The sequence below is a fragment of the Antechinus flavipes genome, chromosome 1 (genome assembly GCF_016432865.1).
Source record: "Antechinus flavipes isolate AdamAnt ecotype Samford, QLD, Australia chromosome 1, AdamAnt_v2, whole genome shotgun sequence".
NCBI classification, from domain to species: Eukaryota; Metazoa; Chordata; class Mammalia; order Dasyuromorphia; family Dasyuridae; genus Antechinus; species Antechinus flavipes.
Window position 1 is genome coordinate 271,698,878 of NC_067398.1, and position 72,089 is coordinate 271,770,966.

At 35.7% G+C, this 72,089-nt stretch overlaps 2 protein-coding genes across 2 annotated transcripts in view; one reads left to right on the forward strand and one right to left on the reverse strand.

Moving 5' to 3' along the window:
• Window positions 1-3,481: 3,481 nt before the first annotated feature.
• LOC127545282 (zinc finger protein ZFP2-like) lies at window positions 3,482-28,229 on the forward strand. Its single transcript, XM_051972461.1, has 7 exons — window positions 3,482-3,656; window positions 4,739-5,223; window positions 6,424-6,503; window positions 15,024-15,150; window positions 15,780-15,875; window positions 17,353-17,479; window positions 17,716-28,229. Exons 2-7 carry the CDS (start codon window positions 4,839-4,841, stop codon window positions 18,998-19,000), a joined length of 2,100 nt encoding a protein of 699 aa, XP_051828421.1. The 5' UTR covers window positions 3,482-3,656; window positions 4,739-4,838; the 3' UTR covers window positions 19,001-28,229.
• A 32,710-nt stretch (window positions 28,230-60,939) lies between these two features.
• LOC127545983 (zinc finger protein ZFP2-like) overlaps window positions 60,940-72,089 on the reverse strand; it is a 22,118-nt gene continuing 10,968 nt past the window's right edge. Inside the window, exons 4-6 of the mRNA XM_051973458.1 lie at window positions 66,215-66,341; window positions 65,553-65,648; window positions 60,940-64,126 (exon numbers count right to left, since the gene is read on the reverse strand). Of these exons, the coding sequence (XP_051829418.1) occupies window positions 62,514-64,126; window positions 65,553-65,648; window positions 66,215-66,341 (1,836 nt within the window). The 3' untranslated portion in view covers window positions 60,940-62,513. The remainder of the gene's footprint in view (window positions 64,127-65,552; window positions 65,649-66,214; window positions 66,342-72,089) is intronic.

Here is a 72,089-nt window from a genome sequence, read left to right on the forward strand (position 1 = left end):
GAGCTCTTAGAGGAGATGGGGAGCTGAACTAGATATTGTCAGCAGATTCCCTCTAAGCTGAAGGATCTTATACCTCACCAAGACATCCCCTTCTGTCTGTGGCTCACTACATAATGCCATTACAAAATGAGCTGAATTTCTAAAAAAAAGAAATTAGCAAGGAAACAGAATCAAGGAAACACATTTATCCAGCTTTCAATCATTGATATGCTAATTCTATGGCTCATAAATTCTTTGGAATTTGGTTCTTGCTGACAAGATTACCAGTCAGCAATGAATTGAGGAGTGGTCTCTGAAATTAAGCAGACTGTCGAAACAATAGCATTCCTAGAAAAAATGTGTGTGTGTGTCAAAGTCAGAAGACTTTGGAATCAGATAGATTGCCAGAACAGAAGCCCAAGGTCAGGTGACCCCAAATCCACCACTATATTTCCCTAGAAGCTTCATCATTATTCTTTTTAATGAAATTATTTGTTTCTATGATTGATTCCTTAATTCACTCTTTCTTTATGATTAAATTATTTAGTCTCTAATTAATTTTTAATCTGTTTCCATGATCCCTTTAAAATATAATTTTATTGCATTATGATCTGAATAGGATGCATTTAATATTTCTGCTTTTGTGCATTTATCTATAAAGTTTTTATATCTTAATGTATATCAATTTTTGTAAAGTTAGCTACTATGTACTGCTAAGAGAAAAAAAAGTGTGCTCCTTTCTATTTCAATTTAGTGATCTCCGGTGTCTATCATATATCTAAGTTTATCTAAGAGTCTATTCATCTCCTTGACTTATTTTTTTTATCTAGTTCTGAGAGGGGAAGGTTGAAGCCACTCACTATTAAAGTTTTTCTGTTTCCACTTGTAATTAATTTAGCTTTTCTTTTTTTTTATTAAGGTTTTTTATTTTCAAAACATATGCATGGACAATTTTTCAACATTAATCCTTGCAAAACCTTGTGTTCCAATTTTCCCTCCCTTCCCCTATGCCCTCCCCAAATGGCAAGTAGTCCAATATATGTTAAACATGGTAGAAATATATGTTAAATCTAATGTATGCAGACATATTTATACAATTATTTTATTGCACAAGAAAAATCAAATCAAAAAGGAAAAATATGAGAAAGAAAATAAAATGCAAACAACAAAAAGATTGAAAATGCTATGTTGTGATCCACCCTCAGTTCCCACAGTCTTCTCTCTAACTGTAGATGGCTCTCTTCATCACAAGATCATTGGAACTGGTCTGAATCATCTCATTGTTGAAAAGAGCCATGTCCATCAGAACTGATTATTGTATAATCAGTGTAGTGATCTACTGATTCTGCTTATTTCACTTAGCATCAGCTCATGTAAGTCTCTCCAGTGTTCTTTGAAATCATTCTGCTAATGACTTCAGATTATAAAATTGTTAAGTTTTATAAGAAACTATAACATTCCATAGCATTCACATATCATAACTTATTCAGTCATTCTCCAACTGATGAGCATCCATTCAGTTTTCAGTTTCTTGCTACTACAAAAAGGGTTGCCACAAACATGTTTGAGGTGTGGCTCCCTTTCCCTCCTTTAAGATCTCTTTGGAATATAAGCCCAGTGGAAACACTGGGTATGCACATTTTGATAGCCCTTTGGGCATAGTTCCAAATTGCTCTCCAGAATGGTTGCATCCATTCACAACACCATCAACAATGTATTAGTGTCCAGTTTTCCCCTCCAATATTTGTCATTCTCTTTTCCTGTCATCTTAGCCAATCTGAGAGGTATGTAGTGTTATCTCAGAGTTGCCTTAATTTGCATTTTTCTAATCAATAGTGGTTTAGAGCATCTTTTCATATGACTAGAAATGGTTTTAATTTTTTCATCTTAAAATTGTTCATATCCTTTGACCACTTGTCAATTAGAGAATGGCTTGAATTCTTATAAATTTGAGTCAATTCTCCATATATTTTAGAAATGAGGCCTTTATCAGAACCTTTGAATGTAAAAATATTTCCCCAGTTTATTGCTTTCCATCTAATCTTGTCTGCATTAGTTTTGTTTGTACAAAAACTTTTTAACTTAATATAATCAAAATTATCTATTTCGTATTTAGCAATGAACTCCAGTTCTTCTTTGGCCACAAATTCCTTCCTTCTCCACAGATCTGAGGTTAATTATCCTTTATTCTTCTAATTTGCTTATAATATCACTCTTTATGTTTAAATCATGAACCCATTTTGACCTTCTCTTGGTATAGTATGGTAGGTGTGGATCAGTGCTTAGTTTCTGCCATACTAGTTTCTAATTCTCCCATTAGTTTTTGTCAAATAGTGAGTTTTCATCCCAAAAGCTGGGGTCTTTGGGTTTGTCAAACACTAGATTACTATAGTCATTGACTATTTTGTTCTGTGAACCTAACCTATTCCATCAATCAATTATTCTATTTCTTTGCCAGTAGCAAATGGTTTTGATTACTGCTGCTTTATAATATAGTTTTAGGTCTGGCACAGCTAGGCCTCCTTCATTTGCATTTTTTTCATTAATTCCCTTGAAATTTTTGACCTTTTGTTCTTCCAGATGAACTTTGTCTTTTTTTTTTTTCTAAATCTATAAAATAATTTCTTGGGAGTATGATTGGTATGACATTGAATACACCTTTTCCTTTTAAAATATGGATGTGATAGCATTTGGAGTATATAAATTTAGTATTAATATTACTTCATTATCTATGGTATCTATTAACATAATATAGTTTCCCTGTTTATCTTTTTAAATTAAATTCATTTTAGCTTTAATTTTGAGATCATGATTGCTACCTCTGCTTTTTTTTGTTTCAGTTGAAGCATAATAAATTCTGCTTTGTGTTTTATACAGTTCTACTCTTTGTACCGTTCATTTTAAAATGTATTTCTTTTAAAAAACATATAGTCAGATTTGAGTTTTTAATCCATTCTAATCTATTTCCGTTTTATGGGTGAATTCATCACATTCAAAGTTATAATTATAATTATTAGCTTCATATTTCTCTCCATTCTATTTTTCTTCACTGTATATCCTCCCTCTTAATTCCCTCCCCCTCTAACCATTGGCTCCCTAATATGTACCGCTTCTAAGAATCTCTTCCTTTTCCTTTCCACTTTTCCTTTCATCGTTTCCTACCCAAAGAACTTCTGAAAAGCACTACCCAGACATAAATTTCCGGCTGAAAATCAGATTTTCTGAATCCCAACTCCATCCAGAACTCTTTCCATTCATCCCAAGCTTTAGAATCAATGCCCGGAGGATTCTGGGAATCGTAGTTCAAACAGGCTGAGTTCAGGCAATCGTCAATCCATGTCTTGACAATACGCATCTGATGATGAGGTCGGCCTTACAGTCATGTTAAACGGATCAAATCCACAGATATTGGTGACACAAGCGTCTGTCTCTGCCCTTGGACTCGTGCAAATTGTGTGTATATGTGTGTAGGGGGTGTTTGTTTGTTCTGGGTGCTGGAAGAGCGATGGGAAGTTCGTTTACAGCTCTGCAAGCCTCAGCTGTTCACAGTCGAGGCATCTTCTGCTTTGGGCAGTTTTGTCCTCACCTGCTCTCCGTATGTTAATCGTCCCCGTCTCCACTAATTTAGCGCAGCGCACATAGGAACCGAGACTGCCCAAAGAAGGAGACCCTCCCGGGTGAGCTAGAGGAGGGCGAGAGATCTGGGAGTGGTGGGAAAGATGAGAGAGAGGCGCCGAGGAGCTTGTGCTCCGCCGGGATGAGGGAACGGCCTTTCTTGAGGTATTGGAAGGAAGCAGGTTTCCTGGCAGAAGCTGGTTTGACAATGGGCCTTTCCTCTCTACTCTTGGAAATACGAGGCCCAAAATGTATTGTGAAATGATATCATTTTGCGGGGACGCAGAGTAAGCGTCTTGATGGTGCTGTGCTCGGACCCAGGTTTGTTGGTAGGAAGACCTGAGTTCAGATCTGATGCCAGATACTTATTACCTGTGTTATTTAACTTCTATTTCAGTTTGCTCATTTGTGAAACGGGGGTCGGGGGAGAAGAAATGGGGTGTTTTCCAGCTTTAAATCTATAAGCATTTGGGTTAGGGACTGGGCCTGTGATCCCATCAATACAGGATCCTACATTGACACCAATATAAGATCACATGCCCTGTGATTCTATCATTAAGTGCCCTCAACCAATTCAAGTTGGCAGTTTCTCTGCAAAAACTTAAGGCCCTAGAGCACTGAGATGTCAAGTTTACTTCTTGACTTCAGAAGGCCAGTTTGGGAATGGATAGAGAGGTGCTATTCTATTGGACCTCTTCTTACTAAGGAATTTTGTACTTTACACCATTCTTAAGTAACTTACATCGTTCTATTGTGCAAACTATGATATAGCTTGCCTTTTTTTTAATGACATACATTTTTTGGTAAGTTATTATAACACATGCATAAATAAGATTGGCTCCTCTCATGTAAAATTCATCAACCATGCAAAATGTATATTTTTAAGCTCTGAGCAGCACGGTGGGAAGTTGATTTAAGTCAGCCTTACTGAATCTGTTTCTTCATCTGTACAATGCAGATAAATGAGACTTATTCCATAGTTGACAAGATATTTGTAAAGAGATTATTCTGTAAATAAAATACTAAATATCTATGATCTTTTGTGTGAACTTGATTTAGCAACATGCTTAACTTAGTATTTCATTATTGTCTACCACCAGGGCTCCTTCCTCCCTCCAGCTAATTATTATATATTTATTCTCAGCTTTACCCAGAAATGTATGAAGACATTCAGCCTGAGTCTGAGGAAAACTGATTGCTAAGAGTGCTGATTTGAAGTCCATCGTGGTAGTTCAAGTAGAAAGATGCTGGCTCTGAGTAAGATGACCGTTCCCTTGAATCCCCCAAACTTGGATGTTCAAGAACAAAACAGAGCCCTGAAAGTACATACCACCATAGGAAGAGAGAAAAAATTTAATTCAGAGGCTTCTCGCCAGAACTTCAGATGTTTTCCATACCCGGAGAAGGCTGGACCCCGTGAAGCTGTGAACCAGCTCTGGGAACTCTGCCTTCAGTGGCTGAGGCCAGAGCTTCATTCCAAGGAACAGATCCTGGAGCTGCTGGTGCTAGAGCAATTCCTGACCATCTTGCCTAGTGAGATCCGGATTTGGGTAAAGTCACAATGTCCAGAGAATATTGAGGAAGTGGTCTGCTTGGTGGAAGATTTGACCCAAACCCTTGAGGAGGAAGGTGAGAGCTACAGAAAAATAGAGGGAAAGAGCAAAGTGTTTTTGGAGTGTTAATAGGGAGAAATAGACAATACAGGGTTTCAGAGGGGTTCTTGGAGAAACAGTAGTAAAGAGATAAAATAGAAGGAGAGAAAGAAGTTTTCCATTTCATGGAGGAGGAAGCAGGCACTATTTAGCTTTTTGAGAAGAATAAGGAAGATCCTTTTTAATTCCAGTATTGGTCCTCTTTTCTTGTGACATCCAGTCAGCTCTATCTTACAGGTTCACTAAATGACCACAAAATAGAAAACATTTTTACAATGCTATTCTTGTAAGTGTATAGATATCAAGCACAATCCAACTGTATACTTTTACAGGGTGTTCTCTAAAACAGTGATGTCAAACTGAAATAGAAATGAGGCCTAGATATACATAAGAATTCTGAAGGTCACATATTGATATAGAAAATCATATTAACATTATCTGTGTTCTATTGTATTTTCATTTATTTTGTTAAACATTTCCCAATTACATTTTACTCTGGTTTTGGCAGTATTGCAGGCAGTATTAGCCTGAAGACCACATATTTGACATCAACATCCAGGAATATAATGACTTGAGTCTTAGGTTCATCCTATTATTTTGCATTAATAATTCTTTTTATCTTCTAAGGGCCCTTTGAGCTCAGTCATTCAATAAGAATTTACTAGAGCTTACTATGTGCCAGGTGCTATGCTAATTCTAAGGAAGACAAAGCAGTAAAGCATATACAAGTATCCCAGTTGTACAAGATGGAAAAAATTTAAGTTCAGTAAGATCCTCTGTCTTGCTCAAGGTCTCATAGCAAGTTTATATAGGTTAAATTTATTCTCTGTTCCACATTACTACTATAAGTAAACTATTTTTTAATAGATAAAAAAATTCAATTTCCTATAAAGCCATTTTCTGCAAGGATGTCAGCCATTTGATTCATTCTATATTCTATCATTTTGGCACAATAATAATTCCTCATTAAATGGGCATATAACTATGGAAAGATCCAGAATTACACACTCCAGATGGCATTGGAGACTGAATAGTTAAATCTTAACATTTTTCATGAAGCAGAATTCCATCCTTGGAAACTTGCTTTGACCACAGAAATAATATTAGATTTTTATATTGTGCGTGCCATTCTTTTTAAAAATGTCAGAGCCTTAGGGTTCCCATCCTTTCTCCACAGTTTCATGTTCCTCTGATTCTTCTCTTCTTCAAGAAGAAAGCACAGAAAAGGAAGAAATGTTCCCAGTAACCAAATTTCTGGTGAGATGCATTGCCCTTTCTCTCTCTCACTATGGTCATCAGTATAGACACCTTTCTTTTCTTTTTTTTTTGTTTACAGTTATTTAAAAAATATTTTTATAGCTTTTTATTTTCCAAATACATGCAAAGATAGTTTTCAACACTCACCTTAGCAAAAAACTTATGTTCCAAATTTTTCCCCTTCCTTATTACCCTCTCCCCTAAACAGCAAGTAATTTAATATAGGTTAAACATGTACAATTTTTCTTTCTTTCTTTTTTTTTTTAAATAACTTTTTATTGACAGAACCCATGCCAGGGTAATCTTTTACAACATTATTCCTTGCACTCACTTCTGTTCCTCCCCCAGATAGCAAGCACTCCTATACATATTAAATAGGTTACAGTATATCCTAGATACAATATATGTGTGCAGAACTGAACAGTTCTCTTGTTGCACAGGGAGAATTGGATTCAGAAGATATAAATAACCCGGGAAGAAAAACAAAAATGCAAGCAGTTTATATTCATTTCCCAATGTTCTTTCTTTGGGTGTAGCTGCTTCTGTCCATCCTTGATCAATTGAAACTGAATTGGATCTCTTTATCGAAGAGATCGACTTCCATCAGAATACATCCTCATATAGTTTTGTTGTTGAGGTATATAATGATCTTCTGGTTCTGCTCATTTCAATTAGCATCAGTTCATGTAAGTCTCACCAGTCCTCTCTGTATTCATCCTGCTGGTCATTTCTTACAGAATAATAATATTCCATAATGTTCATATACCACAATTTATTCAACTATTCTCCAATTGATGGGTATCCATTCATTTTCCAGTTTCTAGTCACTACAAACAGGGCTGCCACAAACATTTTGGCACATACAGGTCCCTTTCCCTTCTTTGTTATCTCTTTGGAGTATAAGACCAGTAGAAACACTGCTAGATCAAAGGGTATGCACAGTTTGATAACTTTTTGAGCATAATTCCAAATTCATTTTTCTAAACATATCTCCACATTGGTCATGCTTTGCAAGAAAAGTTAGATCAAAAGAGGAAAAAAACCACGAGAAAGAAAACAAACAAATGACAATAGCAACAAAAGGTGAAAATACTATGCTTTGATCCACATTTAGTCTCCCATAGTTTCTCTGGATGCGGATGGCTCTTTCCATCACAAGTCTGTTGAAATTGCTTTGAATCATTTAGTATCATCAATTCATGTAAATCTTTTCAAGGTTTTCTGAAATCAGCCTGCTCATCATTTCTTACAGAGCAATAATATTTCATTATATTTACACACTGTAACTTATTCAGCTATTCCCCAACTGATGAACATCCACTCAGTTTCCAGTTCCTTGTCGCTACAAAAAGGGCACATATGGGTCCTTTTCCCTTTTGTTTCCCTTTTTTTTTTTTTATTGAGGCAATTGAAGTTAAATGACTTGCCCAAGGGTCACACAGCTAGGAACTGTTAAATGTCTGAGACCAGATTTGAACTCAGGTCCTCCTGATTTCAGGGCTGGTACTCTATCCACTACAACACTTAACTGCCCCCCTTTTCCCTTTTTTGTGATCTCTTTGAGATACAGACTTGTGATGACCGTGTATTTAAAATCAGCCAAAGTCAGGAATTCAGGTTAAGGGAAAAATCTTCACTCTTTATTCTCAGTAGAGGTGGAGAAGGATTGCGATAGCAAAAAACAGGAAGCCAGCCAGCAGAGATGAAGGGGGATTGCAGATGAAAAGGGGATCAGAGGTGAAAAGGGGATCAGAGGTGAAGGGCTGTCACGATAGCAATGTGAGCAGCTGTGTCAAGATGCCAGCCAGCAGTCTCTCTTTCTGCTTCCTTTTCCGCCCTCTTGCCTCCATCCACCAAAATCGTCATTTCCTATACAACACATCAAGACTTGCACAAAGAGTGGGCAGGGGCCATTCTTTCTCCAAGCATATATATTAATAGAGTATGGTTCAATTACTATTTAACCTCACGTGCTTGGGACCTCAGTGCATCAACTCAAGCCTCAGCCTATTACATCTACCGCTTTCTTTTGTTTTAGAACACAGGTGGTCATGCCATCCCTGACTCCTCAGGGAGGTCAGAGCCCCCAAGGGGAGGTGATCACATCCTCCCTGACTTCTCAGGAAAGGACGAAAAAGCACCGAAAAGGAGGTGATCACGACCTCCCTGACATCTCAGGAAGGGAGATGAAAAGCACCAAAGGGAAGTGGGGATTGCTAGTGGATCTCTGGGCTGAAGGGTCTTATTAGAAACAGGTATGCACAAACCTATCAGCATGGGAGGTATTACACAAGCACATAACAATAACATAGAGGCTATTAGTGATGACTCTCCCCATAGTCAGTGCAGGCTTGATGTGGTGTAACAAACATGAATTGTACAGCAACATGGTGTTGTAAAAGATTGCCAGAAGTCCTAGAAGGAGAGTATGTAAAAGCAGTCACACTACGCCTTCTTCAGCAGCCAAGAGATAGTCCAAAACCAATCTATTGTCCATTTCTTCACATGTCAGGGAATCCAATGATCCCCCCAAGCTTTTGAAGTCCTGCAAAAGTCTTTTTATGTGTTAGGGAATCCAATGATTCCAGCAGATTTTGAAGTCTTGTAAGAGTCTTATCATTTCTCAGAAAATCCAATGATTCCTGAGGGCTTTCAAGTCTTATGTCTCAAAGAATCCAATGATTCTTGAGGGTTTTCAAGTCCTACAACAATCTTATGTCTCAGAGAATCCAATGATTCCTGAGGGTTTTTAAGTCCTACAACAATCTTAACATGTCTCAGAGAATCCAATGATTCCTGAGGGTTTTGAAGTCCAACAATTTTCTATGTCCATGAGTCAAACGCCATAACTGCCACACTCTCTTAATGGTGAGCACAATCAGCAACAGAACCACCTAATATTTCTTGGGTCTTCTCCTTTGTTTCAAGGGTCTGCTCCGTCTCTCTGCAATGGACAAGGCGAATACAGCTGATTCCTTCTCCACCTTCCCCCAAGCAGTTAACCTAATTCCCTTCTATTTACCACTTTCTGGATTTCTCCATATCACCTGGCAATTATCTAAAGATAGTGGAGCTGTCTGCACTGGACACTGCCCTGTTGTGTGAAAAAGGCCTGTAACCTCCCCAACTGTAATCCTGATTGCTTTTCTGTTGGTTGATGACATCAGAATCCTGAATTTCTAAAGACTCTCTGGGTGTAACCTCAGTTGCTATCATATCCTACCTATCTTTTGATTGATATTTTGGAGCTGGGCCCTGCCTCTCATTTCTCTGGGTCAATCTACATTCAGAGGCCCAGTGAAAGCCTTGGTTACATTTTGGACATGGGGTTTTGGGTTTTATTCTCTCACCCTGTCTTCTCATTCTATCTCCATATCTACAAATGTCCAACTTTTCCACACTGAAAGCATCTACGAGTTTCTCTAGAATTCCTTTGCCAAGAAGGACCCTGTCTTTCCATATTCAACATAGTTTGGATATAATAAGCATTTGTGCCCACTGTGGCACAGCGTCTTATGATCTCTAAAAGAGCATCCTTGTGCAGTCCTAGTATAATTCTTCTGCAAGTCTCATTAGCATTTTCCTTAGCAAGTTGCCTTATCAAAATGTCTGTTATTGCATTTTCCCCGTTTGTTCTTGTGACAGCTGTCTGCAGACGTCCCACAATTCAGCAAAGGGTTTATTTGGCCCTTGTGTTATTTTTGTGAAGGCCTCATCCTTGTCGTCTTAATTGTAGAGAGAAGCCCACGCTTTGATAGCATTAGCAGCAAGTTGCTCATATGCTGTTATGGAATAATTAATCTGTACTGTGACGTCTGCATAGGAATCTATACTTATTATAGATATATAATCTGTTATATTGTTATATATAACAACTGTTAGTTGGTCATAGGTGATTGCAGCATGAACTCCACTTTGACTATTTTGTTGGGCTTGTATCCTACAGAGCTCACCATATTCAGAAAGCCACAAGTAGTTTTGTCCAGGTTCTAGGCATATCCTTGCTATAGATTTCTAGTCATGAGGGGTTAAGATTTCAAAAGCCAAATTCTGTAATAACATCTTAATAAGCTTAATAACATGTAATAAGCTGATGTAGCCCTATAAAGAGTGCAAGTCTTTTTCAGATCTTTGAGGATTTCTATATCAAAAGGAGCGTATTTTCTACTTTCTTGACCTGAAGAATTAGACTGTTGAATTACAGGAAAAATGTGGTGTTAGAATTCCAATACATCTCTCCCTTATGCCTTGGCCTTAATTAGTCCTTTTGCAATCTAGTCATAGGAGCGGCTGGATGCTGTGCAGGAGGTGCTGGTTCTGTCACTGCCCCCACTACCCCTCCTCCCTCCATCACGGAGGGTGGAGTTGACAGAGGAGAGTCAATTACCTGCTCCTTAGGTGGGGTTGAAGCTGCCTCAGATTCACCCCACCCTTGAGCCTCACTTAAGTCTCCATGCCCTGTGGGGATATGGTCATTAATCTGTTCATTGTCTTCCTCTTTATCTCAGGCTTCCCCATTTGGCTATTCCTAGAGTTTTTTCCTTTTCTTCTAGAACTTATATGGTTTCTTAAGGCCAACTGTATTATATTGTATAAATAGAATGCCTTGATGGAAATTGAATGAGGACCATTTTCATTGTAAAATTCAGAGAGCTGTTGACCAATCAATGACCAATTATCTGGAGATATTTGCTCTTCCTCTAAGAACCAAGAGGAGGTGCGTTTTAATGTACCAAGAAGTCTAGTTGTCTGTTCCCAAGTTATAAATAGCCCTTGATCGTCTATCAGCTTAAGCAGGCTTTCTATAGTGCTACTCCTGGATGGGGCTGGGCGTGGGGGAATTGGGGTGGGGGATGGAGAATCTTTAGCTAGCATCTATCCCATTTCAGCCAAAAAAGGTTACTAGTTTAGTCTTTAAGAAAATAAGTTCCCTGTTTGTCTATAATACTCACCTAAGTTCCTGGTCACTGGAGACTTCTTCAGTGAAAGTAGGGTCCTTGGTTCCCATGTTTGGGTGTCAAATGTGATGATTGTGTATTTAAAATCAGCTGGAGTCAGGAATTCAGGTTAAGGGAAAAATCTTCAATCTTTATTCTCAGTAGAGGTGAAGAAGGATTGCAATAGCAATATGGGCAGCTGCGACAGGAAGTCAGCTAGCAGAGGTGGATTGGAGGTGAAGAGTGGTTGCGATAGCAATGTGAGCAGCTGTGTCAAGATGCCAACCAGCAGTCTCTCTTTCCTCTTCCTTTTCCACCCCCTTGCCTCTACCCACCAAAATCATCATTTCCTATACAACACATCAAGACTTGCACAATGAGAGGGCAGGGGCCATTCTTTCTCCAAGCATATATATTAATAGAGTATGGTCCAATGACTATTTAGCCTCACATGCTTGGGACTTCAGTGCGTCAACTCAAGCCTCAGCCCATTACACAAATCCAGTAGATACATTGCTGGATCAACAAACAAAGAAACTGTAGATTAAAGCATAATATTTTATGGTTTAATATTTTATTGTTGTTTGCTTTTTTCCTCTCATGTTTTTTCCCCTTTTGATCTAATTTTGCACATGTATAGACACATTTTTTTCCCCTTTTCTTGGGACTTTTGTCTCAATCAAAGGCCTCATTCTAGAGATTGGAAACTCTATTTTCTCTTGAGATATGTGGCACATCCTGATAGCTAAATATCCCACAGAGAAAATTCTGTTTTTTACTACATTTCCTGTTTGAATCAGCCTTCAATAATTCTTTTTTAAAAAAATTTTAAATTAAAAACAAACCAATCAAGATTAGAAAGGAAGCAGAAAATTTGGGAAAAAATTTTATGTTCAATGAGTCTGATAAAAACCTCATTTCTAAAATATATATAGAATTGACAAAAATTTTTAAGAATACAAGCCATTCTTCAGTTGATAAGTGGTCACAAGATATGAACAGACAGTTTTCAAATGATGAAATTAAAACCATATATAGTCATAAGAAATAATGCTCTAAATCACTGTTGATTAGAGATGTACAAATTAAGACAACTCTGATGTACCATCTCATACCTCTCAGATTGGCTAAGATGATAGGAAGAGCTAATTATAAATGTAGGAGGGGATGTGGGAAAATTGGGACACTAATACATTGTTGGAGTTATAAAATGATTCAACCATTCTGGAGAGCAATTTGGAACTGTAGCCAAAGGACTATCAAACTGTGCATACTCTTTGATCTATCAGTGTTTTTACTGGGTCTGTAATCCTAAAGAAATCATAAAAAAGGGAAAAACACATTGCAAAAGTGTTTGTAGCAATCTTTTTTTGTAGCGGCAAGGAACTGGAAACTGGGTGGATGCTCATCAGTTGGGGAATGGCTTCATAAATTATGGTATATGAAAGTAATGGAATATTATTGTTCTTTAAGAAATAATGAGCAGGCTGATTTCAAAAAACCTTGGAAAGACTTATATGAACTTATGCTGAATGAAGTGAGCAGAACTATGAGAACATTGTGCACAGCAACAACAAGATTTTGTGATGATCAACTCTGATGGACTAGGCTTTTTTCAACAAAGTCTATTGGACTTGTGATAGAGAGAACCATCCACATACAGAGAGAGGACTATAGAGACTGGATGTGGATAATAATGTGGAATGTGGAGCATAATATTTTCCCCTTTTGTTGTTGTTGTTTGTTTGTTTACTTATTTTTGCTTTTTTTTCTCTGCATGATAAATGTGGAAATATGTTTAGAAGAATTGCACATATTTAACCTTTATCAGATTATTGCTGTATAGGGAAAGGGGGAAGTGGGGAAGAAGGGAGAAAAATTAGGAATACAAGGTTTTGCAAGGGTAGATGTTTAAGACTATCTTTGTAAAAGCTATTTAAAAAAATTAAAAACATTAATTTGAATCTTTACATATAAAATAATAGAAAAACTATTTTATATAACACTAAATCTTTTATGTTTAATTATTTTTAAATATAGAATTTAACATTATTGTATCTATATTATACTGCTTGCTTATATCCCCTTCTGAACTTCTTTTGCTCTTTTCTTTGCAAGTTTAAATGTTTCATTGATGCTCTTTTCCTTCTTTTTTTTTTTTTTTCCATCTCTTCACAATATAGTAGCTTTTCAACTTTATATAAACAGAATTGTCTGTTTTGTGTTTTGTGATCATGCCTTCACTTGTTGGGTCTCTATTCATATTTTCAAAAGTTCCAGGGGGTGTGGGGACAGCTAGGTGGGGCAGTGGATAGAGCACCAGCCCTGAAGTCAGGAGGACCTGAGTTCAAATGTGACCTCAGATACTTAACCTTCCTAGCTGTGTCACCCTGGGCAAGTCACTAACTCCAGTTGCGTCAGCAAAAAAAAACAATAACAACAACAACAACAAAATATATATCTTTCTTTTTTCTAAGTTTTTTAAAAGATTAAATTAGCCACTTGAAATTTTTTGTGTTAGATGGTATAAGACATTGGTCTAAACTTAAGTGGTGCCATACTGCTCTCTAGTTTTCCTAGAAAATTTTTTTCAAATAAGGAGTCCTTACCCCAATAGTTAGCATTCTTGGGTTTATCAAACACTTTGTGACTACAGTATATTAAGTTGCACTTAATTTGTATCATATTATTTACTCTTTAAGTAGTACTAAAGAATTTTGAAGATTAATGCTTTCTAATATATTTTGAATTATGGTACTGGTAGATTCCCTTCCCACTTTTTTTCATTCTTTTCCTTAAGTTTTTTGACTTTTTGCTCATCCAGATGAATTAAATTTTTATTTTGCATGGTTGTACAAAATAATTTTCATGTTTTTATTGGAATGGTACTAGATATATAAATTAATTTAGTAGCACTGTCATTTTTATGATTCAGTCATAAATAAATATGTTTTCAATTATTTAAATCTTTCTTATTTCTGAAAAGAAGTTTGGGGTTTGTTGGTTTGTTTTTTGTTTTTTTGTAGTGGTAGTCATAAATTTCTGGTATGTTTTTGGGTAATTATCTTTAATTCATGCTGAAGTCATTTCTGTGTTAGTATTCAATTGGAAATTAATATTGGAAGTGTGTTTGATCAACAAAATACAATTTTGTTAGTTCTCTAGGTTTCAGTGATTTAAGAAGAAAGTATATACTCATTTAAAGTGTGTAGCTATCCCTTAGAAGACTAGGAAACAACTTACTAACACTCATATGTGTCATATATCCCAGGGTATCACTGAATAATATGAAGTTTTAGAAGCACATTATGAGAGGCAATTTCTTCCTGGCTAATGGACTTTAATGACTCTCAAAATATTTAAGTTCTTAAAAAGCAGGGGTCCATATTGTTCTTTTGTTCCCCACTAAGTCTGACATAAAATGGCACACACAGGAGATATGCAGTAAACAAATGATTTGTAATCACTTTGCAATTTAACAATATCAGAATTGTCTTCCAGACACCCTGTTCATCTCTCCACCTTCTCCTGCAAAGATAAAGAGGAAATTTACCGTAGAAAAACATCAATTTATTTATTTTAGGAATCAGTGACTTTCAAGGATGTGGCTCCTGACTTCACTTGGGAAGAGTGGAAGCAACTGGAACCTGTTCAGCAGGACCTCTGCAGAGATGTGTTGTTGGAGAACTATAGGAACTTAGTTTTTCTTGGTAAATCTTCTCCCGTGTGACTACACATTAATGATTTTTGATTTTTTTTTTGAAAACATCAATCTTTTAAAAGACTTTTGATGTCAAAGTTAGTTTTGTCTTAAAAAAAAAGTTTTAAAAAAGTTTTGCCTTAAAAACTAGTTTTGTAGAAAACTAGAGATCCTTAATTTTTTTTTTAATCAAACCATGGGATTTTTTTGCTCTGTGTACTCAATTGAGAAATCTTTGCCCTGTAGAACTAAAATTTGGACAACAAAATTGTTTACTCAATGTATGATTCTAATCTTTTCTCATCCTGTGCTCACCTTTGTCCTACTTTTCTGTCAAGAATCTAGTTCATAAACTTCCAGGTATTTGATATTAGTACATTCTTATTAAAAAGAACAAATAGGGGCAGCTAGGTGGCACAGTGGATGGAGCACCAGTCCTGAAGTCAGGAAGACCAGAGTTCAAATCTGGCCTCAGACACTTAACACGTCCTAGCTGTGTGACCCTGGGCAAGTCACTTACTATCAAAGAAATTTTTCACTCACTATCAAAGAAATTTGAACTGTATTCTAGAATAATTTTTTTCCCTTTCAGGATGAATGTCCATTTGCCTTTTTTTTTTTTTTTTTTTCCTGCGTCAGGGCTTTCAACTTCCAAATCAAAAGTGACCTCCCAGATAGAACATATGGAAGTGCCATGGATGCTGGAGAGTGAGGCTCCAAGAGACATCAGTCTATGTGAGTGAATGAAAAGATAACAGCTTGGAATTTACTACAAGCAGTATATCAGCTGGTCAGTCAGGGAGAAAACATCTTTGAAATGTTGATCCAGGAATCACTCCCCTAAACTTTCCAGGTATTTGGAAAAGGGCAGAGTCTAATTAGCTCTGCTTCTTACATAGGTTTTCAATTTTTAAGAAATAGTATTTGCCTACAGCCTTCCATTCTCTCTCTTTCTCTTTTTTTTTTTTTCTGAGGCAATTGGGGTTAAGTTACTTGCCCAGGGTCACACAGCTAGAAAGTGTTAAGTGTCTGAGGCCAGATTTGAACTCAGATCCTCCTGATTTCAGGGCTGGGGCTCTATCCACTGCACCAACTAGCTGCCCCTCCATTCTCTTAACCAAATTTTAGTATTCATTAATTTATGGAAACTGCTCTTAAAGGCATCACTGATTTCTTATATTTAAATCCTGAAATCTTTTCATTCATAGTAAACCTTTCTACCTCATGAGATGATCAGAATATTTATTAAGTACTATATACTATATAGTAAGCACTATTTGGTGCCGGGCACTTGGAAAACAAATACAGTGACTGAAACAATCTCATTAACAGGAGTTGCCTTCTAATAGAGGATACAGTAAGGGGATGGATATGTGGATATGTATGTATGTGTATAAATCTACAAATAAGCACATAAATTTAAGGTTGTTTGAGAGGAACAACCCTGGCAGTTGAGGGAATTAGAAAAAATGTCTTATAGAAGTTGGCGCTTGAGCTGAGTATTGAAAGATTTCTGTGAGGCAGAGATGAGGAGAAAATTCATTCCTAGTTCAGAGGGACAGCTTCTGGAGACAGGAGATGAAACATCATGTATGAGGAAACAGAGATAAATCAAATTTGTTTGTGTATAGTGAGACTAGAAAAACAGATTAGGTAGTATGATCAGAATCTCAGGTACCAGAATTGAATGAGACCTCAACTTCAACCTGAACAAATTCCTTTCTGTTAACATAGTCATTATAACCTGCCTCTATTTGAAGTTTTTTTTTTAAATCAGTCAACCAATAAGTATTATTAAGATGTATGAAGTATTGAGAATAGAAATACAGAGAATGAAAAATTCTTTACTCTCAGGGAACTTATATTCTGATAGAAACGTGTCACCTCCCTATGCAGTCCATTTCCTTCTTTGGCTCAGAAGTTTTGATTTACTTTACTAGTTGAGTGAAAGGGTTAATCATGATATGATTTATAATGTTATCATAGAAATTTAATTTGATGCTTTTATTCATGATATGTTAGAAAAGTACAGGTATACATGGAGGTCTTGAAATCTGATCTTATCTTATTTTTACTTGTTCATAATACTTCATCAATTTCCCCTTTGTCTACTCTATACTTTGTTTATTTTTCCCCCTTTTGAGCAACTTTACCATAGCAATTCTTTATTGACAGATGTCAATAATAATAATAATTTATATCATCTTTTTAGGTTTCCAAAACTCTGTGGAACAAGTAGTAAAAAAACTTACATTCTTTATTGTATTGGGAATGTACCATGAAACTGATTTTTTTACAAGACTTGTATTCAAATCCCAACTCCATTCCTTAAAAGCTGTGTGAGTGGCAAATGAATAAACCGCTTTGATTCAAAATTTTCTCATCAACAACAACAAAAAAATGATAATACTTTTACCACTACCCTCATAGGATTATTGTTAGGAAATTACTTTTTCTACTAATGGTATCCATAGAAAGATCAGGTATTTCTCATAAGCATGTTCTTCCATTTTATTACGTTCCTAAGATAATAAATTTCTTTATCCTTGCAAGATTTATATTTATATTAAAAAAAAAAAAAACAACTTTTCCCCCCCCGTCCAGATTGGGACCCTAGACCTTCTGAAGCTAAGGAGTTATTTCCAAAGTGGAAAACTTCTGTAGAAGATTCCTCTCAGGAGACCACAATAAAAGGGCATAATTCCTGGAGCTTTGAACTAGTAGAAGCCTTTAAATGTTGTGACATGTTGTTGTGGCAGCAAGGCCAACAGGGAAATCATTTGAAGCTAGGAACAGTCACTCATGAGGAAAATCCACATAAGGTTAGAGGTTTCAAAAACAGTGAATTTGGAAGAAGCTTTAATCTGAGCTCAATGCTAATTACACAACAGAAAATTCCTTTAGTAAATAATTTCTCTAAATATGATATACATGATAAGAGATTCAAAGATAATTCAGAGCTATCTGAATGCCCAAAAATTTATGCGGAAGAGGAATCTTCAAAGTATAAAGGATTTGGGAGAGTTTTCGGTCAGGATTTACAACTTAATCTCCATCGTATCCATCATTCTGGAGAAAAATCCTATAAATGTAATGAATGTGGGAAAGCCTTCACCAAATGGGCAAACCTTACTAGACATCAAAGAATTCATTCTGGAGAAAAACCCTTTAAGTGCAATGAATGTGGAAAAGCCTTTACTCAGAGGGCACAACTTACTCAACATCAACTTACTCATAGTGGAGAGAAACCATTTAAGTGTTATGAATGTGGAAAAGCCTTTACCCAGAGGGCCCATGTAACTCAACATCAGCTTACCCATAGTGGAGAAAGACCTTATAAATGTAATGAATGTGGAAAAGCCTTCACCAATCGAGGAATACTTACTGATCATCAAAGAATTCATTCTGGAGAGAAACCCTATAAATGCAGTGAATGTGGGAAGGCTTTTACCAAGAGGGGAATACTTACTCAACATCAGAGGATTCATTCTGGAGAAAAACCCTATAAATGTAAAGAATGTGGGAAAGGCTTCAACCGGAGTACACACCTTAGTCTACATCAACACACTCATAATCAAGAGAAACCATTTAAGTGTAATGAATGTGGGAAAGCTTACAGCCAGATTTCGCAGCTAAATACTCATCAAAAAGTTCATTCTGCAGAGAAACCTTATAAATGTAATGAATGTGGGAAAGCCTACTGTCAGATATCACAGTTTAAAATTCATCAAAGAATTCATTCTGGAGAAAAACCCTATAAATGTAATGAATGTGGAAAAGGTTTTAGCCGGAAGACACACCTTACACGACATCAGAGGATTCATACTGGACAGAAAAACCTGACTATAGTAGGGACTTAATGAATGTTTGTTGAATTGAATTGAAGTGTTTGGTTGAATTTTAAATAGGCTATGTCTAATAATATTGCAATAATTTAAAAGACTAGCTACCCTTTAGAGAAGAATATATTAGTCTTGCATGCTTGGTGAAGTTATGCTGAACTTTTCATCATCTCTACTTCCCTATTCTTTGTTTTTATTAATTTGAGAAACATACTTTTTCAAATACAAAGAAAAAAAGATTGTACAATACTGCAAATCAAGTGTATATTAAATTAAACATTGTTTAACATAACCCTGTGTGTCATGTGTTCTTTTCTGAACTTTCTTTTATGCATGTTTTTCTGACATTTTCTTGATATGCTTCTCTCTGTCTTTCTCGTTATTTCTCTCCTCGCATCATCACTTCCACATGCTTTAACTCACCCATCCTAAATAAAAGTTTTCCCTTATAAAAGTAAAAAGAAGTAAAATAAATCCACATTTTGTTGTTTATATTTGTTTGTTGTTTATATTTCAAAATGTTTGTCTTACTTGGTATCTCTATTTATCACTTTGTTGCCAAGGTGACATTTCACTCAACTCTTCATATCTTCCCAGGTTTCTCTGAATCTTTACCTTTTGTTAATTATGACATCTCAATAATGTTGTTACATTCCATATGCATTTTTCAGTTCCTTAATTTCCTGACCTATAGTAAAGAGTGTTGCCGTAAATATTTTTATGTATAAGTCATTTCCAATGTTGATCTCTTTGGGGTATGTGTGTAGTAGAGGTGTTATTGATCAAAATGTAATGACTTCTCAGGCAAAGCTCCAAATTGCTTTCTAAGTCAAACTAATTCCCAGCTCCACCAAGAGTAGATTAAAGTGCCTCTTTTCCTTTAGCTCCTTTTACAATTGTCGTTTCTTTTTTTGATCATCTTTGCCAAATTAGTGGCTCTAAAGTAGAACCTCAAAGTTGTTTTAATTTTCATTTTTCTTGTTATATTTACTAGTTTAGATTTAATTTTTTTTATATTGTGATTGATAGCCTTTTTTTTTTTTTTTGAGAACCACCTGTTCTTAGGTTGCTCATTTTTTTTTTTTTGAGAATGACTCTTGTTCTTATATATTTATTACAATTTCTTATATCTATGTAATAGCATATCTTTATGAGAAAAATATCCTCCAAATATTCCCCCATTCAGTCATTTCCTTTCTAATTCTAATTGGGTTGATTTTATTTTTGAGGAGAGTTTTCAAATGTATATATCAGAATTAGGTATTTTCTTCCTTGTAGTTTCTATCATTTTAGCCAAGAACTCTTATTGTGAAAATTATATCTTTTCCAATTTTTAATTAAATAATAATTTCTGAGGGCAGATGGGTAGTGCAGTAAATAGGGACTTAGAGTCAGGAAGAGTCATTTTTATTAACTTTTGAGTTCAAATGTGGGCTCAGAAGTTTCCTAGCTTTGTGATCCCGGGCAAGTCAGTTAACCCTGTTTGCCTCACATTCCTCATCTGTAAAATGAGCTGGAGAAGGAAATGGCAATCCAGTCTAGTATCTTTGTCAAGAAAACCCCAAGTAACATTGTAAAGTTGGACATAACTGAAAATCACTCAACCACAACATCTAATTTCTGCCAGACTACTTTTTAGTTTTCCCAGCAACTTTTGTCATCTAGGGAAACATTTAATTTATTAGTTGATGACCTTCAGTTTTTTAAGCACTATGATATTATAATATTTAATTGCTTTTAGATTTTATATACCTAATATCTTCTATTGGTCATTTTATTTACTTATATTAGTATCAACTAGTATTGATGATTGCTGTTTTATAGTATCTGTTCAGGTTTGATACTGTTGACCAGCTTCCCACATTATGCGTTATTTCCCTTGAAAGCCTTGATTTTTTGTTCCATTAGATGATTTTGTTTTTCTTTTTTGGTAGTTTTTGTTGAGATATTTGTAGTCATATTCATGTAATTCTTGTGCATGTTGATAGGTGGACTCAAGATATTTGAAAATTCCATAGTTATTTTAAATGGAATCTCTTTTTCTATCTGTACAAGGTTTTATTAGTAGTCTGTCAGAGTGCAGATGATTTGTGGATTTACTTTATGTCCTGTTCTTTTACTGGATTGTTTTATTTATTAATTTTTAGTTGAACTTCTAAGGGTTCTCTAAATAAACCACCATATCATCTTCAAATAACAATTTTTTATCCTCTTTTTTTTGTGCTTCTTCCCTCAATTTCTTTAATTTTGTCTTAATGTAATCACTCACACCCCTAGAACTATACCAAATTATAGTGGTAACAATGGACATCCTTGTTTTATCCTCTAGGAGGCTTCTAACATTTTTTCATTATTATGCTAATTCTTGGTTTTAAATATTTGGCAAATTTAAAGAAAGGTTCATCTCTTTTTAATGTTTTTTTTTTTTTAAAGGGGTATTGTATTTTGTTAAAATTTTTTCTATATCTATTGATTTAATAGTGACAAATTATTTTTGTTGTTAATATGATCTGTTCATAATTTTTCTAATATTGAGCCAAACCTACATTCCTGGCATAAATCCAACTTGATCACAATATATATTCTTTTAAAATGTATTACTATAGTCTATTTGCTAATATTTTATTGTACATTATTTGTATTGAAATTCACTAGAGACTTTGGCTTGTAGTTTTCTATTATTAGCTTTAACTTTCCCTGGTTTAGGTGTCAATGAATATTTGTTACATAGAAGGAGTTTATTAGGATCCCTTCTTAAGTTTTACAGGCAACTTTTGTAATAACTGTCTTTTGAATCCTGACGTTTTTTATTATAGGAGTTTATGTCTTACTCAAATTTACTGATTAGACTACTTAAGTTTCCCATTTATTTTTCTGTTAACCTGTTTCATATTTTTATGCACAATTAATTGTTTCACTTGTCAAATTTTTTTTTACTTATAACTGAGCAAAGTAGTTTCTGATAGTTTGTTTTAATACTCTTTCACTGGTCATAAATTCTTTTGTTTCACTTTTTTTGACAATTTGATTTTCCTTTTAAACAATTGAATTAGATGATGTTTGGTGTATCTTATTAGTTAAAACATAAACCTAGCTCCTAGTTCTTTTTCTAAAGGATGCTCTTGAGATCATAAGACATTGTGCCACAGTGGGCACAAATACCTTTTATCCCCAGGCTATGATGCAGACTTCTCAAGATCTGAACATGGGAAGACAGGGTCCCTTTTGGCAAGGGACTTCCAGAGGGACTCGTCAGTGGGTAAAGTAGGGCATTTGAAAGCTCAATGTTAGCATAAAGACTGAGTGAGAAAACAGTGGGAGAACAAGACCCAAAACCCTATGTTCAAAATGCAACAGAGGCTTCCATTGGGCATCAGAATTTAGATTGACTCAGGGAAATGGGAAGCAAGGCTTGGCTCCAAGGTTGCAGGCAAAAAACACTTGGAGCATGATGGCAGCCAATGTTATACCCAGAGAGTCCTTAGAAGTTCAGTACTCAAACATGACCAATCAGCCAAGAAGCAATCTGATGGGGGAAAGGGATTACAGTTGGGGAGAATAGAGTTGTATGCAGCTGGGATTACTGAGATATCCCCTGGAGAGGTGAAATCTGTCCCTGTCTGACCTATAGATCATTTACCTCCAGGCATAGTAAGCTTGACCATTTCATCTCCTGAGAATGCTTACAAAACAGTGTCCATTCATATACTGATTTGGGAAACTAGGGAATGTGTAGATTGTGATGACCGCGTATTTAATCAGCCAGAGTCAGGAATTGAGGTTAAGGGGAAAATCTTCAATCTTTATTCTCAGTAGAGGTGAGGGGGGGATTGTGATAGCAATATGGGCAAGAAGGATTGCGATAGCAATATGAACAGGAAGGATTATAATAGCAATATGGGCAGCTGCGACAGTAAGCCAGCTAGCAGAGGGAGATTGGAGCTGAAGGGCCATCGCAATGCCAACATGAGCAGCTGTGTCAAGACACCAGCCAGCAGTCTCTCCTTCTGCTTCCCTTTCCTCTCCCTTGCCAACACCCACCAAAAAACGTCATTTCCTATACAACACCTCAGGACTTGCACAAAGAGTGGGCGGGGGCCATTCTTTCTCCAAGCATACATAAATAGAGTATGGTCCAATTATTATTTAGCCTCATGTGCTTGGGACCTCAGTACATCAACTCAAGCCTCAGCCCATTACAGTAGATAATGTACTAATCATTAATACAGGTGTGACTTATCACCCAGGAAAAGTAGTAGCATCAGGTTCACTGATACAGATGCCTAATAAGCAATCTGGTGATAGTTTCCCAGATTAGAGGTGTCAATTGGTCCAGTTATTGGCCAAAGATTGAGGCAGACACCTACATGTCTGACATGGGAGGATCAATAGCAGCTGAAATTAGTGCTACCCCTTTGAGATGGACATTTGAAGGTGAAATAGTTTTCACTCCTTTTATAGTTGAAAAAATGCCCATTAATCTATGGGAAAGAGACATTTTACAACAGTTAGGATTACCATTGAGTACTTTGGCCAAGCCAATCTGGAAAATGGAGGATGTTGACTGATTTAAGAAAAGTAAGTGAACAGATGGAAACTATGGGAACTCTTCAGCTGGACTTCTGTCTCCTACTCAATTGCCTAGATAATGGCCTCTTTGGGTTATAGACTTTAAGAATTGTTTCTATTCTATCCCTCTGGATAAGGAGGATATGAAAAGATATGCCTTTTCAGTGCCCAGCATTAACTTAACTGAACCTTATAAAAGATATGAATGGACAGTTTTGCCACAGCGAATGAAAAATAGCCATACTGTGTGCCAAATGTATATGGCTACTGCTCTTACTCCAGTAAGAAAAGCATTTCAAAAAGTTATGTTGTTACATTACATGGATGATATTTTAGGGTGTGTACCTAAGGAGCAAATGTTAGAAGTATGTCTATAAAAGACCATAAGAACACTAAGGAACCACAAATTGCATATAGCTCCAGAAAAAATTCGAAGACATGCTCCTTTTCAATATTTAGGATATGAAGTATATCCTAAGGTGCTTACAGTACAAAAGCTTTCTTTAAGAACAAAAAAGTTTTGGTTTTTTTTAAATAACTTTTTATTAACAGAACCCATGCCAGGGTAATTTTTTGCAACATTATCCCTTGCACTCACTTCTTGCACTCACTTCTGTTCCAATCCCCCCCCCCTCCACCCCCTCCTCCAGATGGCAAGCAGTCCTATACATGTTAAATAGGTTACAGTATATCCTAGATACAATATATGTGTGCAGAACCGAACAGTTCTCTTGTTGCACAGGGAGAATTGGATTCAGAAGATATAAATAACCCGGGAAGAAAAACAAAAATGCAAGAGTTTATATTCATTTCCCAGTGTCCTTTCTTTAGGTGTAGCTCCTTCTGTCCATCCTTGATCAATTGAAACTGAGTTAGATCTCTTTATCGAAGAAATCCACTTCCATCAGAATACATCCTCATACAGAATCGTTGTTGAGGTATATAATGATCTCCTGGTTCTGCTCCTTTCACTTAGCATCAGTTCACGTAAGTCTCGCCAGTCCTTTCTGTATTTATCTTGCTGGTCATTTCTTACAGAACAATAATATTCCATAACATTCATATACCACAATTTACTCAACCATTCTCCACTTAGATATCCAATGGATGTGTCCAGTGTTAGGCTTGACTACCTATCGATTACAACCATTATATGACATTTTAAGGGGAGACAGTGGTTTAAATTCATCATGCCAGCTTACAAAAGAAGCTCAAAGGGTTCTGAGAAAAATTGAACTGGCTTTATCCAATATGGTTGAAAGAGCTACTCAAAAACCTTTGGAAATATAAGTTTTTGCTACAAAAGAGGCACCCACAGCAGTCCTTCATCAAGGACGCAGTATGATAGAGTGGGATAAGACCTGACAAAATATATACCTTTATACCAATGGACATATTAATGTATACTGTGAAACCATCCTGGAGTGGAAAATTTTATTGGCCACAGCTCCAAATTTTACACATGGGTCTTCATTAAAGATAACCTGACTATTACATAATTGGCAATGGATTCTTGAAGAAAAGGTTTCTAGGGTTCCTCTTAAAGGACCAACTATCTTTACAGATGCATCCAAACATAACATTTGTCCTGTATACTCATGACTTAACTATAAAGGGAATAGTCAGAACTCTTTTTCAGTCCATTCAACAGAATGATTTGTATGCAATCATTCTAGCTCTTACCTACTATCCAGGAGATATAAATATAATATCTGATTTGACCTATTCAGTTGTTATAGTACAAAGAATTGCTGCAACCCAAATAAAATTTGTAGCTTTTTAAAGGAATTTCAAGAGCAAGTGAGAAAGTATCCAGGTAAGATTTATATCTTGCATGTCCACTCTCATGATGGACTTCCAAGTCCTATTTTTTAAATGAAAATTCAAAAGCAGATAGCCTTCTATCCATGTTAGCCAATCTTCCTTTATTTCAGGCAGTACAAGAATCTCATTCTAAATATCATTAGGCTGCTCAAACTTTATGTTTGCAATTTGGGATAACAAAAGAGGAAGCTAGGAGCATAGTAAAAGCCTGTACAGCTTGCCTTCCTTTCCATGCTCCTACACTCCCTCCAGGGAAGAACCCTCATAGTTTGAGACCCAGTGAAATTTGGCAAATGTATGTGACCCATTAAAAATTTTTTTGGTCATCTGTCTTTTATCCATGTTGTAGTAGACACCTTTTCAGGATTTACTTTTGCAACACCAGCAACAAAAGAGACAACCTGAGTGGTCACTGAATTTCTTATGCAAGCTTTTACAATTATGGGGGTGCCACAAGCAATAAAAACAGCTAATAGACCTGCATATACTTCTAAACATTTTGCACACTTTTATGCACAATGTCAGATTTTATACATTGTAGTGTTCTCCTTTTCTAAAATATAATCGTTCTCTGGGATCAGATTTCTCAGGGGGCTTCTGGAGGTAGCTTTCATTTAAGTTCAAAATAATAATCACCTCAAGTGCAGCCAAGAGTTAAAAGTTCAATCCTTTATTGTCTCCTTCAAAATAGCCCAGTTAGCTTTCTTAGAGGACTATCTTTCTCCTTGGTTCCAAGAGCTGTTGCCACTAGTCTTTTGCCTCTTCCAGCTTCAGCCTCTCCTGAATCTCCACTCCTGCCTGACTGCAGTCTCTGGCTTCTCAATCTCCTCCACTGACTCCTCGCTGAGGCTTCAAGAGCTTCTTATATATGATCTCTTAAAGGTGTGAACTCAAAGGTTGACTCCTTTGAGAGAGTGGGATTGTGGGTTCCTGACTTGTGAATCTCGAATGCTAATGTGTGAACTAATGTGTGAACTCTTAAAGGTGTGAACTTAAGTACATAAGCATTGTTTCTATCAATTCCAGTGAGTTAGCACCTTGTTTCAAATTCTGGCCCATAACAATACACCACTGGCATATCTTTTAATCCTCAAGGACAGGCAATAGTAGAGAGAAGAAACAGAGACATCAAGACCCTTCTCCAAAGACAAAAGAAAGAGGGAGCCACAGGTAACCTTAGAGAACTTATAAATTTAGCTCTTTATACAATTAATTTTTTGATTTTTGATAAAGATGCACTAGTTCTGGCAGACAGGTTTTATAACCTGCTGGAAGGGCAGTGTCTAGTGCAAGCAGCTCCACTATCTTTAGATAATCTCCAGGTGATGTAGAGAGATCCAGAAAGTGGTGAATAGAAGAGACCAGATAGGTTAAATGCTTGAGGGAGAGGGTTTGCTTGTATCTCTACAGATGGAGAAGGAATCAGATGGGTGCCAACAGGCTGTATTTGCCTTGTCCATCGGAGAGACATGGAAAAGATTCTTGAAACAAAGGAAAAGACCCAAGAAACACCAGATGGTTCAATCTCTGACAATGTGTGCCACTAAAAGAACCTGGCAGTTAACCCTATGTGTATGGCAATTGACTCATGAACATCAAAAATTGTTAATGAGACTTTAAAACCCACAGGAATCATTGGTTTCCCTGAGACATGATAAGACTATTGCAGGACTTCAAAACTTGCAGGAATCATTAGAGTCCCTGACACATCAAGTAATGGATAGTAGATTGGTTTTGGACTATCTTGGCTGCTGAAGCAGGTGTATGTGTGATTGTTATTTATATACCCTCCTTCTAGGACTTATGGACATGTATATTCATAGTGTTTGTTATATCACTATGCTGATTCATGTTGTTTGTTACATCACTACTAGCCCTACTAGCATAGTAGGGATATACATACATACATCTTACTATGTGCTTGTATAATACCTCCCATGCTGATGGATTTATGTATACCTGTTTCAATTTCAGCCCAGAGAAAACCTGCTAACAATATCTGGTTTGACTCCCCATTTCCCTTTAGTGTTTTCATCTCCTTTCCTGAGAAGTCAGGGAGGGCGTGACCCTTTGCGTTCTAAAACAAAAGAAAACAGGAGATGTAGATGGTTAGAACTCTGAAAAGGTGTACTTAAGATACTGATAGCAGGTTGCTTATAGTTAAGCACCTACTCAGTGTGGTTGATGAGATTAATGATTCTCTAGTTAAGCACATAATGTGATGTAATGATGTAATCACTCTAGTTAAGCACATACTTAGTGTGATATGGTGATGGAATGGCTCTCCTAACAGTTGGTACATGCTCAGTAATCATACTGAAGTATTTAAGGGCTGGGAAATACAGACAAGGCCTCAGACACAGAGGAGACACAGAAGAGTCTCAGACACAAACACAGAGAAGATTCGGGATTCCATCTTTGACCAGTCTCATGATGGCTCTCCTAACCTTCATCACTTCTCCCTAAAGACCAAGGCCCATCCTGAGACCCTCCAGAAAGCTAGTCTGGACATTACATGTGGTTTTTATAATTTTAATTTATTTTAAAATTTTATCTTGTAATGTTTATTTTTTGTTACTCTGAACTTGAAAAATATTATTAAACATGATTCATACATTTTTAAAAGTACAGAAATAAAAGACTGTGTCTGTGAACTTCTTTTGTATAGAGCTTAGATTTAAAAAAAAAAAAAATACCATAAATTTAATGTGTTAATTTCAAAGCTGTCCTTGTCTTTGTGTCTCTCTGATTTTTTTTTTTTTAGTTGCCCAATTAATTGATCCATCACTTGTTTATGAAAATGTTTCAAGATTTAAAATATCAGTTAAGGACTGCTTTGGCAGGATCCCAAAAATTTGTGTCTGTTGTCTCATTATTTTCTTTGATAAGATAATTGTTATTATATGTTTTGTACTTTGGCCTATCAGTTCTTGAGGATTAAATTATTCTCTATTTTTGATTTCTTCAAATAGTATTTATTATTGTTGGTGGTGGTCAGTAGATGTTTTTAAATAGTTTTGCTTTACTGTATTTATTCATAAGGTTTTTATGCCCTAACATGGGCTTAATTTTTGAAAAAGTGCTATCCATAGTAGGGATATACATACATACATACATATACACACATACATATACATACATACATGTATATATGTATAAATATAACTATAGACATGTATATATATACAATACTCCATGTGATTCCCATTCAGTAATTGCCAGAGATACCAAATTTTAACTTTTCTAAATTCTGTTCAGATCCTTAATGTCTTTTTATTTGGTTTGTCTAGATTTAAAAGGTTACCAGCTATTATAGTTTTGTTGTCTGTCCTATATTGATTAGTTTTTCTTTTAAGTACTTAGATGCTCTGTCATTTGATACATATATATTAAATATATTTCATTATCTACAATATATTTAAGTATAGTGTAGTTTCTCTGTTATCTTTTTTTTACTCTCTTTTTAATATCTATTTTTTTACTGTTGCCTTATCTGAAATCATGCTTGCCATTTCTGCTTTTTAGAATTTTCCTGAAACTTAAATTTTACCATATCCCCTCATTTTTATTTTGTATGAATTTTTATATTTAAAGTGTGTTTCTTATAAACTACTTTTGAAATGTTTTCTACTCCAATCTGCAATCTTCCTCCTTTCATCCCACAATTTTACATTTCTGACCATCATATTCTCTTATACATTTTCTTCTTTATTTGTTTCCTCTCCCTTTACAAAGAAATATGAGGTGCTGAAAAGCAAGAAATGTGATTAAACTAGTAATCTTTAATCAGAGTGTTTGCACTCATTTGTTTCTCATCTTTTCAACTAACATATATACCAATCACTATTTCTTTCTTTTTAATTTCCACTTTATTATCTGCCTTTGAGTGTTTTTTTTTTTTGTTTGTTTGTTTTGTGTTTATCTACTACTAAACTGTCTTCTTTTTAAAACCTCCCTTTCTCTTTTCATCAGTGCCATTTTCCTTTTTTAGTTCAGGGGGAAAAAAAGCAGAAGCAACTATATCCTTGTGATTGGGACAAACATCTGTTCTAACTAGCATATGTAAGTTATTTACTCATGGGCACTCTGTGGACCATTTTGTCCATTGCCTTTTCTTTTTGGCACTGAGTAGAGACACTGGAGTGATTTGTCATTTCTTCTTCCAATGGATGAAGGCAAATAGAGGTTAGATGACTTGCCCAAAGATGCATAGCCAATAAGTGTCTGAAGCCACCTTTGAATTCAGGTTTTCCTAAACTCAGGCCTAGCACTCTATGAACTAAGCCATCTAGTTAATGTAAACAAACACAATTTATTTTGAATGGGACTGATAGGATGAAGTTTTCTTAGTATTAATACTAGGCCTAAGTCACATGATCCCTTTTACCAGTCTTGAACTCTGGGTTGCAGGGAGTCACATGGTTTCTAAAGGTTAAACTCTCAAGAAGTCACACCTACAGGAAGTGACATGACTCACAGAAAGCAAACAACATTGGTCAAGGATGGTTACTTCCTTTTAGTCTATCCAATGAAAAGGCTTGGATCTTTTCCTATTTAACAGGGTGTTATACTTCCTGCTGATCAGGTTAAGGAGCACATGGTGGGAGTTGGGATAGCTTCCAGGTACACCTTGGCCTCTCCCTGCAGGGATTAAATAAATGCTTTCTCTTTGTATCTGACGATTTTCCCCTTGGGAAAAGAGGTCTAGCATCCGGTCCTACACAATGCCAATGCCAATGTGCTGGAAGGTGCTTCTTCCCTCATCCTGCATCAGAAATCCCAGAGAGAGAAAATTGAAAACTATATGTTTTGGAATAAGAGTAGAAACTCTTTAACTGATGCACACTTTGTCCCCACCCCTATTATCATCATGAGGGAGGTGATTTGGTGGAGTAGAACCCAGGGTTTACTATCTCATCCTAAACTACCAAGTCTTGCAGCACTGAACCCCACACATGCCTAGCAGAAGTGTCTCAAGGTCCCGAAAATCAGGTTAGGGCAGAAAGGGGCGAAAATTCACTTTTTTGCTTCCATTATAATCTCATCTTTTAGCTACTTGCTGTCCTCAGCAAAGTAACTTTTGGAAAATTGGCACATCATTTGATACACATTGATTATGTGCCATCCTGTGTTGTTCATTCTTAGTTCTCAAAAAGGACCAATGACATCACGATAATGGTGACTTGACTTGTGTGTGAATTGATTTAAGTGAGAGAGAGTTGTATAAAATCAGCCTCACTCCTCCATAGTCATGAAAGTCCAGTGGCAAGACAAAAGTCAAGATGACTGGCAATGGCCCAGGATATAATGGGTCACCTTGGCCTTTTTAAACTAAGGTCTTCCTCATCTCATTTTGAGGCAATGCCCTTTTAGTGATCAGGGATGGGTGAAAAAGAGAAAGAGAGAGAGAGAGAGAGAGAGAGAGAGAGAGAGAGAGAGAGAGAGAGAGAGAGAGAGAGAGAAGCAAAGATAGCTTAGTTTGCCATTACAAAATAATCAGTCAATGAGGGGAAGACCCTTAAGAGTTTCTGGCCAGAACAGAAAATAATTGCTATTTGCACTCACTTATCGAAATCCAAAGAACAAGAGAGGCTAGAATCCATTATTAGCCATACAATGAAAGTCAGAGTAATTTTGGTTTAAAGGCAAAGTTAAGTAGCTCTATTTGAATCACAATGGACTTTTCCAAAGCCTGTTTTTTTTTTTAAACTATATTTTTAAAACTACAAATGAAAACTGCACAAGACAGTTAATTACCCCAGCTGAAATTTTCTAGAAAAAAATGACATAATAAATAGGAAAATCAAGCCCCAAGATACTTACAAAATATATATCTTTTGGCAGAGAACACACATATAAGGTTATGACTCCCCATGTGGACAGAGGGACCACAAGTGATGAAGGAAGAACATTGTTCAACAGAAGGAAGCTACTATTTCACACAGTGTCCGTTCTTCATTCTCAAAGAAGACCACTACTCCATGAAGGTAATGTCTTACTTGTGCATGAATTGAAGTTTTGTTACAAAGGACTGCTGAAGAACATATAGGATGATAGCAGAGGTAAATATGAGATTTTTTGGCTATGTTTGTTGGCAATAGAAAATGACACAATAGAGAGGAAGAGATTAAAATAAGTGATAGTGTGAGGATGACAAAGGGGGACATCTGTTGGAAGAGGTCACATGGAATGGAATTGCATGAAGTAGAAGGACTAGGCTTGGTCAGGATTAAGGACATCATGAGAGACAGGTGTGAAGTAGGAAAAAGGGGAAGAAAGCATCTGAGTGATCAGATATGAGAAAAGAGGGAAGAAAAGGCAATTCACAGTTATTGACCTCAATTTTTTCTGTAAAATGAAGCAAGGTTACCAGCTGAGAGAGTGTGTGTATAAGCTAAAACCATGGAAGGTTTGAGGAGGGATGAAAAAATTTTGAGGGAAAAAAGATTTGAAAGAACTACTGTGGGGAGAAGAATCATGAAATGGCTGGAGTGATTTAAAGCTGAGGCTTTATGGATGACTGTAATCAGTGATTAGGAAATCAGGAAAGGACAGTGTAGAGATTAATTTGATTTACCAAGGAGTTAAGATGGGGAGAAGAGAAGAAAGTGACATGCTGAGAAGATGGACTAGAAGAAAATTAATGGCTCAAAAAACCATTTTTGGTGCAGATGAAGAGTAAGATGATGAAAGAAGCATGAGAGAGCAGTGAAAAGTTAATAGGTTAGGGTCAAATATGGGGATTTTAGAATTCTTGAATATGAAAAAGATATATTTATGGATGATGGCAAGATCAAGGATATGACTATCTGGGTATGGCTGAGATGGGAAGTAAAGTTTAGTAAGTCTAAACTTTGAGGAAATTTCAATTTTGAGGAAGAATCAATATGTATATTTATGTTCCTTGGTATGAAAACATTAGATGGGTTGGAGATAAAAATTGTAAGTCAGTATCAAATTCACTGAGGAATAAAGGAAACTGATCTGATATAGGCAATAGCTACCAAGATTTTTTATCAGGTAATAGATATCAATGTATAAACTTCAAAGGAAGAAAGCTTACAGAGTGATTGGAAATGGGGAGAAAGGAGTATTCCACAGTGCGCCAAGGAGAATGAGTCAGGTAGAGCCATGGTATGGTCCATGAATGTCTACAGAGTGATCCAAGGATGTCCTTGGAGGATATTTCAGTAGATAGAAAAAGTGGGAGAGGAACATATTTAATATGAAAGTTTGTTGCTTATGAAGCAAGCATTACAGAGGACACAATAGATGGGTTGAGTGCAATTAGGATGAAAACTTGTATTATATAAACTTTGAACCAGAGATTTCTAGTCTGGGCTTATACTCCAAGGAACTCATTGATAAAAAAAAAAAGTCTTCATATAGATCAAATATATATAACAGTGGGCTTTTTTTTTTTTTTTTTTTTGAGGGGGTGGGGACAGTAAAGAATTAGAAACAAAATAGATGCCCAGCAATTGAGAAATGGAATGACTAAACAAACTGTGGAATGACTATAATGGAGTATTACTACACTTTAAGAAATGATGTGTATCATTAATACTGTGAAGCACAAAAAAAGCAATATGAATTTGATGTAGAATGAAGTAAACAGAGCTAAGAAAATCAAACATATACTATAAAAATGAAAAAAAAAAACCCAAGTATCCACTAAAAATCAAAATGGAATGTTACAAAATTATAATGATCAATGACTTGAATGAAAAGATGTGAAAGGACATCTTTAAACCACTTATTTGTGAAGGTGGGATATTCATAGGTTTTAAATGTACTGTTTTTAGACTTTTTTCAATGTATCAATTGTTTGTATTTGAAGATAGAATTTTCTTTTCAGCCCTGGTCTTTTCATCAGGAAAGTTTGAAAGCCCCCTATTTCATTGAATGTCCATCTTTTCGTTATGAATAATTATGCTCAATTTTGCTGGGTAATTATTTTTATTTGTAATCCGAGCTCCATTGCCTTAGAATGCTATTAAGTCCTGTGTAATTTTGACTGTGGCTCCTTGATAGTAGAATTTTTTTTTTTTTTTTTCTGGATGCCTGAAGTATTTTCTCTTCTGGTTCTAGGATATTAGGGCATTTTTCTTGATAATTTCTTGAAAGATGTTGTCCACGGTCTTTGCTGGCATGGTTTTAAATTCTTAAATTCTCTCGGATCTATTTTCCAGGTTGGTTGTTTTTCCAATGATGTATTTTACATTTTCTTCTATTTTTTCATTCTTTTAACTTTGGTTGAATGCTGATGTCTCATAGAGGCATTAGCTTCCACTTGCCTAATTCTAATTTATAAGGAATTATTTTCTTCAGTTAGCTTTTGTACTTCTGTGTGCATCTGTCCAATTCTACTTTAAAAGGAACTGTTTACTTTAGTGGATTTTTTCCTCATTTGGCCTATTTTTTCTATCTTAATCAAAATTTTTAAGGAATTATTTTCTTCAGATTTTTTATGCTTCTTTTTCCAGTCTGTTGACTTTTTTTTCAAAAAATTTCTGCATAATTCTCATTTTCTCCTAATTTTTCTTCTTTCCCTTTTACCTGATTTTTAAAATCCTTTTTGAACTCTTCCAAAAGGAAGGTTAAGCTTGAGTCCAATTCATATGCCTCTTTAAGCTTCACATGCAGACATCTTGCCATTGGTGCCTTCTTCCAAAGTTTGTGTTTTGATCTTCTCTTGTCACCATAGTAACTTTCCATGGTCAAGGGATCTTTTCTGTTTCTTACTCATTTTTTGTTGGCCTATTTTGTGACATTTAAAAGTTGAGCTTTGTTCCTGGGGCACTGTCCCAAGCTTCTTGTGATGGAGGTATGGGCTTTCTGTGTTGGGGCCTGAGGTGCTGGCAGCTTATTCACCACACTGAGTTACCCTGGTTTAGTCTGGCCTATTGTGTGGGGATTCAAGGGCTCCTAATTTGCCTGCTGTGCTGGGACTGGGAGCTTCACAGCTGGCATGCTGTGCCACTGTTCTGCTGAGGAGTCTGCAGAGGACATAGGGTTCTCAGTTGCTGACTAGTGCTGTGGCTAACAATCACCTGCTGGCTTGTGTGCACCATACCTGTACTGGGCTGTGCTCCCCTTTTACCCAAGTGAGAAAGACTTTTCCTATGTCTTTATAAGTTATTTTATCTAGAAAATGGTTTTACTTCATCTTTATGTGGATTCTGTCACTCCAGAATCCTTTTAGAGGCTTGACTTAATGTTGTTTCCACGGAATAGCTGAAGCAATTTCTTGGCTTCTTTATCCATCTTAGCTCCATCCTTCTTATCATATTTTTCCCTTTCTAAAAATATTATTTGTTATAAAAGATTGCTTCTGAGAAGGAATGGGGAAGGGTGAATGAAACTCAAAAAGTGAAGAAAAAAGCAAATGTTAGCTAATACATGTGAATTTAGAAAGGATTTTTTGAGCTATGTCAAAAACATTGTGCTAAGTACTGGAGATACAAATAGAAAAGCAAAGCATGCCCTTTCAAAGAAGTCACATTCTAGTAGAAAAAACATCATTATCATCATCATGTCATTTCTATGGTGCTTTTAAGATTTATAAAGTGCTTTATAAATACCTCATTTTATCCCCACAACTATCATAAAAGTTAATGCTGTTATCATCTCCATTTTACAGTTAAAGAAAGTGAAGCAGAGATTAATTGACTTGCTCAGGGTAAAGAAACTGTTAAGTGTTTAAAATCAAATTTGAAGTCTGGTCCTCCTGAATCCAGGTCCAGCATCCTATCCACTGTACCACCTAGCTGCCACATGTGGAAGTTTCATATATGAATCATGAAGAAAAACAACAACTATGTTCCTTCCTTAGAAAAGCAAAATAAATCGTTACCACCTTCCCCTTCTCTATGTGGCTTTGATGTCACAATTTGTAAGACTTTCTGAGAAAGGAAGGCACTTAAGGTTTGGTTTGAACCATCTCTGCTATCTTTGAGATGCCAATATGAACTCAAGAAATTGTGATATTTCAGTGGAGTTTAATGGAGGAGGAAGCTAGCAAGGAATAGGCAAGGAAAGAAAACAACAGAAGAGAAAAACTATTTTTAAAAAATCGGAAAATTTTAGAGTAAACTGGTGCTAAGTATGAGTTTAGCAGTAACAAAGTTTTCATATGTAGTCCCTCTTTTCCCCTTCCACCATTCCCATTTCATTGGTTCTACCTAGGATGAATTGTATTGATTGTATATAAAACCCAAACCTAAAAAGGTTTATGCAAAACATTTTGTTAATTGTCTGGAAGAGAAGAGAGAGTTAGAAAAGATATAGCCATCTCCCCTTCAGCATTTGTAAGTTTTGCTTTATATAGAGTTCAAACAAAAGTACAAGTTGAAGAGCCTGTATGCAGGCAGTTTCTAAAAGGGGCAGTTTCCAGATAAGGCACCTAAGTTACTTAAGATGTACATTAGCAGGTAAGTATAAATGTTAAATAAAATTTGGGAAAGTCAAAACTCACTCTCTTTGTGGTTGTTCAGTTGTTTCAGTCACATCCAACACTTCACAACCCCATTTAGATTTTCTTGACAAAGATATTGCAGTCATTTGTCATTTCTTTCTCTAATTCATTTGATTAGGTGAAGAACTGAGGCAAACAGGGTAAAGTGACTTGCCCAGGGTCATACAGCTAGTGTTAGATCTGAACTCCAGAAGATGAGTGTCCCTGACTCCAGATATTGTATTCGTTCTATTTTAAACCCAAAACAAGACCTAAATGACGTCCAAGCACTCCAGAAGCAAATTCTAACTCCTCTTAAAGGTGTCTGGAAGATCAATATAATTACATATAAGCTCTGAGTTAAACAACAGTTAGCTACATAAGGTTACATTAAAAAAAAATAATAATGAAGTTTTCTAAACAATATAAGAAAGCTTTCCTCCACGTGTATATTATAAAGGAGGAAAAATGAATCACAGTGGGATAGATTGACTACAAAAATTGTAGGAGGCAAATATGTAAAAGACAGAAAAGTAATCCCTCATCTTCCTCCTCTATATTTTTCTGCTACCAGTGCAGTGATGACAAGTCCAAACTGTCCTTCTTTATTCTCTTCATCCTGTTTCCAGTCTTTGTCTCTTTTTTGAAATGGGGATCTATAAGGATGGCAGATTTTTTACCCAGTGTTTTGTAATTCCTTGTGAGGATTGCAAAATGTTGTGGCTCTTTACTTACCCTGTCATTCTCAAAGGCTGAGAATGAAGTTTCCAGTAGATTTTAATATTTTTAATTTCCTATATTTCCTAAAGTTTGTGGGTGTCCAGGATTTCCCCTCTCTAACTCCTGCCTTTCCTTGGCTTTTGCAGATCTGTCTGAGGTGATTCTAGTTAAACTTATTGGCTATAACATTGGGTCCATGGCTTGAATCCTGATCAAATATCCTTTTATGAAAAGGCAATTGAGGTGAACAATATTGGTTTTTCATGGAACTTAAGACATATTCAGGTTACAAGAGCCAGCATATCTTGGGACTTGGAGTAATATTAGGGAAGAGGCAATGGATAGAAGGGATCATAGGGGAGCATTGAGAAATAGGTGCCCTCTCCCCTAATTGAATGTTAAAAATTGGTGCCAAAAGCAGATTATAATGGAATGCTTTGTTTACCTGATTCTGAAAGGAATCATCAGTCGAACCTTCAAACTTCAGATTACTGAGTTGAAGGCATTTAATAATCTAAATATTGATAACATTGAACAAGGATTAATGTCATCATTTCTGGTTAAGTAAATATATCTAAAGTTTTAAGTAAATATTGGCTTGCATACACCATACTTATGCGGGTCACAGAGACATAGAAATAATAAAAAATACAGAAAAAGAATTTAAACATTCCTGTAAGTTCTTCACTTTATCTCTCCATTCCACACAGTGTCATATATCTTGCCTTGTGAATCATCCACAGTTAGGCCCTTCAACTTGAAGCTAGTGATTCAGAGAACAAAATGCATGAATTATTTTCATTTGATAACCAAACGTGGCAAATAAAACAGATTTCAAAATTTGCCTTGGATCTAACTCATAAAGCCAAGGAAGATTTTAATTTTTTTCAGTCCAGTTTCAGTACATGGAGAGCTATATTTATTTTGTATTTAATAATGAATTAAATTTAACATAATTTAATAATAATTTTGTATTTTGTATTTAATATGATAATATGGTGTTGGTGAAGGAAAGGGAGATAAGAGTATCATGTTGACATAGCAGAATAGGTTTAAAGGAATATTTTTCTTTTCTTTTCCCTTGTATAATGGGAATAAGATACTGAAAGCATAACCTCTGCAGAGAATGTAAACTACCTTGAATAAATGTAAACAACAAAAAAAGCTCCAACTCTCCCATGGGTGAATTTAAATGTGACCCTGAGACATCTTTGGTGCCATGTTTTCTTTGTCTTGTTTCTATATTCTGTTCTGTTTCTTTTCTTTTCTTTTTTTTTTTTTGTGGGGGAGGGGGAGAGGAGGAGGGGGTAGTTGGCCTGAACTGGGGTTGGTGTGCAAATCCATTTTATATTGTCTTGCTGCCTCTCACAATCAGTCTCTTGTGAGCAAGCTTCCCAAATTATCCAAATAGTAAATGGATTTCACTACTTACTACTTAGCTGTCATGGGTCCCTCTTTCTTCTGTACCCCAATATTCTTTTGGAGGGTCTGCTGTCCTATAATTGACCTAATCAGTGCAGAATATATTTGCCCTCTTCTAATTGGCATAGTCTATAGAATAGTCTGTCCTTCCCCTACAAATCTGGTGTCCTTACAGTTGGCAAAGTCAGCAGGATACCAAAGAAATGGGCTTGGGGGAAAGCGGCTTTCGCAGAAAAAATTCCTGGGAGGGAGAAGTAGCACTCTACTGGGGGTAATTCCAATTTGGCCACCCACATCCAAGGGTGGTCTGAGAGGCATAAGTGTGGAGACTCCTGGAAAATGCACATTAGCTTATGCTTTGACAAGCTTCTGTGGAAAGGAAATCTACATGCAATTGTATTGCTTACTGAAAGATTTATAGCCTAGGCAAACATGAGAACATTCAGTGCTGTGGAAACTGAAATGTCAATTTCTTTCTGTATCATAAGATAAAGAACATAATAATTTCAAGGTAAAAGATTAGGCAGTAGGCATGTTTTGGGGAAGACAGAAGATGGCATAGAGAAAAAGGAGGAGAGTTTCCTTATAATTTCCCTGGTTTATGTCAGGGGATATAGGAAAAGGATAATAATTTCTTAAGCTATATGTCTGTGATTTTTGGTGCCCAAGTATTTGTGTCTTTCAGAGCCTGTAGGAATGCTATTGTGTGCATAAAACTCGAGAGAAAAAGACTTTGCTGGCAAATCTTTATGTATTGCTAACTAACCTTTTCCTGGGAAAAAGAATGTGAACCTCTATAATTTTCAGAAAGATTATCCCTTTCTCTTTACATTTCTGAATTGTGGCCAAGTTTGGGAATGTTGAAGGAAAATTAGATATGGAGTAAGGAAATTGAGAGCATTTTCTACCCTTTCTCTCTAGAATGAGAGCTTTGTTTTATAACTGGAGAAGGTCATATTACTGATTATAGAAAGATGGGTTTGAGGGTTGTGACAATATAGTTTCAGAAAAAAAAATAGATCTGGCATTTAGAAACTGCCTGACTATATTATCAACCCTTTCCTGGTTTACAAAAGAGAAAAGGTTTGTGTGAATCAGGAAACAAATCAGGTAATTTGGTTTGATTGGATTTAGTTAGATACTTAGGGAGTCTTACAAACAAAAGTGAAATACTGATCAATTTTAAAATGACATTTTAAATTGGTGTGTGTGTGTGTGTCTTGAAATGAGAAATGTTGCTGTAAATTATGTGAAACTTCTACACATTTCTATAATAGACTATGTTCAATTTGAATTTTAAAAACTGTTTTGCTTCTTCCCTACAAAAAGAGAAACTGATTTAAGGAAGCAGGAGGAATAAGTCCAAGCTTTCCTTAGAACTTGTAATGTTCTTGTTGGTTTTCTGGAGGTCTTGGAGCAGTCTTCCTTTCAGCCAAGTAATCACCACAAAAATAGCCAAGTGTTAAAGTCCAAATTCTTTATTATCTCTATAATCTAGTTTCCTTGCCTGGAGCCTGGGTTAGCTTTCTTTAGGCCTTTCAGACAGGCCTTGGTCTCAGTGGGAGGAGCAAGAGAACAAGTCAGCCACCACGAGGCTGATGAAGATGGAAGGAATCTTTCTCCTTGGATCTGAGAGCTTGAGCTCCTGCCTCCAGTCCTTTGTCTTCCCTGGCTCTGAATGAATCTGGCTTTAAGTCTGAGTCCCAGCTTATATGCTCTACACTGAGTATAAACCAATCATTATATCACTAGGAAACCATTATTTGTTGTAAGATTAAATTAATCATACTGAACTTAGTAACCATTGTCTTATTACTTCCACTGACTTAGCACCTTGTAAGAATTCTTTTTTTCAAGTTTAGAGTTCTGGCCCATAACAGAACTCCCAGACAGATGAGCTACAATAGCTTCAGAATTATGGGGGGAAAGAAAAATTATTGTGTGGAAAAAGGTACAAGGAAAAGACCTTGCACACTCTCTTTGTTCTGTAAACTTGCTAAGTTTCTTGAAACCATTTTTTAAAAAGGCAGTGTTATACATCTTATCACGAAAAGATCTTGTTATAGGTTATGGCGTTATTGTTTAGACAATGGATTGGGTAATTGAGAATTTACAGTTTATTTACAATACATAAGTTATGTCTAATAATTGATCTTTATACCAGGGTGAGTTTAAATTCAAGAAGAAAAGAAAAACAAATAAATGATGTTAAGTGAAATCTTTTTTGTTGTTGTTATTTATTATAACACAATGAGAATAAAAACAACTCTATCTACTCTAAACTATGGTTAATGAAACTTTCTGTCTGAGCTAAGATCTCTTGGGACTGTAATTGGTATTATTTTGAGTTTTGAATTCAGGCATAATTATTTGATGGGTCATTAAGTCAGTAATCCATCATTCACAAGAAATACCACAAGATATTTAGAGGGAATGGGATCTTGCAAGTGTGAAGGTCTGTATCTGGGGGGTGGGAGAGGAAGCTGAAAAGGTGACATTGGCCTAGCGGGTGGTAGGATCAACTTAATGCATTTCTTCCATCTTGTTATTTCCTTTTGTAAAGGAATGTTTTCTACCTAATTATACCCAAGTCTGGCTATGAGATAGAATTGTTACTGCATGATTGGCTGTCAATTGTGACTCTTACCCAAAATAAAACAGCTAAAGTTGCTTTATCTTGTTTTACATCTGTCAAGTCATTCTGGCCTGGAGGTGCAGTTTGATGCTGATTTTTCCTTTTATAGCAAATTTCTATAATCAGGGAAGGTGAACAGTTGAAGTTCAGTATTGCAATATTAAGGCTGCAAGTGTGTAAGAGCAAGCATACTATTTTCAATCTGAATGTATAGTTTTTCCATATTTCTAATAACTAAGTAAATTAGTGCTTGGGTTTGTCAGCTTCCTATTAATACTTATATAGTCATGTACAAAATTAAATGCCTGAAGTAGCTCATTTTTTCAGAATGACATGGGAACAATTGGACAAAGATAAGAAAGCTTGTGAAACAAAGATGTGAATCTATTAGTTTGTGAGATTAAAGTCAGAAACCCCTTCTGTTTTCTTTTAAGGAATAGAATTTCATTGCAATCAATCATCTGTGAACAGTAATCAACATTTGTGCAATATCTGTTTGATTGGAATATGGTTAATAACTTAACATGTTTTTCTATAGACAACCCTTTTCGTATACAATCCTTTCTATATACAATTGGGAATTACTTAATGTAGTTACACATCTTATCCCAGGTTGTTGTTACCATTGGAGTAAAGTAAGTAAATCCATTTGTATGTCAGAGTGAAGGGGGAGGGGAACTGTTCCCTTTAAGATTATCACTCTAAGATTGTCTCCTTTGAAATTCTCATTTAATTGAGGAATCCTGATCTGATCTGTCCCAGCCCCAACCTGGTCTGATCAGCTAGGCTGTCCCAGCCCCCCACCAAGATACCCAATATAACAGCTTCCTTCAACTAAGGTGTTTGCAGATGGACCTAAGTAACTCTCTCAGCTGCCAGGAAAGCATTCTCAGTGCAAAACTCAATTTTCCAACAGATCTGCCACTATAAAGTCAGTCTCTTGGTAAACTGATTTCTATCCAACAATAAACTTTCATTTTGCAACTAATAATTAGGAATGAGTGAATTCTTTCACTCCTAAAACCTGAGGCTGATTTAAAGGGGATTCCTAACATTATTGCCACTAACCTCTAGACCACCAGGAATTGAGACCACTCAAACAGCATCAGCAGCTGCTCTGAGAGATGTTTCCAGAGACCAGATAACTATATGGAACATTTGAGATCCAAGATGAAATGTGTTCATTAGACAGACACTGGGAGTGGATTACTAAAACACAAAAGTATTTAAACGTTAGCTAATATTAATAGTCATTATATTACTTAGACTTTTTTCACTGTATCTGTATAATGAATTCTCACAGTTATCTTGATATCATGAATTACCTCTCTACAAAATTAGTTCATGGTTTTAGGTATTCTTACTATGTCTTGCACTGTGATTAGTCAATCTTGTTTTTACAGTAACTAGCCAGAGAAGATTATGACAGCTGTCCCATTAACAAAAGGGGAACACTAAGAAAATCAAATGATTCTAATTCCATTTTGTAATTGATTCTATTCTGTATCATCCTCAGTGTAATGTAAAATTGCCTAAGTTATGTTTCTTTTTCTCTGAACTTCGTTCAAAAATTCAGATAGCCTGTAATAAATTAAGTTTAGAAATCCAGTTATCCTACTAATCACCAAATGGCATTAATTTTTCCTCCTTGAGCATTTTCAACTTGTACTTGAATTGCTGTTATGGATAGTTTCCCCAATATTACTCATTAGTAGGCTCCATTTTCCTTTCCATGTTAATGAAAGTGCTCTTTTACCATTCAGAAGACATTGTAGGAAAGATTGTATGAATAGATCTTGAGGGGTGGAGTATATAGTGGGAGCCAGAGCCTGAGAATGTGCTCAATGACTACATAGAGAAAGCAAATTACCTTGGGTAAATGTAAATGGAAAAAAGATCTGGCTATCTCATGGGGGAACTTTCACATGATCCTGAGCCATTCCTGCCACAGTGCTTTCTTTGTTGTTTCTATATAATATCTGGCCTAATCTGAGGTTGGTGTGGGGATCTATTTTACTTTGTCCTTTTGCTACCCTTTTGGAAACTTCCTCAATTAATCCAAATAAAATATATTTTACTACAAAGTAGCATGGGTTGCTTTTTCTTCTATATCTCAGAGGGTCTGAAAGCAAGAAAGCTTGCCTATCTTTCTCTACCCATGAATGAATGAATATACTTTTTGTGTGGTAAGCACTGTGTTGAATGTTGCGGATATACATACATAAGCAAAGACAGTCCCTGCCCATAAGAACTTCTATTCTATAGGTGCCCAAAGAGGAGTACTTTGGGAATACATTGACATATATGCTATTTAGGAACAATGGCAAAATCGATTTGATCATGGTTCCAGATCTGAAGATGGAAGGGTGCAGGTAGATGGGAATAGCAGAAGGTAGTAAAGAGTACATCCATTTATCTTGTAATCAAACTTCACATGAAAGAACTAAAAACCACTACCCTGGCCAGAGGAAGGCAATTTAGAGAGCAAAATTCCTTGGGAATACTTAACTGGCTATAATTTTGTATGCCTATGTGTTGGAATCCTAGTGTTAACTCAACTTGAAACAAGGTGATAACTCAAGGGAGATGTTAGAATCCTAGTGTTAACTCAATGTAATTGATACGATGCTTTACTCATTGGAATTCACAAGTATGGGAGATTCGCAAAGTTAACTGTGTAACTTTGTGAATTCATACCTCCCTTGAAGCTCTTAGGGCCAGAGAGCACTCTGGGAAGAAACCCATAATACCTCTCTCTCTCTTGCATCCCACAATCCCTCTCTCGAAGGTGCATAAATAAAGCTTCAATGGGCCAGTCAAAAAAGTTTTTCAGAGTGAAGAAGCTATGAGTCGAGAGTTCAGCTGAATTAAATTGGAGAGGAGCACGCAAGGACAGACACAGAGCACTCTGGAAGATTAAGAGCCAGAAGCCCTCTCTCAGAGGCAAGAGAGATTCATTCCATTTTCCACTTGGATGGCTGGTGGCTGAAGAAAGCAGAGGCAGAAGCAAAGGACAATCTGCAAGAGCTCTTGGAACCAAGCAGAGAGATAGGCCTCTAAGCTAACCGGACTATATTGGAGACAATAAAAGATCTGAACTTTTATCACCTGGCTGCATTTTGGGTGATTATTACTCTTAACTGATACTAAGACTGCCTCCAGAAAACCTCCCCGAGAAACCTGCCCTCTCCCCCATTATTATATTTTAAAAGAAGAAAATCACCACACCTATGTAATTTTAATTACTTTTTGCCTTCATTCCTAAAACCAAACAAGAAAGAACTCCCCTTTTGTCCAATTATTTTATAGAGAAATAGCCATTTCTGTCCAAATAGCACCATAGTGCTGAAATAATCAGATTCTGTATCATCTTTCAATTGATTCTACTTACAGTTAATCGATTTTGTCCGATAACTGCCCAACACATGGTTGTCTTTGAATTTAGTTTAGAGATTCAAGTGGCCTATAATGAGTTATATTTAGAAATCCAATTCTTCCAGTCACTGTTGTATTCTTCCCTAAGTCTGATTCACTATGTTTAATCTTATAGGTGGACTAAGAACAATGAATATTTATTAGTCACAGGTAGGAAAAAGGGGCTGTTGCTGGCTCTACATTCTCAATTTCGGACTAATGATAACCATATTGATATCACCATTCATGATTTCAAACTCTTTTAACTAATAATCTTTCCCCATCTATAAAGTTCTTTTCTTTGTTCTGTACTCTCCAAACTATAAGTTGTCTCCCTCATTTGGAGACTTAGCTTTGCAGATGAAGCTGAGATCTATTTATTGTACTTTACTGATAAGTTGATCATACTTGAGACTTTGTGTTTTAGTTCACCTTAATTTTAACTGTTACAACATAGAATTATAGGCAGGTTCTTCCACTTTCTCCTTACTAACTAATTTTGAATAAATTGGGAAACATTCCAATCCCATATTTTCATCCTTTTCAACTAATTACTGTATTTAAAGATCTCAAATCTGGAAGGAGATAATACCATGCTCTCTATCCACCAATTTCCTGAACCCCTCTCCAAAAGATAGGAGAAGCTCTAACATATCAGAGATGAGGCTTCCCCTGAACAAAAAAAAAAAAGACAGTTGTAAAGCTATCTTTAAGCAACTATAACATCATCCTAATCTACATATAGAGCTCTATAATTATAGCATCCTGCTACTTTCCCCAAGGTTTTCACTGTCTGCATAGAACATCTTCAAATCTCTTTTTGATACATGTATTGTGCATGGGCTTCTTCCTTTTCCCTTTCCAATATAGATGATGCCACATAATCATCCATTTGGAAAAGCTTTTGTTGCCAAATGTAGAAACTGAGACGCATGGAAAAAATAATCACGTTTTGTTGGAATCTTTACAAATTGTTAAGTCATTAGAGTTGATAGAGACTATAATTATCGATTTTGGCATGGTTCAGTATGATTGATCTAATTCTATAAGGAGATGTTATGGGCCAGAAGAAACAAGGTACTAAGTAGAACTGATAGAAACAATGCTTGTGTTCACACCTTTAGAGAGCTCATATAAGCAAGAAGAATCTAAGTACTCATTGGAGTTCACAAGTATGGGAGATTCACAAAGTAAACTTTGTAACTTTGTGAATTCACACCTCCCTTAGGTGTGCCTCCAGAAGGAAGAGTCAACCTTTGGGAAATCATATATAAAGAGGCTCTTAGCTTCGGGTTAGTTAGTTACTTTGGGTGAGAGTTCAGCTGAATTACATTGGAGAGGAGCACTCTGGGCCAGACACAGAGCACTCTGGGAGAGCCAGAAGCCCTCTCTCAGAGGCAAGAAAGATTCATTACAACTTTTACCTTAGTGCTGGCTGGAGGCGGAGACAGAAGCAAAGGACAAAGCTGCAAGAGCTCTTGAAACCAAGCAGAGAGATAGGCCTCTAAGTTAACCGGGCTATATTGGAGACAATAAAAGATCTGAACTTTTATCACCTGGCTGCATTTGGGGCAATTATTGATCTGAACTGATACTAAGGCTGCCTCCAGAAAACCTATCTGAGAAACCTGCTCACTCCCAGAGAGAACCTTTATATTATATTTTAAAGAAGAAAATCACCACAATGATTCATTCCAAAACTCCAAAAACTCATTCAAGAGGAGCTCAAATTTTTCCAGGGAGTGGACTAGACACTAGTTATGGTAAGACTTCTTTGTATCATAACTTGGAATGCTGAGTAGCCCAATAGCTACCACAGATCAGGATGATCCAAATGTCCTTAAAATGGCAAGACTTTTGTGAAATCTCTGTATTGTCATGATTTTTTTGTTATGTTTTTGGAAATCATTTTGCATGAATTTTAACTGAATGTATTGGGGGAAAGCACATATTGCATGACTTAAAAGAGTAAAGAAGATCTGGAAATTGAAAATCTAAGATGTATTTAAGAAGACTTTGGCTATCTAGTTCACAGCTATAAATATAAGAATGAAAAATTCTTGGCAAAAATTATACATAGATTATTAGCTGGAAGGGACTTTAGAGTATATGAAGTTCAACCTCATTTTATAAACAAGAAAACGGACACAGAAAGGCTAAAAAATTGTCCTAGAGCTAGAAAGCCAATAAATCTGAGGCAACATTTGAACTCAGGTCTTCCTAACTCCAAGTCCAGCATTCTATATACTAAATCACCATGCTAATAAAAAGGACCAGTAAAAACACATTTATGTGATTATCAAATACAAAAAGCTATATAAACTGAAAGGAAATGGAGAAAACTGTCTATAATTCTGAGAAACCTAACATCAAAGAAAGTAGCAAGCAATTTAAAAAGCAGAAATATTTAAGACAGCCAGTGACAAAATCCATAGCCATACAGATGCATGGCACAATGCACATGTGGACACGCACACAAATACACTGAGGCAATTTTGCCTTATAAAGTTCACAAAGACAGAGGGATGGGCTAGAATTTGGCTCTGAAAAAGCATGCCTTATGGGTCAAAAGACACACACACACACACAAAAAAAGCGAGTTTTTAAAGAAACCAAAGATTCTGAGTGGAGAAAAATAGCAAAGAGCATTTGATTATAATTAAGTCAAAAACATTTTTAAAGCATATCAGAGTGAACATGTCAGATTGTTCAGTGAAAAAATACCCAACTTCTTAAAATCAATATTGTTTTGGTGATATTTTATGACTATGAGTAATGGATCTTCAAAAACTTATTTATTGGTGAGGCAATTGGAATTAAGTGATTTGCCCAGGGTCATATAGCTATGAAGTGGTGTCGGAGGGTGGATTTAAACTCAGGTCCTCCTGACTTCAAGGCCAGTGCCCTATGTACTGTACCATCTATCTGCCCCTGAATAATGGATTTTTAAAGAATTAAATATTAAAAATCACCCAAATAGTGAACACATGGTGAATACAAGTAGTACATTACAAAAGCAGAAGCAGTGTGAGGATTGTTATCAAAAGAATAGTTGATCTAAAAAAGATAGTCTGGGAGCACTTGGGTTGCACAATGTATAGAGTACCAGCCCTGAAATCAAGAGGATCTGAGTTCAAATCTGGTCTCAGACACTTAATACTTCCTATCTGTGTGACTCTGGGCAAGTCATTTAACCCCAATTGCCTCAGCAAAAAAAAAAAAAGATAGTCTGGTTATGTTACAAAAACAAAAGACAACTGACACTTCTTGACTGGTGGAACCAAGACGGTGGAGTAAAGTTAGGAAGCTGCTCGAGCTCTCCCAGTTTCCCTCGCAAACTATATGAAACCAAGCCTCTGAACAGTCTAATGGAATGAAATCACTCTCCAGCTCAAGATAGACTGAAAAAACTTCAAGAAAGTCAGTGTCACTGAGGTGAAAAGGATATTTAGCCCAGCTCAGATGGACTCTGGGAAAACCAGTGAAAGGATCTTAATCACAGCAATCAGCAATTAAGACCTTTCTGCCTCAGTAGAGAAGCAAATCAGTGGGACAGCTTCCAGTCCCAGCTCAAAAGGCAAAACTCTGGCAAACTAGACTGTTTCCTGAACAGAACAGGAAAACTACCCCCTACAAATACAAGAGGCCTCTATGCTCAAAACCAAGGCTCAGAGCTGCACAGGAACTTGGGACAGCACCTCCTTTACCCCAGAAGCAGAATTTTATCTTAAAAGTTAAAAAAAAAAAAAAGAGGAAATACCAAAAGAAAATGAGCAAAAACCAGAAAAGAACCTTGATAATAGAAAGCTACTTTGGTAATAGGGCAGAACAAAACTTAACTTAGATGAGAACAGAATGACCACAGAAGAAATCTCAAAGAGTGAGATAAATTGGTCTCAAACCCAAAGAGGCTTCTTGGAAATGCTCACAAAAGACAAATAAGAGAGGTAGAAGAAACAATGAGAAAAGAAATGAGAGGTCAACAGTTTGGAAACGAAAGGGAAAAAATTGTCTGAAGAAAACAACTACTTAAACAGTAAATAAACCAAATAGAAAAAGAAATACAAAAGATAACTGAAGAAAATCATACATTAAAAACTAGAACAGGAGAAATGGAAACTAATGACTTTGTAAGACAACAAGAATCAATCAAACATTTAAAAAGAATGAAAAAATGGAAGAAAATGTGAAATACCTCATTGGCAAAACAGTCGACTTGGAAAATAGGTACAAAAGAGACCATTTAAAAATTGGTCTACCTGAAGGCCATGACCAAAAAAAGAGTCTGTGTAGCATTCCACAATATATCATTAAGGAAAACTACTCCAACATTCTAGAAACAGAGGGGAAAATACTTAATTGAAAGAATCTGGGACTTCCGGCCAAGATGGCGGAGAAGAGGCACATAGCTGTGTAAGTTCCGTGTTTTCTCTCAGAATCCATTTCATGACAAGCTTCTGAATTAATGCTTGACTGAAAAAAAAAAAAAAACAACCCACAAATAGTTACCAAGAGAAGACATTCTTGAGATTCGCCAAGAAAGGTCTGTTTTTGTGCAAGGGCGGAATGGTTGTAGATCGGGCAGGCAGCTGAGAGCATGGCAGGCAGCTCACAGCCGAGCAGATTGGAGTGGGGTGGGGTGTGATCGTAGCCATCTCTGCAGAGAGAGCTTTGCTACAGGACTGGATACGTTGTCCTGGCAGCAAGCCAGCAGCGCAGCAGAGAAGCTAAAAACACTGGGTGGTGAAGAATACAACCCCAACAGCTGGAGTCTCTCGGGACCTGGCCACCCCTCCCCCACAGTGTCTCAGCATGTTCTCAGAGTCTTAGAGCGCAGGCGCAACACAGTTCTACTAGTGCCTCGCTGCTGCCCCACAGTCTGTAGAGGAAGCTCGGTAACAACACCCAGCCCCTCCCCCCCAAAAAGCAGACTCCATGTAGGGATTTTTTCTTTTTGCTAGTTTGTCTTTGATTCTTTCACTGACAAAATGAGCAAAAAACTGAAGAGGACTTTAACCCTTGACAGCTTTTATACAGATAGAGCAGACTCTAAAGCCTGAGGAGACTAAAAACAGACTGTCTCCAGGTGAATCCCCAAAGGAGGAGATCCTCTGTTCCTCAGCACAGATGAACCTCATAGAAGTAATTAAAAAGGCTCTCACAAGGAAGCTAGAAGAAAAATGGGAAAAGGAGAGGGAGGCTTGGCAAGAGAGTCTGGAGAAGTCATCCCACTCACTTAAAGACAGAGTGGATAAAGAAATAAAATCCTTGAAAAATAGGATTAGTGAACTGGAAACAGAAAATAGCTCTCTAAAAAACAAAATTGGCGAAATGGAAAAAAATTCCATAGAACAAAAGAACTCAATTGGACAATTAGAAAAAGATATTAAAAAAGTGAGTGAAGAAAATACTTTATTGAAAATCAGAATTGAACAATTGGAATTGAATGACTCGAGGAGACAAGAAGAATCAGTCAAGCAAATCCAAAAAAAATCAAACAATGGAAAAGAATGTGAAATACCTTCTGAGGAAAACAATAGACCTGGAAAACAGATCTAAGAGAGACAATCTGAGAATCACTGGACTCCCAGAAAAGTATGATGAAAAAAAGAGCCTGGACACTATTTTCCAGGAAATTATCAAAGAGAACTGCCCAGAAGTCATAGAAACAGAGGGTAAAATAGACATTGAAAGAATTCATCGATCACCTAATGAAAGGGATCCTAAAATCAAAACACCAAGAAATATAGTGGCCAAATGCCAGAACCCTCAGACGAAGGAAAAAATACTGCAAGTGGCTAGAAAAACCCAATTCAAGTATCAAGGAGCCACAATAAGGATCACCCAGGATCTAGCAGCATCCACATTAAAGGATCGAAGAGCCTGGAATATGATATTCCGAAAGACTAAGAAACTTGGTATGCAACCAAAAATAACTTACCCAGCTTCTTCCAGGGAAGAAGATGGACCTTCAACAAAGTAAGCAAATTTCACCTATTTTTGATGAAAAAGCCAGAACTTAACAAAAAGTTTGATCTACAAATATAGAACTCAAGAGAAATCTAAAAAGGTAAAGATTAATCTTGGGAACTATATTTCTGCTATAAAGATGTATAAAGAATACATGTATACCTTGTTCTAGAAACTAGATATGGAAAGGACATTGTACCAGAAAAAGGGTAAAGTGGGGATACTACATCTCATGAAGAGGCAAAGGAAACCTATTATATCTGAGAGAAAGAATGGAGGGGGATGAATATAGTGGGTATCTTACTGCCTTCAGAATTGGCTTTATGAGAAAAATTTTAGACATATTCAATTTATGGTGAAACTTCTCCCACCTCATTGAAAAGTGAGATGGGAAAAGTGAAAAGGAAAGGAATAAGCTAAGTGGAAGGGAATATGGAAACTGGGAGGAAAAGGGGTATGATAGGGGGAGGAACTCTAAGGCGGGGGAAGAGATACTAAAAAGGGAGGGCTGTGAGAAGCAAGTGGTGCTCACAAGCTTAATACTGGGAAGGGGAGTAAGGGGGAAAGAAGGGAGAAAAGCATAAACAGGGGTTAACAAAATGTCAAGTAATACAGAATTGGTGATTTTAACCATAAATGTGAACGGGGTAAACTCCCCCATAAAGAGGAAGCGGTTAGCAGAATGGATTAAAAGCCAGAATCCTACAGTATGTTGTTTACAGGAAACACACCTGAAGCAGGGAGATACATGCAGGTTAAAGGTAAAAGGTTGGAGCAAAATCTACTATGCTTCAGGTGAAGTCAAAAAAGCAGAGGTAGCCATCCTGATCTCAGATCAAGCTAAAGCAAAAATTGATCTAATTAAAAGAGATATGGAAGGGCACTATATCTTGCTAACGGTTAGCATGGATAATGAAGCAATATTAATGTTAAACATATATGCACCAAGTAGTGTAGCATCTAAATTCTTAAAAGAGAAATTAAGAGAGCTGCAAGAAGAAATAGACAGCAAAACTATAATAGTGGGAGATCTCAACCTTGTACTCTTAGAATTAGATAAATCAAACCACAAACTAAATAAGAAAGAAGTCAAAGAGGTAAATAGAATACTAGAAAAATTAGATATGATAGATCTCTGGAGAAAATGTAATGGAGACAGAAAGGAGTACACCTTCTTTTCAGCAGTTCATGGAACCTATACAAAAATTGACCATATATTAGGACATAAAAACCTCAAACTCAAATACAGTAAGGCAGAAATAGTAAATGCATCCTTTTCAGACCACGATGCAATGAAAATTACATTCAACAAAAAGCCAGGGGAAAGTAGACCAAAAAATAATTGGAAACTAAATAATCTCATACTAAAGAATGATTGGGTGAAACAGCAAATCATAGACATAATTAATAACTTCACCCAAGAAAATGATAATAATGAGACATCATACCAAAATGTATGGGATGCAGCCAAAGTGGTAATAAGAGGAAATTTCATATCTCTAGAGGCCTATTTGCATAAAATAGAGAAAGAGAAGGTCAATGAATTGGGCTTGCAACTAAAAATGCTAGAAAAGGAACAAATTAAAAACCCCCAGTCAAATACTAAACTTGAAATTCTAAAAATAAAAGGAGAGATCAATAAAATTGAAAGTAAAAAACTACTGAATTAATTAATAATTAAATAATAACTTGGTTCTATGAAAAAACCAACAAAATAGACAAACCCTTAGTAAATCTGATTAAAAAAAGGAAAGAGGAAAATCAAATTGTTAGTCTTAAAAATGAAAAGGGAGAACTAGCCACTAACGAAGAATCAGAGCAATAATTAGGAGTTACTTTGCCCAACTTTATGCCAATAAATTTGACAACTTAAATGAAATAGAAGAATACCTCCAAAAATATAGCTTGCCCAAACTAACAGAGAAAGAAGTAAATATCCTAAACAGTCCCATCTCAGAAAAAGAAATAGAACAAACTATCAATCAACTCCCTAAGAAAAAATCCCCAGGACCAGATGGATTTACAGGTGAATTCTATCAAACATTTAAAGAACAATTAACTCCAATGCTAAATAAACTATTTGAAAAAATAGGGATTGAAGGAGTCCTACCAAACTCCTTTTATGACACAGACATTGTACTGATACCTAAACCAGGTAGGTTGAAAACAGAGAAAGAAAATTATAGACCAATCTCCCTAATGAATATTGATGCTTAATCTTAAATAAATCTTAAATAAAATATTAGCAAAAAGATTACAGAAAATCACCCCCAGGATAATACACTATGACCAAGTAGGATTTATACCAGGAATGCAGGGCTGGTTCAATATTAGGAAAACTATTAGCATAATTGACTATATCAATAACCAAACAAACAAAAACCATAGGATCATCTCAACAGTTGCAGAAAAAGCATTTGATAAAATCCAACATCCATTCCTAATAATAACACTTGAGAGCATAGGAATAAATGGACTTTTCCTTAAAATAGTCAGGAGCATATATTTAAAACCATTAGTAAGCATCATATGCAATGGGGAAAAACTGGAACCTTTCCCAGTAAGATCTGGAGTGAAGTAAGGTTGCCCACTGTCATCATCATTATTCAATATTGTATTAGAAACACTAGCCTCTGCAATAAGAGTCGAGAAAGAGATTAAAGGAATTAGAGTAGGCAATGAGGAAACCAAACTATCACTCTTTGCAGATGATATGATGGTATACCTAGAGAACCCCAGAGATTCTACTAAAAAGCTATTAGAAATAATTCATAATTTTAGCAAAGTAGCTGGATACAAAATAAATCCCCATAAATCCTCAGCATTTTTATACATCACCAACAAAACCCAACAGCAAGAGATACAAAGAGAAATTCCATTCAGAATAACTGTTGATAGCATAAAATATTTGGGAATCTATCTACCAAAGGAAAGTGAGCAATTATATGAACAAAATTACAAAAAAAGTCTCCACACAAATAAAGTCAGACTTAAATAATTGGAAAAATATTAAGTGCTCTTGAATAGGCCGAGCGAATATAATAAAGATGACAATACTCCCTAAACTAATCTATTTATTTAGTGCTATACCAATCAGACTTCCAAGAAAATATTTTAATGATTTAGAAAAAATAACAACAAAATTCATATGGAACAATAAAAAGTCGAGAATCTCAAGGGAATTAATGAAAAAAAAATCAAATGAAGGTGGCCTGGCTGTACCTGATCTAAAACTATATTATAAAGCAGCAGTCACCAAAACCATTTGGTATTGGCTAAGAAATAGATTAGTTGATCAGTGAAAAAGGTTAGGTTCACAAGACAGAATAGTCAACTATAGCAATCTAGTGTTTGACAAACCCAAAGATCCTAACTTTGGGGATAAGAATTCATTATTTGATAAAAACTGCTGGGATAATTGGAAATTAGTATGGCAGAAATTAGGCATGGACCCACACTTAACACCATATACCAAGATAAGATCAAAATGGGTCCATGATCTAGGCATAAAGAATGAGATTATAAATAAATTAAAGGAACATAAGATAGTTTATCTCTCAGACTTGAGGAGAAAGAAATTTGTGACCAAAGATGAACTAGAGACCATTACTGATCACAAAATAGAAATTTTTGATTATATCAAATTAAAAAGCCTTTGTACAAACAAAACTAATGCAAACAAGATTAGAAGGGAAGCAACAAACTGGGAAAACATTTTCACAGTTAAAGGTTCTGATAAAGGCCTCATTTCCAAAATATATAGAGAACTGACTCAAATTTATAAGAAATCAAGCCTTTCTCCAATTGATAAATGGTCAAAGGATATGAATAGACAATTTTCAGATGATGAAATTGAAACTATTACCACTCATATGAAAGTGTTCCAAATCATTATTGATCAAAGAAATACAAATTAAGACAACTTACCACTACACACCTGTCAGATTGGCTAAGATGACAGGAAAAAATAATGATGAATGTTGGAGGGGATGCGGGAAAACTGGGACACTGATGCATTGTTGGTGGAGTTGTGAACGAATCCAATCATTTTGGAGAGCAATCTGGAATTATGCCCCAAAAGTTATCAAACTGTGCATACCCTTTGATCCAGCAGTATTTCTTTTGGGCTTATATCCCAAAGAAATACTAAAGAAGGGAAAGTGACCTGTATGTGCCAAAATGTTTGTGGCAGCCCTGTTTGTAATGGCTAGAAACTGGAAATTGAATGGATGCCCATCAATTGGAGAATGGTGGGTAAATTGTGGTATATGAATGTTATGGAATATTATTGTTCTGTAAGAAATGACCAGCAGGATGAATACAGAGAGGACTGGCGAGACTTACATGAACTGATGCTAAGTGAAATGAGCAGAACCAGGAGATCATTATACACTTCAACAACGATATTGTATGAGGATGTATTCTGATGGAAGTGGATTTCTTTGACAAAGAGACCTAACTGAGTTTCAATTGATAAATGATGGACAGAAGCAGCTACACCCAAAGAAAGAACACTGGGAAACGAATGTGAACTATTTGCATTTGTTTTTTTTCCCGGGTTATTTTTACCTTCTGAATCCAATTCTCCCTGTGCAACAAGAGAACTGTTTGGTTCTGTAAACATATATTGTATCTAGGTTATACTGCAACATATCTAACATATATAGGACTGCTTGCCATCTAGGGGAGGGAGTGGAGGGAGGGAAAAAATCGGAACAGAAGTGAGTGCAAGGGATAATGTTGTAAAAAAATTGCCCTGGCATGGATTCTGTCAATATGAAGTTATTATAAAATAAAATATTAAAAAAAAAAAAAGAATCCACGGGTCACTTCTGGAAAGAGATCCCACAAGAAAATCTATTGGAACATTATTGTAAAACTCCAAAACTTCAAAACAAAATCTCAAGGAAAAAATATTGCAAGCTGCCAGACAAAAACAATTCAAACATCAAGGAGCAAATATCAAAGAAGTAATCTTGGTTAATCCTGACCCCAGGATTACTTCTACAATAAAGGATCAGAAGACCTGGAATACCATATTCCAGAAGGCAAAGGACCAGAAATCACAACTAAGAATTAACTATCCAGTGAGATTCAGCATCATCTTTCAGAGGAGATGGAACTTCAATAAAGTAAGAGACTTCCAATCATTTCTATTGGGAAAAAAAAAAAAAACAGAACTAAACAGAAAATTTAATCTACAAACACAGGAATCAAAAGAAACACAGAAAGGTAAACGGGGTGAGGGGGAGGGTAGCGAGATATACTTAAAGGCTAAGCTGTTTCATCCCTAGATGGAAAAACAGTATCTGTAACTCTTACAGAACTGAATGTATCACTGAGATAGATAAAGGAGGTCATTACATGGACTGACAGTGTGGTTGTGAATGGACTATAATGTGATGACATCAAAGAAAAAGACATTAAGAGGTATACTAGAAAGAGGAAAGGGGAGGTATAATGGGACAATTAGTTCACACCAAGAGACTCAAAAGACCTATTACAATCAAGATATTATTTAACAAGGAAAAAAAGGGAGGGGGATGAGAATTGTCTGAAACTTGATCTCATCAGTTTTGACTATAAGAAAGAATAACTTAATCATTCAGTTGGGGATAGAAATTCATCAATAAAGAAAAGGGAGGAACAGGATAGAAGAAAGAACAGAAACACTAAGGGAAAAATAACAGAAAGAGGGAAGGGTTGATAGAAGATAAGGTAGTAGATGGAATGGGTTAAAAACAAGATTAAGAACAGAATGGAAAGAGAGAACAAAAGTATATGCAGGGGAGAAAATAGGATGGAGAGAAATACAGAGCTGGTAATTATAACTGTGAATGGGAATGGGATGAACTCTCCCATAAAACAGAAGCAAATAGCAGAGTGGATTAAAGAACAGAATCCTACAATATGTTGTTTACAATAAAAAACATTTGACACAGAGACATACAGAGCAAAGGTTAAAAAGCTGGAACAAAATTTATTATGCTTCAGTTGAAGTAAAAAAAAAAAAAAAAGCAGGGATAGCAATTCTAATCTCAACTAAAGCAAAAGTAAAAATAGATCTTATTAAAATAGATAAGGAAGGAAAGTACATGTTGATAAAGAGTACAGTAAATAAAGAAGTAGTACCAATACTTGTTACTGAGGGTAGTGCAAGAAAATTCCTAGAGAAGATTTTAAGCCAGTTACAGGAAGAAATGGAGGACTTAACCTTCCTCTCTCAGAATCAGACAAATCTAACCACAAAATAAGCAAGAAAGAAACTAGGAATGTTAATTTAATAGGATCTTATAAAACCTAGATATGATAGAACTTTGAAGAAAACTGAATAGGACAGAAAGGAATACACCTTTTTTTTTTTTTTTTTTTTTTTTTTTTAAGGCAGTACATGGCACCTACACAAAAATTGACCATATATTAGAGCATAAAGATTTCACAATCTAATGAAAAAGGCAGAAATAGTAAATGCTTCCTTTTTAGACCACAATGCAATAAAAATTATGTTCAATAAAGGGCTAGGAAAAAATAGACTAAAACCCAATTGAAAATTAAATAATCTAATTCTAAAGAATAAGTGGGTCAAATAACAAATCACAAAAACAATCCATAACTTCATCCAAGAAAATGACAATAATGAGACAACATACTCAAACCTGTGGAATGCAGCCAAAGCAGTTCTAAGGGGAAATTTTATATCTCTAAATAGCTACATGAATAAAATAAGCAAAACTAACAGTTGGTGTTATGAAAAAACTAACAAAATACATAAACCTTTGGTTACTTTGATCAGAAAAAGGAAAGAAAAAAATCAAATCACCAGCATCAAAAATGAAAGGGGTAACACCACCAATGAAAAAGAAATGGAATAATTAGGAGCTATTTTACCCAACTCTATGGCAGTAAGTCTAACAATCTAACTGAAATGGATAAATATTTTTAAAAAATATAAATTGCCCAGATTGACAGGAGAAGAAATACAATACCAAAATAATCTCATTTTAGAAAAGGAAATTGAACAAGTCATTAATGAACTCCCTAAGAAAAAAATCTCACCAGACTCCCAAAAAACTATTTTGATGACCTAGAAAAAATAACAACAAAGTTCATATGGAAAAACAAAAGGTCAAGAATATCAGGGGAATTAATGAAAAAAAAAATCAAATGAAGGTGGCTTAGCTGTACCAGATCTAAAATTATATTATAAAGCAGCAGTTACTAAAACCATCTGGTATTGGCTAAGAAATAGACTAGTTGATCAATGGAATAGGTCGGATTCAAAGGACAAAACAGCCAATAACTTTAATAATCTAGAGTTTGACAAACCCAAAGACCTCAGTTTTTGGGATAAGAACATATTATTTGACAAAAATTGCTGGGAAAATTGGAAATTAGCATGGCAGAAACTAGGCATTGACCCACACTTAACACTGTTTACTAAGATAAGGTCAAAATGGGTTCATGACCTAGGGCATAAAGAATGAGATTATAAATAAACTGGAAGAGCATAGGATAGTTTACCTCTCAGACCTGTGGAAGAGGGAGGAATTTATGATCAAAGAATAACCAGAGATCACTATTGACCACAAAATAGAAAATTTTGATTATATCAAATTGAAAAGTTTTTGTACAAAGAAAACTAATGCAGACAAGATCAGAAGGGAAACAATAAACTGGGAAAACATTTTTACAGTCAAAGGTTCTGATAAAGGCCTCATTTCCAAAATATATAGAGAATTGACTCTAATTTATAAGAAATCAAGCCATTCTCCAATTGATAAATGGTCAAAGGATATGAACAGACAATTCTCAAAGAAATTAAAATTATTTATAGACATATGAAAATATGCTCCAAATCATTATTAGAGAAATGCAAATTAAGACAACTTTGAGATACAACTACACACCTGTCAGATTGGCTAGAGTGACAGGGAAAGATAATGCGGAATGTTGAAGGGAATGTGGGAAAACAGGGACACTGATACATTGTTGGTGGAATTGTGAACACATTCAGCCATTCTGGAGAGCAATTTGGAACTATGCTCAAAAAGTTATCAAGCTGTGCATACCCTTTGATCCAGCAGTATTTCTACTGGGCTTATACCCCAAAGAGATATTAAAGAAGGGAAAGGGACCGGTATGTGTCAAAATGTTTGTGGCAGCCCTGTTTGTAGTGGCTAGAAGCTGGAAAATGAATGGATGCCCATCAATTGGATAATGGTTGAATAAATTGTGGTATATGAATGGTATGGAATATCATTGTTCTGTAAGAAATGATCAGCAGGATGAATACAGAGAGGACTGGCGAGACTTACATGAACTGATGCTAAGTGAAATGAGCAGAATCAGGAGATCATTATATACCTCAACAACGATACTGTTTGAGGATGTATTCTGATGGAAGTGGATCGCTTCGATAAAGAGATCTAATTCAGTTTCAATTGATCAAGGATGGAAAGAAGCAGCTACACCCAAAGAAAGAACACTGGGAATGCTTGCATTTTTTTTTTCTTCCTGGGTTATTTATACCTTCTGAATCCAATTCTCCCTGTGCAACAAGAGAACTGTTCGGTTCTGCACACATATATTGTATTTAGGATATACTGCAACCTATTTAACATGTAAAGGACTGCTTGCCATCTGGGGGAGGGGGTGGAGGGAAGGAGGGGAAAAATCAGAACAGAAGTGAGTGCAAGGGATAATGTTGTAAAAAATTACCTTGGTATGGGTTCTGTCAATAAAAAGTTATTTAAATAAATAAATAAATAATGTTGTTATGATGTTAAAAAAAAAAGAAAAGAAAAAAAAGAAAAAATCTCCAGGGCCAAATGAATTTACAAGTGAATTCTACCAAACGTTTAAAGAAAAATTAACTCCAATATTATATAAACTATTTGAAAAAATAGGGAATGAAGGAGTCCTACCAAATTTCTTTTGTGACACAGACATGTAACTAATACCTAAACCAGGTAGAACAAAAATAGAGAAAAAATTATTAGACCAATCTCCCTAAATGAATCAAAAATCTTAAATAAAATCTTAGCAAAAAGATTACAGAAAATCATCTCCAGGATAATATACCATGAACAAGTAGAATTTATATCAGGAATGCAGGGCTAGTTCAATATTAGGAAAACTATTAGCATAATTGATTATATCAACAACCAAGTTAAAACCATATGATTATCTCAATAGATGCAGAAAAAGCATTTGATAAAATCCAACACCCATTCCTAATAAAAACACTAGAGAGTATAGGAATAAATGAACTCTTCCTTAAAATAGTCAGTAGCAGCTATTTAAAACCATCAGCAAACATCATATGTAATGGGGATAAATTGGAACCATTCCCAGTACAATCAGGGGTGAAACAAGGTTGCCCACTATCACCATTACTATTCAATATTGTATTAGAAATGCAAGCTTTGGCAATATGAGAAGAAAAAGAGATTAAAGGAAATAGAGTAGATAATGAGGAAACCAAATTATCACTCTTTGCAGATGATATGATGGTATACTTAAAGAACCCTAGAGAATCAACTAAAAACTATTAGAAGCAATCCACAACTTTAGCAAAGTTGCAGGATACAAAATAAATCCACCTTCTTCAACAATGAGATGCATCAAATCAGTTCCAATGGAGCAGTAATGAACTGAACCAGCTACACCCAGCGAAAGAACTCTGGAAGATGACTATCAACCACTACATAGAATTCCCAATCCCTCTATTTTTGTCCACCATTTTTAATTTCCTTCACAGGCTAATTGTACACTATTTCAAAGTCCAATTCTTTTTGTACAACAAAATAACTGTTTGGACATGTGTACATATATTGTATTTAACTTATACTTCAATATATTTAACTTGTATTGGTCAACCTGCCATCTGGGGGAAGGAGGGGAAAAGTTAGAACAAAAGGTCTTGCAATTGTCGTGCTGAAAAAATTACCCATGCATATATCTTATAGCTATTAAAAAAAATAAAATAAATCCACATAAATCATCAGCATTTTTATACATCACTAACAAAATCCAACAGCAAAAGATATAAAGGGAAATTCTACTTAAAATAACTGCCAATAGTATATAATACTTGGGAATCTATCTGACAAGGCAAAGTCAGGAACTATATAAGCAAAAGTACAAAACACTTTCCACACAAAGTCAGATCTAAACATCTGAAAAACTATCAAGTACTCATGGATAGGTCAAGCGAATGTTTTGAAAAATAAAAGGCTTTAATAAAAAAAAACAAAAGATTTGAGACCGAATGTAAATCAATATATGCTATGTTCACCTCTTTTTTTGTTTTATCTCTCCCATGGTTTTTTCCTTTTGCTCTTATTTTTCTCTCCTGATTCATGAAGCAATGGGTTTAAAAAAAACAAACAAAAAAACTTAACTACAATACAAAAAAAAAAAAAAAAAAAGACAACTGACAGATAGCCCATTAGTTTTACTATTATCCTTGAAATGTCAAGAGAGCTTAAGAAAGACCTTCAAAATGCTGAATTGTGGTAAATCAGTTGGAATGTGTATACAAAAATCCTATGGGTAGGTCTGGACCAATTATAATTAACATCATTCAAGTGAAATACCCTTATCACTGAGATAACAGGTCCTCTGGAGTAAGGAGTAAATCTAAAAAAATTAGATAAGAGTCTATAAAGGTTTATAATCTGTCACCAGAGCACAATGATATCAGGGAACTAAATATGTTAGTACTCTCTTACAAAAGCCAAGAAAGTTATGCTTTACCTTCCTGTTCAATTCATCCTTCAAAGAGTAGATAAAGCAACAAGGACATATTTGTATTTGTCACACAAATTTGTATTCTTGACACAATTTTGCCAAAAAGAAAAAAAGTAGTTAAAGAAATAGAAATGACGATAACCTTGCGTGACTATTCCATCCAGATGTAATGGAAATGAGAGCAAAACATGAGTCTGATGTTTACCTTTTATTTTAGAAGAAAGGATTTGTGAAATTCAGAGAAGAGTACATGGCATTTAATGTACTATTACATTGAAGGGAAAATTAATGCTCTTGAGAATGAGAGTCTGATAAGATTAAAGACATTGAAATGTAAGAACAAGGAACACCTTAATGCAGCCTTTAATAAAGACTCATATAGGAGATTAAAGTCTCAAGTATTGGAGGTTGAATATAAAACTGTAGCATTATCTTTTAAGAACTATGTCAGGAATGATAATACAACGAATGAGCTAAAGCTGGCATCTGGACGCCAGCTGAGGTTAGAGTTGAGGAAAACAAAAGTATTATTTTAGCTATGTTGGTAAAAGAAGAAAGGACAAGAGTGTACCTCTATTTTAAGGACTGATTATAATATACAAGGCTGAAGTACATGAGTTCTTACTTTATATCTCTTCCCTCTTTCAAGAGGAATGATCTTCGGATTGGGAAGGATAGGGAAAGAAAACTGGTTAGGTCAAAGTAAACATCTTGTAACACTCAACAAGTTCAAATTACCAGATACAGATGAATGACATGTTAGAATATGAAAAGAACTGATAGATTGGACTGAGCCATATCAATGATATTTGAAAAAGTTTGAAAAATATGAGAGGAATCTTAGGATAGAGGAAGGGCAAACATTCTACTTTTTAGAAAAGTTAAAAAGACAACCAAAAGAACAATATAAAAAAAATTTTAAAAAGGAATCTGAACCTTGAATAGGTGAAAGAGAACAATAAGAGGTCTTTCTTTTCACAGTAGAGAAGTAGAAAAGTAGGGGTTAATAGGGCAGAATGTCGTATGTATTGTCAGAGGCAGTCACTGTACTGAATGTTTGTACTTAATTGTTTTTCTCGAAGGAATGTCCAATCTGAAGAATTTTTTCCCCTAGAAATGACAGTAATATAAAGTAAAAGGACATAAATAGATCATATTTTTATTTTATTATTATTATTTTAAATTAATTAATTAATTTTTTGTTTTTAAATAATTTTTTATTGACAGAACCCATCCCTTGCACTCACTTCTGTTCCGATTTTTCCCCTCCTTCCCTCCACCCCCTCCCCCAGATAGCAAGCAGTCCTATACATGTTAAATAGGTTACAGTATATCCTAGATACAATATATGTGTGTAGAACCAAATAGTTCTCTTATTGCACAGGGAGAATTGGATTCAGAAGGTATAAATAACCCGGCAAGAAAAACAAAAATGCAAGCAGTTTATATTCATTTCCCAGTGTTCTTTCTTTGGGTGTAGCTGCTTCTGTCCATCCTTGTAGATCATATTTTTAAAAGATAAAAGGCCAAACCAGTGAGTCTGACTTCTATCTTTTGCAGAAAGTGTTTTAGAACACTTTACTACAGCATGATTTGTGAACAGTTTCAAAAACAAGTATTATTTAAAGTAAAAATATCTTTATCACAACAGGTCATGACAGACTAAAATGGTCTTTTCTTTTTTCTTTTTTAACTGAACAACTGTAGATCAGGGTGATGCTTTAGACAAGCTACTTAGATTTTGGCAAAATACATTAATTTGAATGAACTCAACAAACATTAGTCACATGTGTACCCTGTACAAAGCTTTTATCTCCAGCATGAACTCTTTGATGTTGAATAAGGTTTGGTTTCTGGGTAAAGCTTTTGCCACAGTCATTACATTTATAAGGTTTCTCTCCAGAATGAATTCTCTGATGTCGAGTAAGATTAGCTTGCTTGGTAAAAGCTTTACAACATTCATTACACTTATAGGGTTTTTCTCCAGAATGAATTTTCTGATGTTGAGTAAGGATCACTTGCTTGGTAAAGGCTTTTCCACATTCATTACATTTATAGGGTTTCTCTCCAGAATGAACTCTTTGATGAATATTAAGCTGTAAAATATAACTATAGGCTTTCTCACATTCATTGCATTTAAATGGTTTCTCTTCAATATGAGTATGCTGATGCTGAGTAAGATTTGACCGCTTAGAAAAGGCTTTTCCACATTCATTACATTTAAAGGGTTTCTCACCAGAATGAATTTTTTGATGTTGAGTAAGAATTGTCCTTTGGGTGAAAGCTTTCCCACATTCATTGCATTTATAAGGTTTTTCTCCAGAATGAATTATTTGATGAAGATTAAGCTGTGCAACCTGGATGAAAGCTTTCTCACATTCATTACACTTGAATGGTTTTTCTCCAATGTGAATAAGTTGATGTTGAGTAAGGTGTGCTCTTTGTGAGAAGGCTTTCTCACAATCATTACATTTATAGGGTTTCTCTCCTGAATGAATTCTCTGATGTCGAGTAAGATTTGCCCATTTGGTAAAGGCTTTACCACATTCATTACATTTATAGGTTTTCTCTCCAGAATGAATTCTTTGATGAAGATTAAGTTGTGAAACAGAACTGTAGGCTTTCCCACATTCATTACACTTAAAGGGTTTTTCTTCAATATGTGTATGCTGATGTTGAACAAGGTGTGTCCTCTGGAAAAAGGCTTTCCCACATTGATTACATTTAAATGGTTTCTCTCCAATATGAGTAAGCTGATGCTGTGTAAGGTGTGTCCTTTGTGTGAAAGCTTTCCCACATTCATCACATTTATAAGGCTTCTCTCCAGAATGAATTCTTTGATGTCGAGTAAGATTCGCCCACTTGGTGAAAGCTCTCCCACATTCATTACATTTATAGGATTTCTCTGCAGAATGATGGGTAGAGCAAAGTTTCAACTGTGAAATAGGTTTAAAGGATTTCTCAAATTCATTATATGTAAAAGATTTCTGTGCTGTGTAGATTCTTGGGCATTTAATTAGTTGTGAATTATCTTTGAAATATTTTCCATGAATATTATATTTATAAACACCATTTACTATGGGAATTTTCTGTTGAGTAATTAGGATTGATCTCAGGTCAAAGTGTCTCTCAAATTCATTACTTTCAGAGGTTTGTTCCTTACTTAGAGTTTTCTCATGTGTGATCATCACTTGTTTCAAATGATTCTCTTGTTGGCTCTGTTCCTTCACTAATGGGCCTTGAAATTTAAAGGTTTCTCCTAATTTGGAGTCCCAGGAACTATGTCTTGTAGGTCTTTCCATTATTGTCCTCTGAGATAGTTTTTCTACAGAAGTTTCCCACTTTAAAAATGGCTCCTTTGCTTCAGGCTCAGTATCAAAATCTGAAATAAATGAAAAAAATGTATCCTGTATTAGAAGAAAACTTTTGTGCAAATGAGAAATGAAAAATGTCTATTTTGAAATAACTCAAATTTCTATAGATATATGATGATTGATATAGCACTTTGCTTACAACTATGAGGGCAGTAGTATCCATTACAATTATCAGTATTTTTTAGATGAGTAAATTGAGGCTCAAAAAGGTTAAATGATTTGTCTATAGTCATATGGCCAATAAACAAGTGAGCTAGCACTTAATACAACTCTCCCAAGCCTAAGACCTCTCTCTCACTAATGTAAGTATAGGTTTTGTATTATATTCTTCAGAAGAAAGAGCTTTGGAAAACCAAAAATGCTGATTTATCCTCATTGGCAGTATTCAATACAAGCTTGGAATTTATGATGAAGTTCTGAAGAAGAAAAAATAAGCAAGGAGATAGGCTTAACAAAAGAAAATATGACAAAATATCAAGAAGGATACACAGGTAGAGGCAGGATAGAATCTAAAATTTAAATCTCTTTATTTTACATCTGGCCCTTTTCTACTATATCTTATTATAGCAGTAATATATCATCAGCATATGAGCTCTTGATGCCCTTCATCCTCACATATAAAGTAAATTGAAACTACTAGGCCAAAAAGTATAGAGGAACCTCAAAAGATAGTGCATTTCTCTTCACAAGAGATCTTTAAGCATATGCTGAATATAAACATGTTGTTTATATCATAGCAAGTTTTCTTATTCAATAAAAATAACATTTATATAGAATAATTTACTTGCTAAGTACTGTGCTAAGCACTTTACAATTGTCAACTTGTTTGTTTGTTAACAACAATCCTGAGAAATTAGGTATTATTATTATTATTGCCATTTTATAGATGAAGAAACAAGAAGTAAACCGATATTATCTTGCCCAGCATCACACTGCTAGAAAGTATATGAGGCTGGATTTGAATTATCACTTTGCCTTCTAGATACCCTTCATATTCAAGAATGGGCTGGACCAGAGAGTTTCTGGGTTCCTTTCTACTCTGATATTCTGTGATTCTGCTCAACACCATCAAATAAGGAAGAGAAATTGAATATGAATATGAGGGATGAAATATGAGAATATGAATCCAACATCTAGTAAAAGAAATCAAAAATGACTTATAAAATCAGTTTCTACCAAGTAATGAGAGTTAAAGCTAGATTCAAGGAAATTAATTAAGGAATGGGAATTAAGCAAATGGAGACAATGGACACAAAATATATTAAGACAATAAACTACATAGGCATCAAGCCAGTCAAAATCAACCCTTTCTGTTGTCCTGAAACATTTAAAAAAGAGCTTCGTGAGTCAAAATTTCAAAGATGTTTTCTACCTGATTAACTTCTTTAGTGATTATTTGTAGTAAATAACAATGTTAGTTTTTCATTAACTCACATGGACAGATGGCTCTCGAGGCTTCATTCTCCAGTGTCCATGGCATTTCCCCACATTCTAACTGGGAGATCACATCTGGTTTGGGAATCGAAAGCCCTGCCAAGGAGAGAAAAGTGAAATGGATATTTATGCTGTGGGAAAAGTCATTTCAAAATACAATTCAAAGTTTATCATAATCAGGAAAGAAAGAATATGCTAAGACCAAGAATAGTTCAAATGTCTTCTGAAAAGTATTTGACACTGTTTCTATATGTATAGAGGACAGATTATGGAATTGATTTAGATTCAGAAAGGAACCTAGATTATCTGCCCTTTTTGCCAGGGGGCCACAAGAACCTCACCCCCAGAGGTATTTGTTTTGGGCCCTTCTTTGGCAAAAAATCCTAGACACAGGGAAGCAAAAGATGGAAAAACGGCAGTAGTGGGACAGCAAAAGGTAATGATACTGCCTCATTTTTGGTTTTACAAGGCAAAGACTTTTCACTCTGTGGAAAAGAGAGGTGAAAAAAAAAATCTAAAAAGTCCAGAACGTATTAAGAATCCCCAATTTTGAAACTTAAGACAAAATTCAGATAAACACTTCTTATATTTCATATTCTTTAGAAAATCAGAACATAAAACAACCATAAATAAGAACTCTGACTCATATGGAGAAGATTTACCAAGAAAAATCAGATTCCTATAGTTCTCCAGAAGCACTTCCTTGTAGAGGTCTTGTTGAACAGGAGCCAGTTGAGTCCACTCTTCCCAAGTGAAGTCCGGATCCACATCTTTGAATGTCACTGATTCCTGAAACATCAAATACATTTGTGCTTTCCCACAATTAGCTCTTTATTTTTAGGGGACACTGGCAGTATTGGAAAAATGGAGTATACAGTGATGTTCTAATTATTAAGGACACAAAATAGCCCCAAATCATTTTGTTAATTTAAGAACTATATAAATGCTAGGTATTATTATATCACCACATGTATCCCTATTGTCAGACTTGGTGGTAGAATTAAAAGAATGAAATAAGATCTCCACTTTTGAATAATTTTTCATCTACAATACTTGATCTTACTTAGATCACTTGGCCCAAATCATACAAAGAAGTTCTTCTCCATTCTAATATTCCCTTCTACTGAGCTTATGAAATTCCCAGTCTAAAGAGATTAAAATGCCTTCAGCACTGAACCTTATCCTCAGCACTTCAAGAGAAAGCCTGGCTTTCCCTAACTCTACTATTTTAACCAATGCTTTTCTCCTGGAAGAAATCCAATTTCTCCCACTATCCCAGAGATAATGAGGAAGTCATTCCACCCTCAGTACCAAGTCTAAGCCTCTGATCTATTACCCTCTTTCCACTTGCTTTCCATCTCACATTATTCTTTCCAATTTGCTAATATCAAGTTATCACCACTAAATAGCAAATTTGAGTTTATTATTTAACTGTGGAGCTCGCTACCTTTCTACTCTACCCCTTCCCTTGTAAGACATATCACATTCCTATTTTTAGTGTTACTCAATGAAATGAAGTTTATTTTACTTCAAATTCTGATTCACCTGTATTTTCCTGATTTCACTTCTTAAGAACAGTGCAGACAGCAAAACATCTATATATCTTTTCTCAATCTGTGTAATTCTTGTCCAAATCCTTCCCTAAATCCTCCTAAAGCATCTATTCAATATATCAGAGGCTTTCTATTAGTTTTCCTGACATTTCATGGAAATGAATGAAAATACTGATGTATATATTTCACTCTTTTCATATCTCTTTTTTTTTTTTTTTTTGCTAACAGGTGTTCTAGTTACTGCTGATGCTGAAGCTAATTACCTTCACTTTTTATCTTTCTATCTTTCCCTTTTTTTTTTTTTTTTTTGAGTAACTATAAATTTGATATTGCTGAATTTGGTATGTCAATAAAACCAATTACACAAACTACTAGAGAAAATTAGAGAGATTGAAAAAGATAACTTTAACAACTATAATTATGAGAAGTAATTTGCATGTACAAATGTCAGAAAAAATCATTAGATTGAAAAAGCCTATTTTAATAATTTAAAATTAAAAAGATGAACTAAACTATGATAGCTACAATTAATTCTTTAATGTCTGTTTTTTGACTGCTTTGAATCATCCCATAACATATGCAATAATATTTCCTACTTAATATTTTTGTAACTGCAAGTATCATTCCTTTCATTATGAAACAAAATGACATTGCAAGCTACAAAATACATAGATAATACCCATATTTATATATGCTGTATTGATAGTTGAGGCATTCTTTCTACTTCTATGCAACCTTTCTTTCTTAGTATATTTACTGCATGCATAATAAGTTTAGAGGTTAGAGACTGGCTCAGGAGATAAACATTTAGGCTGAAAATTTATGAAATAGTTGAACTATATGGACATTAATTTGGAAATATCCAAGAAAAGTTTAATCCTGCAACTCTATTACTGAATACATATTTCAAGAAAGTCAAGGACAGAATACCAAAATATTCATAGCATAAGTGAAATAACAAGAGTCAAAAGAATATTATACACAATAGTTGCAACAATGTAAGTGAAGAATCCCCAAACAAAGCTTAACTAGGTAAATGGAAATCCAATGATTCTGGTGTTTTTCTTCTTTATAATATACGATGGTTCTCTCTGGGAGCAGGTTTCTTGGGGAGGTTTTCTGGAGGCAGCCTTAGTTTCAGTTACAAGTAATAATCACTCCAAACGCAGCCAGGTGATGAAAGTTCAAACGTTTATTTTCTCCTTCCAAAGTAGCTTGGTTAGTTTTCTTAGAGGCCTATCTTTCTGCTTGGTTCCAAGAGCTCTCTCTGAATGTCTCCAAATCCAAAGGTTTGTCCTTCAGCCTCCAACCAGCACAAAGGTGGAAAATGGAATGGATCTGACTCCTCTAGCTCAACTCCGAATGTCACCAACCAGCACTAAGGTGAAAGTTGGAATGAATCTGTCTTATCTCTGAGAGGGCTTGTGGGCTTCTGTATCTCCCAGAGTGCTCCTACCGTGTTTCCCCGATAATAAGACACTATCTTATTAATTTTTTTTTGGATAGAAAAAATACCAGAGGGCTTATTTTCAGGGGAGGGCTTATTTTAATGAACACTGACAGCAATTTTAATAAACAGGTAAATGTGAACAAAAAAAAGTACCTTTATTCAATAATGATCATGTCATCATCTTCAACAACATCGTCATAAGTGTCCATACCCTGAATTCCATCCTGGCTGTTTTGCGCCTCTATTTCCTTCAGAAGACGTGGACCCAATCTGTCATGTCCAGCAATATAGTTCTCTTTAAATGAACATGTATTGTCCAGGTAACCTGTCATAGTGCCTTGGTGACACAGCTGTCAGTAATTTTATCCCATGACTTCTTCACCCAAGTCACGACTTCTTGCAGACAGGGCTTCACAAAGTTTCCACGCTGATTTCTTTCCATTCTATTTTCAATGTAGTCATTGACTTCCATGCGCAAATGGTCCTTGAATGGCTTGTTTATTGCAATATCAAGAGTCTGGAGATAGGCAGTCATTCCTGCAGGAATCATTACTTGATCTATTCTTCTCTCTGCAAGGAAGTTCTTCATTTCTTTAGTGTGGTGAGTGATGGCTGAATCTCAGATTATCAGACCTCTTTGGTTACCTTGCATAACAAGTGGCAGCATTAAATCAACCCACTTTCTTATAACAGCTTGTGTACACCAGGCTTTTTCGGTTTCAAGAACTTAAATGCCTGATACACGTTCAATCTTCTCTTTCTTGCCCTTACTGATGATTAGAGGTGTGGCTTTCTTTCCATCCAAACGAATTGCCAAAACACAGGTGACCCGTGCAGACAGAATAATAAAATTATGACCATCAGTCCTTCTTTTCACTCCATCATGCCCCTCAATAATGTTTTAACCCCATCATGCTCCCTGAGTGTTCCTTCTATCCTCCATGATGCCCCCTGAGTTCTTCTTTTATCCTCCATCATGCCCCCTCACTCCCGCTTAGAGGGTACCGTAATATAGCGTAGCGCAGGGGATCACCTTCACTACAGTAGCAATCTCAATAGGGCTTATTTTCGGGGGAGGGCTTATTTTAGAGGAATCTTACATAGTAAGGGGAGAACTTATTTTCGGGATAGGTCTTATTATCGGGGAAACACGATAGCTCTCAATCTCCCAGAGTGCTCCTCTCCAACTCTTGGCAATGTTCCGAACTTGAAGCTCTAAAAGTTTCTATATATATGATCTCCCAAAGGTTGACTCCTCCTTCTGGAGGCAGGGATTAAGGGAGGTGTGAATTCACAAAGTTACAATGTTAACTTTGTGAATCTCCCATACTTGTGAACTCCAATGAGAACTTAAATACTTCTTGATTATATGAGCTCTCTAAAGGTGTGAACACAAGCTTTGTTTCTATCAGTTTCACTTAGTACCTTGTTTCTTCTGGCCCATAAGATCTCCTTGTAAGATCAGATCAATCATACTGAACCATGCTAAATTAGATAATTATTGTCTCTATCAACTCTAATGAATTTACACTTTGTAAGGATTCCAACAAATGATGGTACTGAACAACAACACATCTGATAGGGGAAGGTATATATTTTCTATATCATAAGAACCAGTTATTTTACCAAGTGTTTTGTTTTGACAATAAAGGGAAGAATTCCTTCCCTCTTAGAAAGAGTGGTGATGTAATGGTAAAAGGTATCCAAGAATACATTAAAAAAGCATATTCTGAAATTCCATTGAAACTGATGAGGGAAGACCCGAAAATCTCAAGCTCCTTGAAGAAGAGATTCTCCTTGAACCCTGCCTCTTTGAGACCTGCCCCAGGGAACTAAGATAAAGTGGTTTATCTAGATGGGGCTAGTTGAGTCTGCTGGAGAATTCCAACCTTATTGAATTATAAAGATCAAACCTAAAAAGACTAATTCAATTCTATTCAATTCCAGCTCAAGCCCACCCAGCCCCCATCAAGAGCAAACCCCAGCTTGTAGCCAAGGCTTCTACTATAAAAAGAGCCAACTTGGGACTCAGTCCTTGCAGAGGACCTAATATGCCATGCCATGCATAGCAGCAATGTCTGCCCACTGAAATATTCTCTGTCAGTGTTACCCTCTCTTTATCTTTCTTCCTTATTTCCTTAACAAGACTATACCTCTCTTTTCTCTACTAGATTTTTCTATTAGAAACTTTACTTCTCTGCTGGGACCTTGCCACTAAGGAATTCAGTCTTTCTATTCAATGCTTAGCAAAGGCTGACTTTCCAATGCCAATAATAAACTTCTTTTTACTAATCTAGCCTTTTGGGTTCGTAAATTCCTTTACGAAGGACCTCTGTGCTGCCTGAAGGGAGTTCCCATAACTCCCTGCCATGTGCTGAATCCTAAGAGGATTTAGGGGAGCCAAACCTCTTCATTTGGTTCCCTGAACCCCGAACCTGCCACTAACCTCATCATTTAATTCCCTGACCACCAGGAACCCTAATCTCATCATTTGGTTCCCTGACCAGGAACCCTGAAATCTAGAACTCATCAAAACAATAGACTTACAAATGAAATTATGGAATAAATGAAAAATGTTTTTTAAGCATTTTCTAACTATCAGGCAGTATGGATGGAATATAATCATTTCTAAGTTGAAAGTGCCTCTTCTAAAAAATGTAGTCTTGTACATGTTTATTACTATACCGGAAATGTTTAAAACCTTTATTAGTGTGTTGTTATTTTTGTTAAATCACTTAGATTTGTTTTGTATTGTTGATGAATAAAGCTTAAAGAAAGACTCTAGTGGAAAGTGACAGATTAGGTTAGAAAACTTTAAGCTCTCCAAATTTTCTACACACACACACACACACACACACACACACACACACACACACGTATAAACCCACACCAAAAAAAACACAAAACATAACCTCAGAGCAGCAGAAATAAACATTGGATGAACCACTGTCCTTCTAAGACAATGTGAGAAGGCTCCAGAAAAGACCTGAACTCTAGGAGTGGAGGTTTAGCTAAATACTTCCAGGCCTACTCTGCAGAATTAACAAACAATAGGATTGGAAGGCAGTCTCTGCCTTAGGAACTTTCACCTGACAGTTGAATAGATGAGTGAAAGACCTTCTACTGTCAAGAGTAGGGCTAGGGGTATTTGTAGAACAGAATCTATGGTTTCTGCTCCAGAGAAGAGAGGACAGCTGTAGTTTTCAGCTACCAGAGGCACTATAAGTAGCTGAGGGAGCCCTAGCAATGCCTAAGGAGAGCCTAAGGATGGGTCCTGAGATAGACCTTAGAAAATAATAGTAAGAAAGACTTAAGTCTTTCCCTTAAAAGCCAATTTGAAAAACTGATGCTCCTTTGATCAGGAAAGGTAGGGCAGATTTCATATGTGAAATACTACATAGGTATCATCAGATACAGTTGCAGTATTGGTTTATTTTGCTTAATTGTTTTTCTTTGTTAAAAAAGTAGGTAGGAGAGTATTCTCTTAAGGGAAGGCAATTAGTCTGAAAACAAAAAGCATTACTTTTTTATCAC

Bases quoted from the DNA above. Each gene is read 5' to 3' on its own strand.
- LOC127545282 (XM_051972461.1), top strand. From the start codon at position 4,839: ATGCTGGCTCTGAGTAAGATGACCGTTCCCTTGAATCCCCCAAACTTG. The intron at 6,504-15,023 runs GTGAGATGCATT...TATTTATTTTAG, and splicing joins TCCCAGTAACCAAATTTCTG to GAATCAGTGACTTTCAAGGA. The intron at 15,876-17,352 runs GTGAGTGAATGA...TCATCTTTTTAG, and splicing joins TCCAAGAGACATCAGTCTAT to GTTTCCAAAACTCTGTGGAA.